This window comes from Primulina eburnea, chromosome 10, assembly GCF_022965805.1.
Source record: "Primulina eburnea isolate SZY01 chromosome 10, ASM2296580v1, whole genome shotgun sequence".
Classification (NCBI taxonomy): domain Eukaryota; kingdom Viridiplantae; phylum Streptophyta; class Magnoliopsida; order Lamiales; family Gesneriaceae; genus Primulina; species Primulina eburnea.
In genome coordinates, this window is record NC_133110.1 from 31,976,426 (window position 1) to 32,048,514 (window position 72,089).

General features: G+C 37.4%; 2 protein-coding genes and 1 long non-coding RNA gene across 3 annotated transcripts; 1 reads left to right on the top strand and 2 right to left on the bottom strand.

The window, feature by feature from the left end:
• Nucleotides 1-8,990: 8,990 nt before the first annotated feature.
• Nucleotides 8,991-9,506, bottom strand: LOC140803923 (uncharacterized). The gene is made up of 2 exons (XR_012111984.1): nucleotides 9,363-9,506; nucleotides 8,991-9,287 (listed from the first exon to the last, which is right to left on the bottom strand). It is a non-coding gene; the product is annotated as an uncharacterized lncRNA (long non-coding RNA).
• Nucleotides 9,507-35,751: 26,245 nt separating this feature from the next.
• LOC140803267 (uncharacterized) lies at nucleotides 35,752-37,928 on the top strand. The gene has a single exon (XM_073159051.1). The coding sequence runs from the start codon at nucleotides 35,841-35,843 to the stop codon at nucleotides 37,863-37,865; it is 2,025 nt and encodes a 674-aa protein (XP_073015152.1). The 5' UTR covers nucleotides 35,752-35,840; the 3' UTR covers nucleotides 37,866-37,928.
• An 878-nt stretch (nucleotides 37,929-38,806) lies between these two features.
• LOC140803268 (2-hydroxy-palmitic acid dioxygenase mpo1) lies at nucleotides 38,807-41,207 on the bottom strand. The gene is made up of 4 exons (XM_073159052.1): nucleotides 40,759-41,207; nucleotides 39,662-39,724; nucleotides 39,201-39,272; nucleotides 38,807-39,102 (listed from the first exon to the last, which is right to left on the bottom strand). The coding sequence occupies exons 1-4, from the start codon at nucleotides 41,095-41,097 to the stop codon at nucleotides 38,986-38,988; spliced, it is 591 nt and encodes a 196-aa protein (XP_073015153.1). The 5' UTR covers nucleotides 41,098-41,207; the 3' UTR covers nucleotides 38,807-38,985.
• Between the last annotated feature and the right edge of the window lie 30,882 nt (nucleotides 41,208-72,089).

A 72,089-nucleotide genomic window follows, 5' to 3' on the forward strand; every position in this document is an offset into this window, starting at 1 on the left:
GGATATATATGTCAAAGAAGTGGTCAAATTGCACGGAGTGCCGAAGTTGATTGTATCAGACCGTGATCCTCGATTTACTTCGCACTTCTGACAGAGTTTTCAACAGGCTCTAGGTACGAAGTTACATCTGAGTACCGCTTATCATCCTCAGACGGACGGACTGTCATAGCGGACGATTCAGACATTGGAGGATATGCTGAGAGCGGTAGTGCTTGATTTTAGCACTAATTAGCAAGATGCATTGCCTCTTTGTGAGTTTTCGTACAACAACAGCTATCAGACGAGTATTGAGATGGCTCCTTTCGAAGCGTTGTACGGAGAGAAACGTCGATCCCCTCTGGGATGATATCTCGGAATTTCCTGAGACTGGACCTGATATGATCAGAGATATGACGGAGAAAGTGAAGCTGATACAGAAAAGAATAAAGGCAGCTCAAGATATACAGGCCAAAAATGCCAATGTTCGACGTAGACCATTGGTATTTGAGGCAGGAGACCGAGTGTTCTTGAAGATTTCACCTTTCAGAGGAGTTGTCAAATTTGACAAGAAAGGAAAGTTGTCTCCACGATTTATTGGGCCGTACGAGATTCTCGAGAAGATAGGAGATCATGCCTATCAACTCGTATTGCCGCCTTCATTATCTGGATACATGATGTATTTCATGTATCGTTACTACGGAAATACCTGCCTGATGCTTCACATATTATGCAACCAGATGAGGCCGAGCTTGACGAGACATTGAGCTACTTTGAGAAGCCGATTCAGATTCTTGATCGGAAAGAAAAGCAACTCAGAGCGAAGACTATTTCTCTTGTGAAAGTTCAGTGGAGTCGTCATGGTACGGAAGAAGCTACATGGGAAGCCGAGTCAGACATGAGACAGAGGTTTCCAGAATTATTTTACTGATGTGAGTTTTTTATTCAGTTTCTGTTATATATTTCATTCCGATATGATTTGACTGTCTGTGATTTTGGGGAAGAAATCGTATCTTAGGGGGGAGAAATGTAATGCCCAGGAATTTATTTGATAATTTACGATTATTGATTTATAATTTGCTGTAATTATGAATGTAAAGGATCGGACCGGAAAAGATGAGAAAATACAAGAAAAGTGTGCGAGGAACAGTACCTCTCGTGCATATGCGCGACACTGATGCACACATATGCGCGAAGTGGGCAGAGGACCTCACGCATATGCGCGGAGGGCGTGCGTGCATATGCGCGAGCTGTGCGGGAAGACAAATGCAATTCCAGAGAACCTCGCACATATGCACGAAGATGAGGCGCGCATATGCGCGAGCTGCCGAGAAGAAGTGTGCGGAGACCAGTAGGTCTCACGCATATGCGCCGGTTGAAATCGAGCATATGCGCGAGACGTGCAAATGAAAGAATGAGCCACCTGGCCTTACATGCATGATACATATATGTATACAACCTTCTTTCCCTAAATATTCAGAAAGGAAAAGGGAAGAACGAAAGCCTCGGGGAAAACTTGATTCTTGATTCTAAAAATTGAATTGCGAGAAATCCGTCCGTCGGAATTTCAATCCGACTTCAATATTGTGTTTCTATCGATGCATGCTACAACTGGACGTAAGTTTTCTTAAGTTTTGATATGTCTTGAAAGTATGATATTGTTGGAATCAAATATGATTCATATATGATGTTCTTGACACGTTAGACATCGTAGAATCGAAGTCAGATTGAGAAACAGATTGATTATGAAATTTTTATGATTTTCAGAGTTGAATTGATTGAGAATTGATATCAGAATTGTATTATTATCGATTATTAGGTGTTGGGATTCATATCTGATTGATGTTGTATCGCCGAGTATATTGAGACTGTGCTGTTATGCCGTTGAAACAGAATTTGATTGAGTTCTGATTATATCCAGTATTGATTGAGTAGTGTATTGATATTATACAACTTGATATTGTCCTTGCCAGATTGAGTATTGACATATTCGAATCAGGGACTTCGACATAATCAGATTTACAGAAAGAAAGGTATAAGTCAATGTAGTACCGGGAGAACGACTCGAGTATGATATACTTGAGTTCAGTAAATCACATACTTAATTATTGTTATTGCGTGCATTGATTTGAATTGATATGCTTGTTCTATTGATTTATAAAAAACATATATTAGACGAGTAATCTTGTGACATAGGTGCCAGATAGTGATGGAATCGTCACTGGCACATTGCACATTGTCACATGATAGTGATTTGGCGAAAGTGCCAAAGTCTGTGACAGATAGGTCAAAATACCGGATGTTTGGTTATATCGATGTTGAATAGAATTTGAGTTTCTTCTATTACTGATATTCGATATGGAATTCCAACGTTTTGAAACCGGGATCCCTAGACTAGGATTGAGTCTAGTCTGAGACGTGGAGTCACGAGTCTGATTGACGATTTTACATTGGTTATGTTTCAGATTTTGATACATGTTACTGATATTTGTTACATGCTTTTACATTGTTCATATGATTGCATGTTTCGTTTATTTATATTGGGATGTATTTCTCACCGGAGTTATCCGGCTGTTGTCGTGTTTGTATGTGTGCAAGACAACAGGTGGGATAGGATCGGGGTCGAGGAAATGAAGAGAGATCGTGATTAGAGTGGAGACTACGGACCTTGATTAGAGATAGAGTTTGTACACTTGATATTTAGTTGTTAAACCTTAGTTTGAATGATTGTATATATTACAAGACTTGTACTTTAATACTGACATGTATATTAGAATGTATTCCATTACGTTCCAAATTTAATACTACATTTTAAAAAAAAAAATTAGACCCTGTTTATTATAATTGATTAAATTGTCTCAATGATGATTAAGAACATTATTAGCGTCCGGGTCTCCACAGTTTGCAAGATAAAAAGGGAGAGAATAAGTCTTGTTATCTTTCTAATTGGTGAGATAAGCAATGATTATGATATCATATGATTTGAGGTTGATTTGCTAGGGTGAATGGCCGATTTTACTACATAATACAAGGGAGAAAATTGCTTGATATTTAATTGTTGGTGATTTAAAAGTGGAAGAAATTATCTACCAAGAAAGATTATGGAAATGAATCAAGGGGAATGAGTTGTCAAACTTAATATCCAATCTTTTGAAGGGGTCGAAAAATGCTAGATAAATGGGGTGAGATTATTGTTTAAATTATTAATTGTTGGAGGATTAAAATTGTGGGAATTATTTTACCATGAATAGATAAGAAAAGGTATCAAAGAAATGGGTTGCAAATCAAAAACTAAATCTTTTAAAAAATGAGATGGCCGAAAATTGCAAATAAAATGGAAGGGGAAATATTTCTTAATTATTGAATTTTAAATCTCTATTGTTTTATCTATCCATTAATTATTTTATTGAATTAATGAATTAATTCTGAAATAACATTATCTTGCATGCATGGATAAATATTTAAATTACTTAAATAATTCTTTAAACATTCTTTTACATTAAATTAACTTATTATTTATCTAAAATAAATTCAAAGAATGTTTTCTTAATATTAAAATGTATCTCATTATTCCTACTCCAGTCCGGCCTCACTTATTTAACTGAAAAGATAAAACTAAGCTTATGCGATTTAAAATAAATAATCATGACTAACAACTTTAAAAAATGCTTTAAATAATCAAGAAATCATTTTTTTAAATTTAAATACTAGCTTATACGTAGTCTGATTTAACAGGTTCTACAACTCTCCCCACTTAAAAGAAATTACGTTCTCGAAATTAAAACTTACCGAATAACTCGGGATAACGACTCTTCATCTCTGGCTCAGACTCCCACGTAGCTTCCTCCTCTGAATGATTAAGTCATTTGACTTTCACTCGCTTAACCAGCTTGTTCCGAAGCTTCTTCTCCTGTCTGTCTAATATCTGCACAGGTCTCTCTTCATAAGACAGGTTCGGAGTAAGCTGCAACGGCTCAAAATTCAAGACATGCGAAGGATTTGCCATATACTTCCTCAACATAGAGACGTGGAACACATTATGTACTCCGGCCAGATTCGACGGAAGAGCAACACGATAAGCTAACGTCCCAACCCTGTCAAGAATCTCAAATGGTCCGATGAATCGCGGACTGAGCTTTCATTTCTTTCCGAACCGCATGACACCTTTCATAGGCGCCACTTTCACAAAAACATGGTCGCCAACGGAAAACTCTAGATCTCTCCTCCTCTGATCTGCATAACTCTTCTGTCGACTCTGAGCAGTCCTCATCCTATCACGGATCTTGACTACTACATCGGCAGCCTGCTGAATAATTTCCGGACCCAACTCTGATCTCTCCCCTACTTCATCCCAATGAACAAGAGATATGCACTTACGACCATACAGTGCTTCAAACGGAGCCATACCAATAGACGTCTGGAAACTGTTTTTATAGGTAAACTCTACTAATGGCAAGTTCGACTCCCAACTCCCTAAAAAGTCGATGACACAAGCACGGAGAAGATCCTCCAAAATCTGGATAACTCTCTCTGACTGCCCATCTGTCTGAGGGTGGAAAGCTGTGCTAAACAACAACTTCGTACCCACTGCTGAATGCAGACTCTTCCAAAATGCGGAAGTGAATCTAGGATCTCTGTCAGACACTATAGAAAAGGGAATACCATGAAGTCTGACTATCTCTCGGATATACAACTCTGCATACTGAATCATGGTGAAAGTCGTCTTAATAAGCAAGAAGTGCGCTGATTTGGTAAGACGATCAATAATCACTCAGATAGCATTTGATCCTCTGACTGACTTCGGCAAACCGGTCACGAAGTCCATGGTAACATTCTCCCACTTCCACTCGGGAATAGGAAAAGGCTTGAGCAAGCCTTCTGGTCTCTGATGCTCTGCTTTCACTAGCTGGCACGTCAGACACTCGGATACAAAACGTCTGATATTCTTCTTCATTCCTGGCCACCAATACAACAACTGCAGATCTTTGTACATCTTCGTACTCCCAGGATGAATAGAGTACGACGACATATGGGCCTCTGATAGAATATCTGCTCGAATAGAATCACTGCTAGCACTAGTACAAAAATCGGATTTTACTTCGCCAGGCGTTACTTCGGCAATAATAAATTACGAAGTAATACATTACCAATAACTTCAGTAATAACACAAGCGAAGTAAAATAATATATTTTACTTCGGATGTTTAAAAGCACGGGCTTCACTGTATTTTTTTTTTTATATTTTACTTCGGCATATCAATTTTGATGAAGTAAAAAATAATGAAAACATTTGATACCGAAGTAAAAAGATGAACCGATAAGTTTAATTAATTAATATCGAATTTTAGCGACGATTGAATAAAAACTCGTCGCTAAATTATAAATCGGCGACGGTTTAGTTTACACCGTCGCTAAAGTTAGCGACGGCTAAAGAAAAACCGTCGCATGTTTTAAACTAGCGACTGTTTTCGTAAAACCGTTGCTATATTTAGCAACGTTTTAAATTACACCGTCGCTAAAATTAGCGACAGGAAAGAGTAAACCATCGCCGATGTTAAATTTTGCGACGGTTAATATCAAACCGTCGCACTTTTCAAAAAATTCACTCCCGCTCATACTTCCCTCCATTTTCTTCCACCACTCTCTATAAACACACGCAAATTCTCTCCCATTTCTTCAACTTCACTTCACAACAATTAAATTTTTTCTCACTTACACGATTTTTTAACTTCACAACACGTAAAATTTTTATTTCTTACACAATTTTACCACTTCACAATACTTAAAATTTTTATCTCTTATACGACTGTACCAATTCATAACACAGATTTATTAAATTATTAAATTTTTTTTATTTTACCTAACATATTAGCGACGGAATTCATGTTAAAAACCGTCGCTATATAGCGACGGTTTTTAACATGAATTCCGTCGCTAAATTGAGCGACGGCTATTTATAAATCGTCGCTATTTTTAACAAACCGTCCCTACCAGCTAAAGACTTCAGTAATTTCAATCATACAACTTCGGTTATTATATGAAGTAAAAGGTACATCTATTACTTCACGTCCATATACTTCGGCAATTAACTACCTTATTACTTCATATAATACGCGAAGTAAAAAGCGATTTTTCACATAGTGTAGGAACCCACATTTTGTCGCGGTATCTCACAATACCTTCGCTAACTGTATACGAGACACTTCTCTTGGCCTTATCTCTCTGCTTCCACTTTGCCAACTGCTCATCTGCTGACTGACCACTGCGAATACGGTCTAGAAGAGAAGACTGAATCTCAAAGTAGATAGATGGGGAACTCTACCTCGAGGATACATCTAGATCAAACCTCTCTCCATCTCAGACTGAAGAGGCCTCGAAATCGCCAAATGAGCCATCACTGCTACTTTCCTGCTCAATGCGTATGCAATTATAGCTAATGTCACAGTCATAGTCCTTCACTAGCTCCAACCAACGCCTCTAACGCATATTCAGCTCTTTCTGCGTAAAGAAGTACTTGAAGCTCTTATGGTCGATAAAGATCTGGCATTTCTCTCCGTACAAATAATGCCTCCAAATCTTTAAGGCAAAAACTACGGCGACCAACTCTAGATCGTGGGTAGGTTAGTTCTTCTCATGGATTTTCAACTGTCGAGAAGCATACGCTATCACCTTCCCATCCTGCATCTACATTGCGCCCAGACCGAGCTTCGAAGCATCGGTATACAAAACAAAGTCTCCGGTCCATGACGACATGGCCAATACTGGCGCTGAGATAAGAGTTTGCTTCAAAGTATCGAAGCTCTTCTGACACTCATCGCTCCACACGAATTTAACATTCTTCTTTGTCAATGACATGAGTGGAACTGCGATAGAGGAGAATCCCTGAATAAACTTCCGATAATATCCTGCTAGGCCAAGGAAACTACGGATCTCTGATGCATTCTGCGGCACAACCCAATCCCTGACTGCTGCAACTTTCGCTGGGTCTACCTCAATACCACTGCTAGAAACGATGTGGCCTAAGAACGCCACATTCTCTAACCAGAACTCGCACTCACTGAACTTTGCGAATAACTTATGCTTTCGCAAGGTCTGCAAAACCGTGGTTAGATGTCTGCTGTGATCCTCTTGATTCTTTGAGTAGACGAGGATGTCGTCTATGAATATTATCACAAACTGATCAAGATACGTCTGAAATACGTGATTTATGAGATCCATGAAGATCGCTGGCGCATTCGTCAGACCGAATGGCATCACAAGGAACTCGAATTGGCCATAACGAGTCCTGAAAGCTGTCTTGAGAACATCGACGTGTTTCACCCTTAACTGGTGATAACCCGAACGCAGATCAATCTTGGAGAAAATCGAAGTTCCCTGCAACTGGTCAAACAAATCCTCAATCCTCGGTAGTGGGTATTTGTTTTTCACTGTAACTTTGTTCAAATCCCGGTAATCAATACATAGCCTCATCGTAGAGTTCCTTAATAAAAATAAAAAAATCAAACGCCAAAATGAGATTTACTTAACAAGTAAAATTTTTAGCATATTTACGCATGGTCTTTAAAATAAATTTCCTGAGTAGTTGCTCGACATTATAATTTTAAGAAATGGGAATAAATTTTAGAGAAGCTTTCTAATCATTTATTTAGAGCATTAATTTTTACATATATTTTTCTTTATCTAAAAAGCTAGAGATATTAAATTTTAACCCGAGATAGCAATAACTATTGGTCGCTTTGTCAGATTTGAGTAGAAAAATATATATCAGCTGGACTCCTTGGATGCGCCCGTGGTTTTGGAACTCTTTGTCTTTCGTTCCCATCACACCACCAACCACATCTTCGATTATATATTATACATCGGCGCACGTTGTGTATAAAACGTGAATATTAATAAGTTTACACATTATGTTTTCTATAACTTTTTTTTGAACATTTAATAGAAATAAACAAATAAATAAACTGAATTGAAAATTAGAAAAAAACCACCTGGTTTTAAGTGGAGTAGGTCTCTTGTGAGATAATCTCGTGAATCTATTTCTACGAGATGGATCAATCAAATCAATAATTAAATATAAAAGTAATATTTTTAAAATGAAAATTTGATCGGGTTGGATTCAAGATCAGTCTCACAAAATTAATACGTAGGACGATCTTACATAAGTTTTTTTTTTTGCTTTCAGTTTTATTCGATATAGAGCCCGTTTGGTATCAAAAGTTTTTTGATTAAAAAAGTGCTTTTTTAAGTTGGCTTTTAAAAGTGTTTTTTTAAGTAAAAGTTATGTTAATATTGTGTTCGGATGAATAGATAAAAAGCACTTTTTAAATTAATAAATGTGTTTGGATACATATCATTAAAGTGCTTTTATAACTCATTAATTTAGGTTATTGAAAAAGTTAGTGGAAAAAGCTCTAAAATAGAGCTTTTAAAAAAGCTCTATTTTCAACTTAAATAAGTGCTTTTTTAAGCACTAGAAGCCCACCCAAACAAGTTAAAAATTAAAAAAGCACTTTTTTTTTTTAAAAAAAGCATTTTTTTAGTTGTAGCTTCTTATACCAAACGGGCTCATAATGTGAGTAAGAAACCATAAGATTGGACCCAATATAGTGAAATTCATTCAGAATTGTATGATAAAATGACAAATCAGTGAGACTATATTACACACGCGTGGGCGGACATACGAACATAACAATGGATTGTAATAATTCCGTCAATCAAATATTTTCATTTCACGCAACGACATCTGTGTTCAGTTTTTGAAATTAGCGACTTCATTTTTATGAATCAGTTTCTATAATGACGCTATTAGTGCGGTATTCCGCCGCTAATTTTAGTATTATATCACATTTTACATATTTTAACGACATAATACTAATCGCTAAATAAAGACAGACATTAAAGAAAATGAATTTTTATGATATAGTAAATGGATCGGATTCAAAATATAATGAATTTCAATATCAGTGCAAAATTTAAAAAGTTGCAAAGATAAATTATCCAAACATCAAAACACAATTCAAGAAACTCCATAAATATCATTAGAATATTATATAATATTCTCAGAAGAGATAAAAGTAAGTCATAATAGTTATGTTAAAAGCAACACAAATATGACAGAGTTTAGCCATATATCAACGTAAAAAAGGACCTATGAGGCACTCCTTTCCGGCTCCGCTTCCGGTAACTTCCATTATGGGGTTCCCTTGCCACCGCTGCAACTGCATCCACCGCCACCGCTCTCCGGGAAGGCGTTTCCGCTCCAGACCCACGACGCGAAATAGTAACGTCCCCTCCAGCATTATATGCTTCCAGCTGATCAGATAGGTCTAAAATTAAAGAATTTGACAACTATCATATTATTATTATTACTACAAAAAAAATAAATACCTTGCAAGTTATAGAGCAGAAACGAAAGCGTCCGGGCTCAGTCAACTTTCTCCGGCAAACACTGCAAGCTCCATCCCTTCCGATAAGTGAACCAGACCCATTATGTGGGAGTGGAGTCAAAGATACCACCCATTTCTTGTTGCATTTATATGGCTACAAATTACGAGAAAAAAAATAAAATTAACTATATAATATTAGCGAAAAATATAATTTTAAACTTTTGAATAAGTTGTTTTTATGCGGTCCTCAATGATACACACCCTAAGAAACTTTTCAGGAAGTCACTCATCTCAGAATTGACCCAAGTCAATTTTTCAGGAGCTCATCACATAAGAACTTCATAGTTAAGCGTACTTGATTTAAGTCAATTCTGGAAAGTGTTGACAAAGAAATGATGACAACACATGAAATGCATTAAATTCAATGGTTGGATGCCATCATTATTGAGCGCAATGATTAGGTAGCTTTGTGTATCAAATTTGACAACGGAAGCATTCAGATGGGAAGACGCATTTTCATACTGATGAGGAGTTCTATAAATAGATCTCCCTCTTCTCGTTCAGAAATCATCTCTTCGAGTCCTCTCATCTTATAGCATTTGAATGATTAATTCTATAATATTTGTGAGACGTTTGTTCTCCTGTATAAAGAGAGTGTGTGTTCTATTTAGAAACACAGTGAATGATTGTACACCATAAAATATTATAGTGGAATTCTTTTCATTTTGTGCGTGATTTTTTAACCCTAATAATTTTTAGAGGTTTTACACGTAAATCTCGGTGTCCAGTTTTATACTTTATTTTTATATTATTATCTCAAGTTACTACTCGTTGAACCAACACGAAGTTTTCTAGGGTACGTGTGAATGAGGACATAAACACGTTGGAAAAACCCTCCTTTATATGGTGGCCGGTAATAGTCGTTGTATCTGGGACATTACAATATAGAGGTAAATACCTGAATTCTTGTACAATTGATATAATTGTTCATTTGATCGAGCAGGACGACGTCCTTGTAGACATGCCGGTAGATCGTGAGCAAGTCGTGCTCTTCGTGATGGTCGGATTTTACGCAAAACTTGCAAATGGTGGCGTCGCAAGTGATGCAATACCTGTTCAGGTCATTCCTTTGGGTTTCATGGTATCGACATTTATCGAAGAATGTCTTTGATAGAAAGCCGTAGAGCCATTGTGGCACATCGTTGTTACGTTCAATGGCTTTCTCAACCTATAAAAAGAAATAATCAACGTTGATTTAAATGCTAAAATTTAACAGATCAACATTTCTCATAATTTATTTTTCGTCGTTAGATTTATTTATTCACAATATAATTATAAAAGTACTTTGATAAAATAAATATAATTGCAATCCAAAATGTGCATCCGAAATTATTTCAAAATCATATTTGTTGAGGAATTTCAAGAAATATGGTTAAAAAGAATGCGTGAATTTCTAGACGAACACAAGAGTTATAACAAGCATAGAAGATTTATTGTCTTTTTAACATATAGTTAGCTGGTGTCGCAAAAAGTGTTGAAAAACTTGATTCTAACACGAGTATTACGAAAACAATCACGATAATAATTTAGAAAATGTCAGGAACCAAAAATTAATAAAGTGATCCAATGATTTGTTTGAGTAACTTAATACGTTACGGTAACGATTCGCTTTATCAATACGTTTTTGTAAAAAAAAATTTGTCGATTAGTGCATAATATCTTTTTAACGTCCCCGAACGGATTTTTTTTTTCGATATTGAATCAAGAATGATTCAATAACAAAAGGCAACGTTTCGAAATTTCATGTCTCTTCTTCAAAACAAAATCATATTTATCATATATAAAATGAAAATTCCATAAAAAAAAATAACTTTTATATACCTGTTTGGCAGCTTCAGCGTTGGAGGTACTCATGATTATTAAGAAAAATGAATAAGTTTAAATCTTAGAGTATTATTGCACTGATTGAATTGGAAATTCAGACGAGTTTCTTCAAATATATATATACATCAATAGTAAATTTGATTTCTTAGTCAAGTAATCAGATACTGAAAATTTAATTCTTTTTTACTGTATTTTAAATGAATGTTGGAGTATGGTAATTAATTATAAAATCTTCCACTTTTTTTGTTTAAATTGCCCACATGATAGGATGGATGACCAAGATTTGTCCATGCATATATAAGACCACTTTTTTTTTTGAAATCGTATGTGTGACAAGATCTTATCCGTTGAAATGAAGTGAGTGTAGTGCTCACATAGATAGGATCTCATCTACCAAGGAAGGTTGAGTTCAATCTACCGTCAATGTATGAAACATTTATTGTCACATGTGAGGTCTACGATCTTTTATGTGGACGTATATATAAAGATGAATGTGAATCAATATATACATCCTTAAAGCATTGCTCCAAGGATAACATCTCATTAACCCTGGATGGAAAAAAATCACATGATTAGAGGACGATCGCGACAATAATCACAATTTTCAAAGTTTAAAATTATAATTTAGCTAATATATGAGCTCGTTTTTCGCGAAATTTCAAGCTCGTCTGTTCGCGGGAAATCTTGAATTAGCTTTCTTTTCTTTTTTTCCTTTCTTTTTACCTTTTTTTAATTATCACTTATGGCTTACTTTTAGAAAACTTCATTTCATAGATTGTGGAAATTTGCTTTAACTAAGAGCTTACCCAAATTTTATTTCAATAATCTTGAAAAGGCGTAGGGTGAAAATAAATCACTTGAAACTTTTGTTTCACCACAATGAGACAATCTTTTGAGGGATTCTTTATTAATTGTTCACTTTAATGTGATTGGTAAGAAAAATTAATTGTAAAATAAAATATTATAGTGATGCATTGCATTTGCCTCGAAACCAAAACGTTTGAGTGTAAATTGTCTATATATTATTTGAAAGTATAATTTATTAGAGAAATTCAAAAGCTAACGTGAAATAATATTATTTGAAAGAGTGATTAAATTTCCATTTTTATTCAACAAAAATATGTTATTTATAGAGTTTGCGAGGTTTATATTTTATTTGGAAAAGAATGGTAACATTAATAAAATTGTTTTTTATAAAGCGATGATGACTAGAAAATAATACGTGATAAGAGATTAGATCAAAACATTTTGATTCGATGACGTATATTAATTTACATTATTTTAAGCGTGTAACGTCGCAAAAGCATCCATCCTACCATCTTTGACGAAGAGCTTAGATACGGATAGACTTTAATACATAAAAACATATATCAGAATGTATAGATAAAAAAAATACCTAAAATTAGGAAATATATGAGAATAAGCAGTTAATATAAATTTAAAATACTTATAGGCGAAAGAATTGTTTTTTACATAGTGAAGAAATATTAATTAAATATGTAAAAATTATGAATGATAATGAAACGTCAATTACACGTTTTTCTTAAAAATTACTAGAATTTTTAATTTTTTTAAAATTATTTCTAATAATTCGGCCGATACATCTACATATATAAATAAAATGTTTTGACACCATTTAAAAATAATTCAACCAACTATTATTTGAAAATCCAAAATAAAGTAATTCAAAACATAAAGTCGTAAAACATCAATCATCCTAAACAAACATTATTCTTAAAATTAACTTAATTCTAACATCCTCTCAAAAACCTCTCAAAAGTATCAAAATCATAAAATCTTTAACGTAAACTTAAATCATAAACATAGTTTTATTTGAGGAAGCGACAGTCCTCGGGTTGTGTGCATCTTCAGTCCAGCAAGATCAACCATCAAGACCTCCAGTAGCATCAATATCATGCTCGCCTGCATCGATCACAACTAGTGATTCTATTGACTCCGCAAACCTTAATCATGATAACAAGTAATACATATACAATCACAAGCAACCGTAAAAATACTTTTACTTGAAATAACTTTCACGAACATGCATAAACCTAAACATTTTTCATTTCATCATATACATTTTCTTTTTCATCATATACGTATATGGTTTCTTTTTATTGAATTCGGATCGTTAATTGTGACTTTCGTATCAGCTGAAGGTCGATAGATCCATCTACGTGTAACCACAGTACTGGGCGGCGGAGACATCAACGACACTCTCACCCGTCAACTGAGACTTGGCCTTATATATCATCATAATCATTGTATTAGTTACAATTTCTTCCCCTCCTTCAATTTTTTGTATTTTCATCACTTATAAAAATTCAAACATATAATAATTGTTTTTCTTTTAAACCAAGCATGCAAAATATCTTTTAGCATTATCGTTTCATCATAAAATTCAACAAACATTTAAAATAAGCATATTATCATTATTGACGTCTAACATTTTTTGGTGTAAAATGACCGTTTTACACCTAGTAGCATATTTTTTTGTATTTATCCTTAGACCTCGGAACGACGTCCCAAATTATCCCAAACTTATCCTAATACTTTAAAACACTCCCATAAATATTTCTTAGGCGTAAACTTCAGCTTTTCGATGGGTTTCTCGATTCGTTTTTAAACTTAGACATACATCCAGTTTTGACTCGTATGGACTCGAAACTTGACCGAACTTGAACCAAAGCTTCCTAACACATAATTAAACCATATTCAATCCAATTCAAGCCAATCAAGACCCTTGAACAAGCCAAGGAAACTACTGAATTTTTCTGCACATGGACTCCTAGTTCTAGTGTGATTCAATCCTATGCTATTTCGATTCCAGCTTTTAACCACTCGGTCCAGGCCCTGGTCAACCCTCCCAGGACTCTAACCGAACCCTCTAGAACCCTATTAGACCAGCCCCTTAATGCATGCACGTAAACGTGCAGGTTCCTTCCCCAAGTCTCGGCGGCTCAAACCCGATCACACATGCACATGCGTGCCACTTGCCTTCAAGCAATCTCCTAGCCTTCGAAACACCCCTTGTGCAGCCACCCTAAGACCAAAATACAGCCCTCGTAGGACTCCTAGCCATGCCCTAACAGCAGCTACATCTGTGGCTCACCAAGGAGACCCTAGCCGAAGAGTCCCAACCCTCTAGGACTCTCAATTTCGTTTCTTACGATGCATGATCATGTCCAGCCTTGTGCAACCATTTCTAGCCTTCTAAACCATATGAAATTCATCTCTTTTTATTTCCCTATCATGGCAGCCCCTTTATGCACCATTAACAAGAGTTTTGGATCATTAAAACATGAGTTTTTGGCCATGACAAGTCAAAAAACGAAAATAAAATATGTGCATCATGTTTTTCATGCAAGGATAATTAAATACAAATAATATGGTGTGAAAGATATTTGAAAAAAAGTTAAGGCATGCCTTTGCGTATTTTACGCACGACAATTAAGTTGAGATGCAAAGAATGACGACGAATGGAACTCATGCTTGCTTTTCTCTCAAAGGCATGCGTTTCCTCCTCAAACACACGTGTGTTGTGTGCTGTTCTGATGGAGAGAGTCCTTGTGTGTATGTGAGGGGAGAGGCATGAGTTTTTGAGGTTTTGTTTTAGGTGTTTAGGACTTTTTATTTTAATTAAACTCAAGTACAAGCATAGGCCCATTAATCAAGGTATAATAGGCCCACTAAGCCCATTAAGAAATATTTAAATATTTTGCTTAAGAAAAGTTCGTGAAAATATTAACAGAGTTCTTAAAAAGTTCATATTTTCGTTGAAAATCGAATACCATTTGAAATACTATTCGACGTATAAAATCATCACAAAACACCTCATTTTCGAAAGTTCCATTTAAATACACCACACTTAAAACAATTAAAAATAATTGTTTAATAAAAATATTTTCCCGTAAATGGTCACCGGTATCCGTTCCTCGATCGTGTCTCGAATAACCTTTAAAAACACCGTTTTATGTACTCTAAAATAAAACTACATTTTAAACATGTCTACCATAATAAATTCATGCAATTAAAACAAATTAATTAAAATACATAAGAAATTTAATAACTTGCATGCATGTGGTTCACATGAATATTCAAATTTTGGGACGCTACAATCTACCACATTATATTGAACTTCGTCCCTGAAATTCACTTATCCTCGACAACCAAAAGTTTAGACTTAATTCTAGTATCCAATAATTCACGCTTTCGGTGCGCCGCTCTGAAAAGAAGTTTTAGAATGTCCTTATTTCTCCTCAATCTTAATAAAATTTGCCTTCAAGATCATCGTTTGCAAACCGAAAATTACAACAACCTATGGTGACTTAGTTCTATTTTACTATAACCTCGAATTTTGACTTCTCTCACAATTCTTTATATTAGAATTGGATGACAAAACTTATCGTACCTTACTTTCTTTATACTATACCCAAGATGTTCATCAACCTATTATATTTCAACAATAAAATCCAGAAAGCATCATTTCTTAAATTTATTGAACTCAAGGTGTGCTAAGGCTTAAAATCCAAATATTAGTATTTATGCATTTCAACTTAAGACATCTTAGCACCAAAATTTACCAATCGATTTCTGTTGGAAACTTAATTTCGGTTGTTTGAAAAACTAATTTATTAATTAATTGGACAAACTGATCTACTTAAATCAAATGACATTTGCCCAACTGAAGATTAATGCGCAGTTTATCAAAGGTAAATAAAACCAGCTGAACTGGACTTACGAAGACAACTGACTGATCAGTTGGAAACTGATCAGTTGATATATTCAGTTTGAGCTTACCAGCGAATCAGCAGATCATTCAGCAGTACACGTCATCAGTTGTTGAAAAGGACATTCAACCGACAACAGTAAAAAGCAGACTGCAACTTGTAGTGGAACGCCGCATTTCAGAGCTACAGTGTATGATTGTCAAAAGAATGTTGACGTGGCAATCAACAGATATAAAGATTCAAATAATATTTAATGTTACCGTTGAAGAGAAGCCTATAAATAGATGAGAGGAGCAGCTGAAGAAACAATCGATCTATCTATTCTCTTAAGCTTGATGTGACCCTGATGAATTTAGAGCTCTTATTCAAGAATCAAAATGCTCACACTTATCTGACTTATTTGTAGCATCTGAGGCTACCTTTGGAGCTTACAAGCACTAACTAGATCAGTTGTGCTATGTTCATTTGAAGAACTGTGAGATATTTAGTAAACTAAGAGTTTCAGTTTTGGCAGTGTTAAGTCCAAACCGAAGTGGGTCAGTACAAGTTTTGTATCGATCAAAGTCTTTTAGTGCATATCCTATCCTTGTAATAGAAATGGTGACGTAGGAGATATTCAAATCTCCGAACATCAATAAATCTTCTTGTTAGTACTTCAATTATTTATTCTATCTTTCAGTCAGTTTATTTCTGCAACTGTTATCAGTTAAATTGATTGTCAATGAGTGACAAGATTCTTAGTTTATGTTTGTTACAAAACGGACACTTCATTCGAAAAGACGATAAAATCGTGATTGTTTATTCAATCCCCCTTCTAAACACATTTCAACCTATCAACCAATCATAACAAGTGGTATCAAAGCAGTTGAATTTTGTCTAAGAATACTATTATTCACAAACTGATCAACATGTCTTCATTCAACAAAGTACCGATGTTTTCCAAAGAAGATTTTGACGAATGGAAAATCAGAATGCAGGCTCATTTAGCTACACAAGATGACGATATGTGGTATGTCATTACTGATGGTTTTATGAAGATCCTAAAAGCAAATACAACAGTTGTCATTACTGACGGGGCACCTCATCGCATATAAATGCCCAGAGAGGAATGGACAACTGAGGACAAGAGGAAAGACAACCTAGACAATGTGGATAAGGATATCTTATACAAAATGCTGGATAAAGTCACTTTCAGCAAAAATCAAGATGTGCAAAACTGGCAAAGAGATATGGGAGAAACTGATCCAGCTGTGTCAAGGAAACGAGCAAACAAAAGGGAACAAGCTATCAGTTGCTGTTCAGAAATTTGATAACATCAAGATAATAGCTGGTGCATCCATGCATGAATATGATGATAGGATCAGTGGTATTATCAATGAGCTGAATGTACTTGGAAATGTGTATTCAAACAAAGAAGGGGCACTGAAGGTGGTCAAAGGTCTTCCCAAAGAATGGGATGTCAAGACCATGACAATGAGAAAGTCAAAGGTTCTTAACAAGATCGAACTTCATGACTTGTTTGCTGATCTAAAGCTTACGAGTTTGAACTACAAACCAGAGAAGGAGAACATTCTACACCAACTACCACAACTTCTTTAATTGCTGTCAGACTGGAACCAATTGGTTCAGTTGACAAATCTGCTGATCAACTGAGCAATGATGTTATGTCATTGTTTGTCAATATATTGGAAAGGTTTATGAGGAGGAATCAAGGAAACTTCCAGAAGCAATATCACAAAAACCAATCTAAAGAAGAATCCTATATTTGCTACAACTGTGACAAATCTGGTCATTTCATAGCAGACTGTCCTAAGCCAAAGAAGGACAGTCGAGTATCAACTGAAAAGGGAAAGAAGCTCTATGAGCACAAAAGAAGGACCAAGGATGACAAGAAATCATTCAAAAAGAATCATGAAGTGCTTTTGGCTGAAGAAAGCAAATCTAAGTAGGCAGAAACTGACAGTGAAAAGTTAGAACCAGAAAGCCCAAACAGTTCAAGTGAAGATGAAGAGGAATTTAAGTGCTTAATGGCAGATGATGCTGAACTGAAGTCAGCAATTGAACATGTATTTGACTTTAGCTCTACTGATTTTACTCGTGAGGAACTCATTACCACATTGCATGACATGGTAAATGAGTATCACAAACTTGCTCGATCATTTGAGAAGGTTAGAACTGAGCAAACTGATCCCAATGACAACAAGACAAAAACTGATGAGTCAGGTGAACTGTTGAGTCTAAAAAGGGAGATTGCATAGCAAAAAGCTGAAATGATCGAAAATCAAGCTTTGATATGTCAGTTAAAAACAGAAATTTCAAAAAATACTGAACTGATTCAAGCTTGGAACAAGTCTTCAGTTGCATGAACTGAAATGCAGAACTCACAAAAATCAGTTGCTGATAAAACTGGTTTAGGCTTTAACAGTCATGATGAAAATTCTGAAAGTGATACAAAGCCAAGGTTGAATGAAAACAAAGGAAATTACATTACCTTTGTAAAATCAACCATGGCAAATGAATTCTCAGAACCTAGTAAACCAGCTGTTTAATTGACTGAAATTAAGAACAAAGGCAAACGGTATGGAATTGTATATAGCTCTGAGAGGTCAATTGATTCAAGAAACTGGTCACCTAAACGATTCAGTCACAAAAATCAGTACTCAAAGAATGGCTATTACAATTACTACAACTTTAAACCAGTTCAGAAACGACATCAAAAGAATAGTCAGTTGAAAAATGATACAAATCATATTGTTTCATCCTCACATCACACACATATTGCCAAAAATTCGAGAAAAACCATTGAAACACGGTAACTGGGAAATCAGTTAGATTGATTCAAGTCTGGGTTTCTAAAGAAATTAATATGGGTACCAAAATTATATAATATATGTGATTGCAGGTAACAGGAACAAACAAGGATATAGACAAGAAGAAAGAATTGACTATGATGAAACATATGCACCAGTTCCAAGACTGGAAGCAATCAGAATGTTCATTGCCTATGTATCATTCAAGAACTTTAAAGTCTACCAAATGGATGTAAAAAGTGCATTTATGAATGGTCAGTTGAAAGAAGAAGTTTATGTTGAACAACCACCAGGTTTTATCAATCACTCTTTTCCTGATTATATCTATCATTTGAACAAAGCTTTATATGGTCTTAAACAAGCTCCAAGAGCTTGGTATGAGACACTTCCAAAATTCTTAACTGATCATGATTTTACTGTTGGATCAATTGACAAGACCTTGTTCAAATTTTCTATGAATGATCACATTTTACTTGTGCAAATATATGTTGATGATATTATATTTGGGTCAACTAACCCCAAATTGTGTGAGAAATTTGTCAAGTTAATGCAAGAAAAATTTGATATGAGTATGATGAGTGAACCGACATTCTTTCTCGGACTACAATTGAAGCAAATAGAGACTGATATTCTTATCAGTCGGACCAAATACACAAAGGAATTGCTCAAGAAATTTTGCATGGAAACATGCTCAGCTGGAAGCACTCCTATGAGTTCATCAGTCAAACTGGACAATGATCAAGGAGGAATATCAGTTGAGACGACATTCTACAGAGGTTTAATATGTTCATTATTGTACCTAACTGCTAGTCGTCCTGATATTGTATTTGTTGTTTGCATGTGTGCTAGATTTCAAGCAAATCCTAAGCAATCACATTTTTCAGTTGCCAAAAGAATTTTAAAATATCTAAAAGGGACTCAAAATGTGGGATTATATTACGCTAAAGACTCTTCTTTCATTTTAGTTGGATATTCAAATGCAGATTATGCAGGATGTAAGCTAGATCGTAAAAGCACCGGTGGATCTTGTCAGTTTCTAGGAGACAGACTGATCTCATGGTTCATCAAGAAGCAAACATTCATAGATATACTTCCACAACTGAAGCATAATACCTTGTTGTAGGAAGCTGCTGTGCCCAACTACTCTGGATTTAGCAACAACTGAAAGATTATGTAGTTGATACTAAAGAATCTCCCATCTTTTGTGATAATACAAGCACGATTGCAATAACTTACAATCCAGTTCTTCACTCAAGGATCAAGCATATTGATATCAAGCATCACTTCATCAGAGATCATGCTCTGAAAAATCTATTAGACTGGAATATGCGTCAACTGAACAACAAGCTGCTGACATCTTCACCAAACCATTGCCAGAGACTAAGTTTTCTCACTTTCGCAATATACTTGGTTTAATTGATTTATCTTTGTTGAAACTAAGTTTCGGCATTTGACAAATTGCGAACCAACTGATTATGAAAATAACTGAATACGAGAAAACTGAACTACGCAACTGAATGCGCAGCTAAATATCAGCAGTTGCATTCCTTACCAACTGATCTCTCAACTGTACACGTCATCAGTTGAGAACGACAAACGAAAAATAGTACAATAGACTGCAACTAGTAGTGGAACGCCGCATTTCAGAGTTTGCAGTGTACGAATGTCAGAGAATATCGACGTGGCAATCAACAGATATAAAGATTCAAATGATATTTAATATTACCGTTGAAAGGGAAGCCTATAAATAGGGGAAAAGGGCAGCTGAGAAGAAAAACACGCGAACTACTATTCTATTCAAACTTGATGTTACTCTGCTAAAATCACAACTCGCATTCAGATATCAAGAGCTCACTCTTATCAGATTTATCAGTAGCAATCAAGGCTATTTTTGCGAGTTTGCTAACACTTGGAAATCTTTGTTAAGATTCATTCAGTTGTGCTATATTCAGTCACGTACTGTAAACGTTATTGTGAACTAAGAGCTTCAGTTTGGCAGTGTTAATTCCAAACTGAAGTGGGTCAGTACAACATGTGTATTCGATCAAAGTGTTTTAGTGAAAATCCTATCTTCGTGATAGAAGATGTGACGTAGGAGTTATTCTATTCTCCGAACATCCAGAAACATATCATGTGCTTTTTATTTCAGTTACTATCAGTTATTCTATCTTTCAGTCTGTTTACTTCTGCAACTGTTTATTAGTTAAACTGATTGTTATCCACTGACGAGATACCGAGTGTCGGTTTGTCATTAAACTGAACCCTTTATTCGAAAAGAATTTATTATCAGTGATTGTTTTATTCAACCCCCCTTCTAAACACTTATTATCTACTAACCGATCCTTTCAATCTTAATCAGTTTTATTGCTGCTTTGTCAATTACTATTCATTCAATTTGTCATTTAACTGTTTATCAGCTGATGTCAGTTAGTCATTTATCAGTTATGATATTCAGTTCGTCAACTGATGTCAGTGAGTCATTTATCAGTTATTTTATTTAGTTAATTAATTATTTATCAACTGATGAAAGTTTAGTTTTTGCAGAAAGTATAGAGACAACAGAAATAATACAAATCAGATTGTATTAAGAATAAAATTGAAACCATACAACATCATCCAGTTATCTTCCTACAGCTTCTTGCCAATCATTTAACCAATTTATCAGTTCTTGGCAATGCAGTTCTCTGAAGAACTCGGAAGTAGAGATCTTCTCAAGCTGATGTCATTCTTTCCACAGGAGCACATGCAACAGAACTACATCAGTGACTAGCTGTGAAACGTGACAGACATTAAAACTCCTGAAGTACTTTCTTGCTACAGCTCTCTGAGTGGTAGTAGGAACTGAACCGTGTCGTCGAATAGACTGGAGATCTTGAACTTTAATCCAAGAAGACATGACCTTCATCCAGATATATTCTTCGATGTCTTCCTTCACAACCTCCAGTTGAGAGAGTGTCCTTTGTGTCACTAAATGATGTGTACTGCTGCAGGCATCTGAAATTCTTGAACGAGACAAACTAGACATATTGAATTGTTGTTATCTAACATTGTTTTTATCTTACTTATAGACATGTCTCATTTAATATTGAAGAAGATTAAGAGACTCAAGTCAATTGAAACGTCTTTTGACTAACACAGACTGAGTTTTTCTTACTCTTTCTTTTTATAATATGCATTTATCAAGGGAGAATATCGATTTGAAAAGTTAACTGAGAAGACAATAGTCAGTTGGTCTTCAATCGAACTGACTGAATTCTCCACTGGTCATTAAGTTGCTGATCTAACTAATCTTCTCCTATAAGTTAACTGATAAATCAAATAATATTCTATATTAAATGATGTGACTGTTTGTCGAAGCATTAAATGTTGTCTTTCAATGAATAGTATTTTGGAACGTGGACCCACGTAATCCATTAATACTCTACACACGTTTTTACCACACGAACACACGTTTTTAATTCAATTTTCCTGGACTGACACGTGTCCAAAAATTTGAAGAGTCACTTACATTATACTATACCCGCTCCAATTCAGTTTTTCTCCTTACGCTTACTAAAAATTTATAGATCAAAAAAAATTCAAGCCTTTCTTTGTCGCAGCAAAATATTCAATCAAATGGCTAATCAAATCCCAGCACATATCATGAACGCTATGGAAATCGATTTTAAATAATTTATGACTGTGGCGGATGAATCTGTGAAGAACATATTCATCAAATTGGAAGAAGCCGGATTGAAACAATTTCTTGGATTATCTTCCCAAGAAATCTATGTCAAAGAGGTTCAAGAACTCTATGCCAACAGATATGTCACTACAACTGGCACTATCGCGTCTGCTGTAAATGGTCAATTGCTGATCATTATGGGGGAGTCCTTCTGCAACCTTTTCCAACTGCCTACTGATGAGCTAGTCAACTTTTCTGAAGTGAAGGCATCTGATATTGAGGAGATGCAATCCACTTTATCTGCTGATGGTCGGAAAATCGAGATTTCCAATCCAAAGAAGGAATTGAAGCCAAAAGTACAACTGCTGACAGATATTGTAGCCAAGGGGCTTTTGGCAAAGGCTAGATCCTTTGCAACACTTACTCTCGAGAAGTTTCGGGCCATGACTACTATTATGGCTGGACAAAAACTGAACAGGAAGAATATTATTTTCAACATTCTAAGGAATATGTTTCAGTCGTCCAAGCAATCGAAAGGCTATGCAGTGCAGCTCAGCCATGTGCTGAAAGTAAAAGGGATGGTGACTGATGATTTTGAGAAGTCATCAAAAATGAAAATCTTTAATGCCAAGAATGTTCAGCCACCGAATCCAAAATTGGACATGCTCCCTTGGTAGTTCTTAAAGGTCAAGAAGGAGATTGGGATGCAGGAGGCTCCCAAGTCAGTGCTGAAAAATAAGATAATCAAGTGCAAACTGATTGTCACTGAAACTGATTCTGATATGACTCCTTCTCCTAAAGTCATCAAGAAACCAAAGACCTTGAATACCAAGCATGCTGCTGCAGTTGGGACAATCCCAACTGAATGAATGATGCAGTCAGGGGCTCAACAGCCTATCAAGGTTGTTCCACTGAAAGCTGTTCCAATTGAAACCTTAACTGAGGATCAGTTGCCTCTATCTACCATTCTATCGAAGAAAAAAGTCACTGAATCTGGTGACAAGAAGAAGCTTTCTGGATTTAAGGCTCCATTGATCACTATTGCTGGTTATACCTCTCTACCTACTGCAAGACCAAAGGGAGTAGTGATCAGAGAAAAGATTGATGCAACTACATCAGGGTTGAGAATTCCGCATGCCCTGACTGACTCGAAAGGGAAGAGGAAGATGCAAGAAGAACCAAGGCCAACCAATGCCATTCAAATGCATATTGATCTTATTTGGTAGGATATTAATGAGTTTGCAGAGAACAATCATTAGGGCTACAATGAATGGGTTAAGTTCAGAACAGAAGTCTTTGCCAAACAACTTCAGAAGAAATCTAAACTAAAGAAATTTATTGATCCAGAGACTGTTGTTCTGAGGGTAGTCAAGGCTTCTACAATTGTTCAGGCTCTGGAGCGCAAGAATTATTTCTTCAATCAACTAAGAGCAAAGAAGCTGCAAAAGATAGTGGCTGAACTGCGACTAAATTTTGATCCGACCAGTCCAACTGCATTCAATGATACAACTATGCACAATCAACTGGAATCGGATCTTATCTCGTTGCAGATGGAAATAAAAAACTGGGAAATGGGTCAAGAACTGATCATTCCAGCGGCCTCCCAAGAATTATCATCAGACAATCATGCTGAACAGTCAGTTCAAGAACCATCCAAAGACTCAGCTGCTAAACCTACTCAACCTACACCATCTTCAACTGCTGATCCAACGCCTTATTCAGAAGCTGAGTTATCATTGGCCAATCCTGATGAGGTCATCAAATCAGTCATTTCTGATATTAAGTTAGAAACATCAAGATCGCTTGAAGATGTTGTCTTAACTAAAGAACCAGCTGAACAAGATGTTAGTTTTGAAGAACTAGCTGAGAAGGCAAATTTTGACCAAACTGAAGAGCCAGTTCAGGCAGTTGATATGACTGAACAGGTAGTTTTGGAACCAACTGAAGAGGCTCAGCTGCACTCAGTATCAACTGAAGAAGTGTCAGCTGAAGAGCCAGTTGTTCAACCAACTGAAGAACCAGTTCTGGAACCAACTGAAGAACCTTCAACTACCTTTGTTATCCCGACTGTCTCTTCTCCTCCCCAGGCACTTACAACTGCAGGTATTTCAGAAATAGTGACGCATGAAACAGTACCAACTGACGGTGAGATAGTTGTTTTCACTCAACAGAAAGGGATCAGATTCCAGAAACTTCTAGAGCCATGTCTCCTGGGATCTCATACACTGATGCCCTATTTGAAGAACTTCAAACTATTCAGTCCAACCTCGTCAATATGATGAACGCAATTTCTGCAATTAAGTCAACTCAACTTGCACACACTTTGAAGCTCAACTCGAACAATGAGTTTACATCGAACAATCTGAAACAAATCAATCAAAGTGTGATTTCTCGATTTCTCCATATGGAAAAAATCAAGAAAGATAGGCTGTCGACTGAATCTCACTTCCAAACTCAAGATTTAGTTGGCAGACGATTTGATTTTTTGAAAAATACAGTCACTAAAAGGATTGATATGATGCAGAACATTGTGATGAATGCCGCATCAGATAGTGCAGCAGATGTTCGAATATTATCAAAGAAAGTTGATGTGCTTGACAAAAAGGGAGAAATTATAGAGACAGAATAAGACAAATGGAAGAAGAAGTAATGAAGATCAACTGACTTCACTTAGTGATTGAAGACTATAGAAGAAATTATTTATTCTTTATTCTTTGTACGAATCTATACATAGATTAGTTACTGAGTTTCTTACATTAGAAGAATTATTTTATCTGCAATAAATTCGAAGAATTTTTTTTAGTTCAGTTGATCAGTTCATACTTTACAAGTTTTGTCAAACACCAAAAAAGAGGAAATTATTGAAAATTTAATTTCAGTTTTTTGACAAACTAAATGACTAATTAATTGGACTAACTGATCTACTTAAATCAACTGACAGTTACTTAACTGAAGATTAATGCGCAGGTTATCAAAGGCAATTGAAACCAGCTAAACTGGACTTACGAAAACAACTAACTGGTCAGTTGGAAACTAATTAGTTGATATATTCGGTTGTGAGCTTACCAGCGAATCAGCTGATCATTCAGCAGTACATGTCATCAGTTGTTGAAAAGGACATTCAACTGACAACAGTAAAAAGCAGACTGCAACTCGTAGTGGAACGCCGCATTTTCAGAGCTACAGTGTACGTCTGTCAGAAGAATGTTGACGTGACAATCAACGGATATAAAGATTCAAATAATATTTAATGTTACCGTTGAAGAGAAGCCTATAAATAGGTGAGAGGAGCAGCTGAAGAAACAATCAATCTATCTATTCTCTTAAGCTTGTTGTTACCCTGATGAATTTAGAGCTCTTATTCAAGAATCAAAATGCTCACACTTATCTGATTTATTTGTAGCATCTGAGGCTACCTTTGGAGCTTACAAGCACATTTATTGTTTATTTGATCTTAACTAGATCCGTTGTGCTAAGTTCAGTCAAAGAATTGTAAGATATTTAGTAAACTAAGAGTTTCAGTTTTGACAGTGTTAAGTCCAAACTCAAGTGTGTCTGTACACGTTTTGTATCGATCAAAGTCTTTTAGTGCATATCCTATTCTTGTGATAGAAAGGGTGACGTAGGAGTTATTCAAATCTTCGAACAACAATAAATCTTCGTGGTAGTACTTCAGTTATTTATTCTATCTTTCAGTCAGTTTATTTCTGCAACTGTTATCAGTTAAACTGATTGTCATTGACTGACAAGATTCCTAGTTTCATTTTGTTACAAAACTGACACTTCATTCGAAAAGGCGATAAAATCGTGAGTGTTTATTCAACCCCCCTTCTAAACACATTTCAAACTATCAACCAATCCTAACAACTTCTATCATGGGTAATACATTTAATTGAGGGATTCTTTATTAATTGTTAACTGTAATGTGATTGGTAAGAAAAATTAATTGTAAAATAAAATATTATAGTGATGCATAGGGGTGTTCAAACTTCGGATAAAATCTAAAAAATTGAAAATCCAAATCAAACAAATCGAACACCAAACCGAACCGAAAGCCGAATTTTGTAATTCGGATATATATATTAAAACCGAAGTTTATTTGGTTCGGTTTCGGATTATATATGTCAAAACCGAAAAAACCGAAAAAACCGAAATTTCATTAAATTAGTAATTTTTTAATATGTTTATTTATATTATATATTTTGATATGATATTTAGTGAATGAAAAATCATTTTGAATAATTTTTAGTTGATTGTTGTTTGTTCAATTAATTTAGAACTTATATTTAAATATTTTACTAAGAAAACATGTAGAAAGTTAACATATTATATCTTACAATTTATTTATATTATTAATTTAAATAATTATATCAAAACTGAAATAACCGACCGAAATAACCGAACCGTTTTGGGAGAAAACCGAACCGAACCGGAGAAAAATGGTTCGGATATAGGATTATATATTTTTAAAACCGAAAACCGAAAAAACCGAAATAAAAAATCGAAAATCAAACCGAACTGACCGATAAACACCCCTAGTGATGCATTGCATTTGCCTCGAAATCAACTATATATTATTTGAAAGTATAATTTATTAGGGAAATTCAAAAGTTAACGTGAAATAAAATTATTTGAAAGAGTGATTAATTTTCCATTTTATTCAACAAAAATATGTAATTTATAGAGTTTGCTACGTTTATATTTTATTTGGAAAAGAATGGTAACATTAACAAAATTGTTTTTTTACAAAGCGATGATGACTAGAAAATAATACGTGATAAAAGATTAAATCAAAATATTTTGATAAGGTGACGTATATTAATTTAAACTATTTTAAGTGTAACGTCGCAAAAGCATCAATCATACCATATTTGACGAAGAGCTTAGACGCGTATAACGACTTTAATAGATAAAACATATACTAGAATGTATAGATAAAAAATACCTAAAATTAGGAAAATATATGAGAATAATCAGTTAATATAAATTCAAAATACTAATAGGCGAAAAAAATTGTTTTTTACATAGTGAAAAATATTAATTAAAGGGTAAATTGCTCATAAATCCCCAACACAAACTCAACTTTACCCAAACTCCCTACACCTCAAAACCTTTCTTTTAACTCCCTAATACATAAAAATGGACAAAAAATACCCTTATTCCTATTTTAAGTTTAATTGATCCTCACGCTTTCAAAATAGAATCAGAGCGAAAGGTTAATTTAATTCAAATAAAAAATTTATTATTACTAGTAACTAATTGTATGAGAAGGAGAATTTTGAAAAAATTATGAATCCGAACTTCGGTTCGAGAAAATTAATTTACAAGGAATATTCCAATATTTTGGAATATAAACAAGTACATCTAACTGTTGTTAGATATTAGAAACAGAAAGGGAAGCTACCGCACCCTCAGGTAAAATCTCAGGTAAACTTATGATTCAAACAAATAAGTTTTTGGAGATAGTTCCAGATTCCTCTAAGTTCTCTTCAGATCTTAGGGAAATTCAGAAGACAGTACAAAATTATGGCAACATGCTATATTTTGTACCGCAACGAGTTGAGAAAATTCTTGAAACCCAGGAAGAAATTCTTGGAATATTAAAGGATATTCAAACAAGAATTCAGAAACTGGAACAACAACCAAGTTCTAGTAGAAGAACTTCAGGAGGTTGGTTACCACCATCTTTTGGTACTGAACCTTTGTTACATCAACAAGGGGAGCCCAGAGTGGTGCCAAAACCTTTGACTGAAGAAGAAAAGATGCTCAATATAATCAAGTCTGTATCAGAAAAGAAATTCATCTGATGACAACCTTAGAAAGGATTGGTTTAGAGGATCTACAAGAGCTTGCGGAATCTTTCGCAAATCTCAAAGTAGTAGATCTAAGGATGAACACAACAGTAGGTGAGACACCACCTGCTATAACCTGGTCATCTTCTCAAGAACTACCCATGGAAAGTGTGGGATCTCAGAATGTAAACATGAGAGAATCTCCATCTGATTTCCATACTGATGGAGGATCACACCCAGCAGGGACAAGGGCAAGGAGAAATCAAATTCCTTTGCACCAAACACCATATGGGAAAACCTTTTTGGATCCTATACATCCTTACGGGGTTATGCTATGTATTAGACTTCAAAAACAGAGAAGATCTCATAGATGATTGGACATCTGCTATGAGAATCGCAGCAGGAACACTCGATCTCAACAAAGAAGGATTCATTAAACTTTTGGAAATGAGTCTTATGGGATCAGTAAAAATTGCTTGGGACATGACTTCATTAGACATGAAGGAATAAGTCCTAGCTGGTGAATCTCTTAGTGAGATCGCTGGAAAGATGGCTACCCTATTTAAAGCACACTTCATAGGGGTAGACTATTTCAATGGTCAAGATACAGAGAACAAGAAGTAATATACTCAAGCTCTATATAGTCTGGAATTACATGACATATGTTTGGTGGATGAATACATTATGTTATTCACTAAATATAGATGGAATTCAGGAGTCGAAGAAGATATAGTTATGCAGCTTTTCTTCGAAAAATGCCAAGCCCTTGGAGAGAAATGCTCATAAGGGAATACGTACCTGGAAACCCAGATACGTTGGCAAGAAGAGCCTCTTTTCTTAAAGGAAAGTTGGCAAAATGGTGTCACATGGTAGCATTACAAAAGAATTACAAACGATTAGGGGGTATCAACAAAAGAACTCATTTGTGTTGTAAAGAGAATGATCTTCCAACAATTATTGGAAGTAAACCACAAAAGCATAAGAGGAAAAGCTTATGACTCATCCTTATGCACGAAGTGGAAGAAGTTCTTGGAAACCAAGAACTGTTTGGTCTAGACAGAAAGCCAGATCTTATAAATCTGATCAAAGAAGTGGACCATCAAGGAGTAGGATATCATCCCAAGCATCGAGTACATCTCGAAGCACATGAAGAACACCTACGAAGAAAACTTTCAGAAGAGCTCATACTCGAACAAATGAAAGTTTCAAGGATTGTAATTGCTGGACATGTGGAGCAAGAGGTCATATCTCGACCAACTGTCCAGAAAATGACAAAAGAGGTATTAAACGCTTCGATCTGACCCCGGATATTGAGGAAGCAGTTTACTACCAAGATCTTATTCAAGTATACCGATTTGAGGATATTGCCTCAGATGAAAGTATATATGAAGAAGAAGTCTTAAGTCAGGAAGAATCTGATGGAACAGAATCGGAATCTGACTGAAGACGAGGTGTTTCGACACGAAACACACGAAGACCTGTCTAGATTTTTCAGCCAGACTACAATATCTCATAACATGGTTCAAAGAATCATGAGAGAAAATCCGAGTCTACAGAGATATCAAGGTTTCTCTGCAGGACAGGTAGAAAAATTCTTAGGAAGTCTTGGCCTAAGAAACAGAAAGCATCATTTAATCTATAAAGTTTCTAGAAGGGAAATGGCAATCCCGATGGAACTTACAGGAAATAGAATGGAGATGCAGTTATTTCCTTCCGAAGAAATTAAGGAGGAATTACAAAAACTCGAGATAGAGGTAGCAAGGACCATGTCCTGGATTCATATCGGAGCAATCCAGATTATGATAAAGGCTACTTTCAAAGAGGGAATAGATTCACCTATTGATATTGCTATATGTGATAAAAGAATGGGGAATCTACAAGATTCAGTACTGGGAACAATCTCAGGAAATCTCTGTGCAGGAAAGATTGTAGGAGTAATCTATCCAAGGATAGCCTACAACCTGGCAGATCGAGATTTCAGCCGAGCCTTGACATTACATCAGAACTTCAAAAAAAAAAGGTTGATGAAAGAAGGTAATAGACCATATTCTATTACCTATCAAATTTCATATTCTCTATCTAATACACATCATTCTGAACTGTTTATTGAAATCCCTGAAATATTTGGAAAAGTGGCTCAGGCAGTTTATCCAGAACGAGTTGAGTTTCCTTTAATACAGGAAACAGATATCCAAATACAAGACAAACCGATTCTACAAAGGAATCAAAGTCTTAGATTGGAATCAAGAAAACTATCTTTTCAGGGAGATAGAACAACAAGTTACAGGTGGGGAAAAATTCCTGTCGTATAAACCCAACAAGAGCCAAAAAGTTTTTCTACAATGGGAAAACTTAGATGCCCAGAAGGTTGGAAGGAAGTAGAAATAGTATTTGACATTACAAAACAAAGGAATCAATTTCCTTGTAATTCAATATACTATTTGGAATAACCGATGATAGGAACTTACCAAAGACTGATTAATATCGGAGAATTGGAGGTTCACATTAAAGGAATTCCAGGGAAAAAATCAGATCGACTGATTCTTGGACTAGAGTTTCTTGAGGAACACAAACCTTGGAAACGTCTAAAGTATGGAATGAAGTTTATGGCAGAGGATAAAATATGGAAAATCCAATGACCACAAGTCCATTTTCCATATACATTCCAGTAGGAATGTTGTATGAACAATATAACACAGAATACTTTGCTACTTATATTGATTCAGGTGCTGGAATATGTACAGCAAAACGAGGAGTTTTTCCAAACAATTTGGAAGAAGAATTACCCAAGATTGCTGGAAGAGATTTTTCCAGACGAATCTTAATTCTATGTAAAGGAATTAAGATGACTGAAATTATGATTGAAGGTGCTGGACAAACACCTTTGTACAAGGTAAAGACACCACCAATTTATTTTCATGATACATGAGCTGACATATTGTTAGGAAATAATTTCCTACAGATGTTCAAGTCACATACTCAAGAAAATGAGACTAAAATATTAGTGTTCACAACACCTTGTGATCACAAAATCATAGTCCAGAGACTACGAGAAGCATTTTATAGAAAATTGCCGATCCAATTTCGCAGCAAGCGTGGTGATTCAGGACAACTTTTGAACCCAAAAATGAAGGATTCTAGACGGTTTGGAGAAACAATGCTCCGGTTAAGAGCAGATCAAGTACTCCAACCAGAAGATATAGAATGCCTTAAGATAACTCTACTAACAAATAAAGTAGAGTTCGAATCTAAGGTATCATTGGAAGATGTCAAGAAGAGGATCAAATAAAATTACAATGAAGATCCCTTGGCATGGTGGGACAGAAATCAACTCAAAGCTTGCCTTAATATTAAGGAAGGCAAAAATATGAATTTGTCCGTTGCAAGCCTATCCCAATGAATATCATTGATCAAAGGGATATGCAGATTATAATCAAGGAACATTTAGACCTTGGTTTAATCAAAGCAGGTATGTCACCATATAGCAGTCCAGGTTTCCTGGTAAGAAACCATGGTGAGATAAAACGAGGAAAACCCAGATTGGTTACTAATTATCAAGAAAATAATAAAATTCTGGAGTTTGATGGGTATTTTATACCAAGCAGAGAACATCTAATTAGTTGCATACGCAATGCAAAGATACTCTCTAAATTTGATTGTAAGTCCGGATTTTATCAGATTCGGATGGAGGAAGGAAGCAATAAATTAACAGCTTTCTCCACACCTCAAGGACATTATATTTGGGAAGTGTTACCAATGGGACTGGCTAATTCACCCCAGATATTTCAAAGGAAAATGGATAATCTTTTTAAAGATTATTTAGTTATGTTTGTTTATATTGATGATGTTCTAATAGCATCTAAAGATATGAATGAACATGTTAAGCATTTGGAGATTTTCTCTAATGTTTGTAAGAAAGACGGACTGGTTTTATCTGAAAAGAAAGCAGTCATTGCTATAAGAAAGATTGAATTCCTCAGAATTGAAATCGATGAGTCAGGAATAATTCTGCAAGACCACATAGTTGAAAAGGTGCAGAATTTTCCAGAAAGTCTCAAAGACAAGAAACAACTTCAAAGTTTTTTAGGATTTGTTAATTTTGCTGGGATGTTTATCAAAAACCTAGCAAAACACAGGAAGGTGTTCAGTCCATTATTGAAAAAAGATGCAAGATTTATATGGACAAAAGAACACACAGAATGACTTATCCATTTAAAGAAGGTTTGTAAAAATTTTCCAAAAATAGTTATTCCTCAAGACGAAGATGATCTGGTATTATATACCGATGCAAGTGATCATTGGTGGGCAGCAGTGCTTACTAAGCGCACACCAGATGGAGAACAACCATGTAGATATCGTAGTGGGTTATTCTCAGATGCAGAAGTCATCAGATGGCATATCAACGAGAAAAAATTTTATGCAGTTAAAAGGGCTTTTGAAAAATGGCCATTATTCTTACTTGCAAAGAAATTCACTTTGAAAGTTGATAAAACACAGGTGAAAGCTCTCTTAAGGAATAGAATTGAATCTAAACCTGAGAAAGCCAGATTATTAAGATGGCAATCATTATGTCAGAATTATATTTTTGATATTATAATAATAAATTCTCATGAAAATATTCTTGCAGATTTTTTGAGAAGATATGGACGTCATTGACATTGATGCTATTATCAAGATGCAGAGACATATGAGGGAACACCTTGAAATGCTTCAAACCGAGTTCAACAAGTTGGCTGTTAACGCAGAAGTTGCGGGAAGGCTACAACAAGCTGATAAGAGAATTGTCTCTGATCGAATTATAGGTTGTTTGCAGGCATATACTCAGTTATGGTCTGTAATGCAAAGGCCTATCCTCCAAGGCATTGAGAAGCCATTGGTTTCCCAAATGGAGAGTTTTCGAGTACAAGACTCTATACCTGTAGCGGGGGATTCAAATACCCCTTGCACAAGTGTTAAGTCGGAATCATCACCAGATGAGTCGGCTGAAACAAAAATTGAGACTCCTGGTCCTTATCTTGAGTCATCAAGTCAACTCTTCACCTCGAGGATGGAAGAGGGAGAGATCAACCTTAGGCCTCGTACTGACAAAGGCAAATCTAAGGTAGGTATTAATGAAGTTGCAATTTCTCCATTTCAGGTTTACCAACAGAACTGGGAGAAATTAAAAACAAGAATTGGCATTAACCCAGCCATCAATAGGGTTGATGTTTCAGGGATATATCCTAGGGTATGGATGAAACCTAATTCCTATCATAAGGAGGTCAAAGCTTGGTATGAATTCGGGTCTCTTGTCTCAGTTTATACTACATCACCCAGCTTTCCGGAAATCTCAGGTTTACCAAAGTGGATCCAGGAAGCTGTTCACGAGACTTGGGCGAATAATGATTATTTGTCTAGAGGAGATGTTTTGGAGCTATACTTTTTCAGTGCAGCACCAGAACCAGCAGGGAAAGGTTCTCACGAAGCCTTTCATTTCATCAAGTTAAGGAGGCCATATTCAAATATTCAAAAATTTATCAAGGATCCTCCAACAGAAGAAACACCCCTGGTTGCTTCAATTACTGAAGATGATATTTCTACCAGAAGAGCTTGGGGTTTATGGGTCTGTCTCACTGAGATGGACAAAGTCAAGTTTCCGTTCAAATTTTATAATCATTCAGTGAACGGATCATTCCTGTTAAATACCATGACAGGAAAAACAACAAGTTTTGCAGAAGATTTATTCGAGAAAAAGAGAAATCTTTTGTGGAACAGCAAGCTGCCGGCCAGTAAAGAAACTCGCCGAAAATTCTGTAACATGGCACACATAGGAAGATGGTCAGAAAACATCTGCCTTGAATGCCAAAACCAGAAGGAACCTGAATTCGGTAAAGGATTCAAACCGAGATCTGATCGGAAACACTTTACCGACACAAGCACAAGTGGGGATGGACCACATTCACGTTTTCCTCGAGGACACCGAAAGCCAAAGATTCCTCGACAAAATTGAATGTGGACATGTGACTAGTCCACTAACAAAAAGAAAACCCACCATGTGAGTGGAAGGACATGACACCAATAATCGGTGGAAAAGAATACAAGGACCACTAACAATAAGTGGTAAAAGACAAAAGGACATTGGATACTATATCTTTAAAAAAGACTAAAAGAATCCAATGAATAAAAGCCAAATAACCGGTCCCGAAATTTTCATCTATAAATAAAGACAGATTGGAACCAGTTAAACACACCGAAATCAAAACTAAAGATGTACCGTGTATATCTGAAAGTCTTGAAAAGAAGGATCAATTACAAGAGAAAGGAGGCGGATGCTCTTAAATGGCTAGTACAACGTTTCCAGGAAAAAAGAGACGAAATTACCGCAGATATCTTGTATACTCATCGTCAATGGTATCTCAAGGAGATAAAAGAAGATGAGAAGATAACTTCTAGATTAATAATCTAGAAAAAGACAGGTCATGAAGGGACCACTCAACCACTATATGGTCCCCAAGCAAGCTGTAAAGGCTGATGAAGATTTGAAGTCCGAGTTTCAAGTCCGAAGAAGCCTTCTATAAATAAAGGAGCAGAAGGAAGATGAAGGCATCGATCAACCTCTTCATTTTTCTTCAAATCATTTGTAATATTTTCTCTTTCAAGTTTATGTGTGTGGTGAGTTCAACTACTGTTAGTAGCTAAACAAGTTTCTCCTCCTCTACAGGAGATTACTATGTAATAAATAAATGTTTGTGTTTGAATAAAAAGATCTTTGCTCTTAACCCCTCTCATGTATTATTTTCAAAATTTTATATTTTACTGTACATTCTAAGGTAGGAAACGAATTAGAGTTGTGCCAAGTTCTGCTGAAGGAATCTGCTTAGTAACCATCGGTTGCGATCGCGTGGTTGGACTGTGAGAAGCAGTTCGTAAAATACGGTGGATATAACCCGGTGGTACTCCGGTCAAAGAGGTAAAATATTTAATTTATTTTCGGAAGCATGATGTACCATTATTTACAAAAGAAAAATCAATTATTCAAAATAAAGATATAAGGGTAAATTTGAAAAATTAAAAGAAATGGGGAGTTGAAACAAAGTTTTAGTGAGGTAGGAAGTAAGGCAAAAACTTGTGTGAGACGGTCTCACGGGTCATATTTTGTGAGACGGATCTTTATTTGGGTAACCCATGAAAAAGTATTACTTTTTATGCAAAAAGTATTACTTTTTGTTCTGAATATGAGTAGGATTGACCCGTCTCACAGATTGAGATCCGTGAGACGGTCTCACATGAGATCTACTCAGGAAGTAAAGAGAAAGTTAAGAATGAGTATAGAGATTTTTTGACAAGTCCCTTAATTAAACATGTAAAAATTATGAATAATAAATAATAACCCGCTGAAACATGCAATAAATGGACAAAAACTCCAAAAAAATAAATCATGAACATGAAAAAATAATAATTAAGAGGATTCAGAATGCCAGATTTTGATATAATTTCATATTTATGATTAATTTTTTTTTTATAAAAATTAAAATATGTTAATATATGGCTCGTTGCTTTGGAGTTTGAATTCCATATCGTTGATGGGATCGATAGATTGTGCAATCACTTGAGGAAATGTTGAATCTTTGCCCACCAAAAATTAAACCCATTTTCCGGCAAATCTCCTTTCCGGCGTTCGTATCATCTGCCGCCGCACTGGCGTATCCTTCGCCACCGTCATCACCTTACCTATCAAATATAGCCACTTCAATACTCAATTCCAGGACCCCAAAACAAGCGCTCGAACTCTTTGACGCGGCCTCCAGAACCATCAATCCAGCGAGGACTCTGAAACTCCACTCAGCCATTATCCATTTCTTGACCGACGCGAAACTGTATGTGAAGGCCAGATGTTTGATAAAAGACCTCATTGAGATTTTAAGAACAAACCGGAAGCCTCATAAAGTGTGTTCTTCGATTTTCAAGGCACTTGATCAGAGTCGGACTTCGGAGAACAATTTTAATGTGTTTGGAGTGTTGATAGTTGCTTTATGCGAAAAGGGTTTTGTTGATGAAGGGTATTGGGTGTACCGCAGGTTGGGCAAGCTGCCTGCTGTTCAAGTTTGTAATGCACTTTTGAATGGGATTCTGAAAACGGGCCGGGTAGAGTTCATGTGGTATGTCTATGGAGACATGGTTCTGAAAGGTGCATCCCCGAGTGAGGTGACTTATGGTATACTAATCGATGCTTCTCGTGATCGAGGGGATGTTGCGAAAGCCAAAGAGTTGTTCGATGAGATGATCCAAAAAGGGTTGAAGCCAACGGTTGTGAATTACACTACACTTATACACTGCCTATCTTTGGAGAATAAGATTTCTGAAGCAGAAAACTTTTTTCGGAGGATGCGAGAAGTTGATATTGATCCTAATGTGTACACTTACAATACTATAATGGATGGATATGCTAAGATGGTAAATGTTCAGAAAGTCCTTAAACTATATCACGAGATGCTAGATTATAAAGTTCTGCCGAATTTTGTCACCTATTGCATCATAATTGATTTATTTGCCAAAATGGGAGAACTGGTGGCTTTTAGTAGCTATTTTGTGCATATGGTGAAACTAAACGTTGTTCCTAATGTGTATATATATAACTGTATGATGGATGGATTCTGTAACGCTGGTGATCTATCTTCTGCTGAGGACATGTATCTGGAGATGGAGAAATTCGGTATTTCTCCGGATGTTTTTACGTGGGGTATACTTATTAAGGGCTACTGTGGAATTGGTAAAGTTCAAGATGCAGAGCATGTGTTTTGGAAGATGAAAAATGCAGGACTAATCGCAAATTCTGTGGTGTATAATACATTAATTGATGGATATTGTAAGAACGGAAACATGGAGAAAGCTCTGGAGATTTGTTCTCACATGGTGGCGAATAATTTGCAGCTGGATATAGTTACTTTCTGTACACTAATAGATGGATACTGCAAAGTAGGAAAGATGGATGCCGCCATGGGACTTTATTCCGAAATGGCAATCAAAGGTTACAAGCCCGATGTGGTTGCATACACTAGTTTGATTGATGGGCACTTCAAAGTTGGTAACAAAGATGCAGCTCTTAGACTGCACAAAGAAATGATAGAGTCTGGAATTGCTTCCAATGTCTTTACAGTTAGTTGTTTGATTGATGGGATGTGCAAACATGGTAGGATCAATGATGCAATCAAGATTTTCTTGGAACAATCTACAGCTGGATTCGGTGAAGAAATAGGCCAGTTTGGCAACGATAATATACGCCATAGTTCCCCAAATAATGTCATGTATTCTGCCTTGATCAATGGTTTGTGCACAGATGGTCGGATTTTTAAGGCCAGCAAGTTTTTTTCTCATCTGCGAAGAAGTGGGTTACGACCAGAAATCTCTGATTATGCTGTTATTATAAAGGGGCATTCTGTATCCAAACACATGTTTGATGTTATGATGCTGCAAGCAGACATGCTAAAGTTGGGCATGCTGCCAAATGCATTCTTATACAAGTTACTGAATAGGTGTTATCAGGGTATGGATGATTTTGCATCCGCCCTGAAGTGTCGTTATGAATTATCAAATTCTGGCCTGGATCCCACAAACGAATATGTTTTCCTTCACGTTTTGTGAACAAGAATTTTGCAGATAATAAGGATGAAATATAATAACCAGAATGGTGATCCTTCCTGATAATATTTGACTTGTATATCAATATTCATCTCATATGGTGACTGAGTTAGTGAAAGATCACCAAGAATGGTGTTTTTAGTTGCCATAGCTTTTGGTGAGAATAAAAGAATGACAAGAAAGTGAAGGAAGCAACTGAAAAACTGAGTTAATAAGTTAGAAAAAACAAAAAATCAATAACTTGGTTGAGCTCTGTTTCAGTTATATCAAGTCCTTGTTCATTTCATTTCGGTAGTATGAAATATGTAATGCGAAGAAGATAACCCGCTTGATATCTGACTAATGTATTTATACACTGCATCTTCTTCATTTGTTAAATACAGAGCTATAATGATATCTCGAGCTTCTTGAACACTCGCTGACAGAGCGCATCATGCTTTACACAAAACATTATAGTCAAAATCTTGGGGATTTCGCTTCAGTATCAAAACCAGCACGATTCTAAGCTCATCTTTTTTGAATTTTGGTCAGTTTGTATTGGGACACCCATGCCATGTAGAAATATTGAAAAAGAAATCAGGGTCGAGTGTACACGTGACGGGTTCTTGGGACAACTTATCCGATGATGCTACGGCCTCAACTAGGACTTGATAGTTTCGGAAGTATCTCCATCCAATATCACATCCAGAGAAATTTAGAAAGTTCTGAATTTTTTTGTGTAGTTCTTTAGATATACAAGTTTTGCATCTCAAAATATATTACATCAATCAACCCCACAATATTGTTAAACTAAGTCTCGTTTCACCTCTCTCTCTTGGTTACACGGATATAGGTCAAATAAACAATGATGTCTTTACAGCTTTCAGGCAAGCATTTTAGTAGATACACCGATTATGATAAATGGGAGTGTCCCTCCCGGCGTATCCGAAAACGGGAGTAAAGTATTCACACGACAACAACCAGTTTCATTCTTATAATTCAAGTTTAGACGTAATACCGATACATGATATCTACTATTGATCTTAATATAGCAACAGCGAGCACGATTCTTCGACATAACCACACATTTATTTCTGGGAACATATTCACTTCCGGCATTAACAGGTACCTGATACCATTGAGGTTAAGAATTTTTCTTGTGTTTCTTGTCCTTCCACTCTTTGATGTCAGCATCAATCTCCGCCTCGACTCTAGCACGAAACCCTGGGTATGGCTCGTATCCAAAGGAAGACTGCAGAGCCTGCAAGCAACCAAATAGTATGGAACAGTAAAATCACTTGATACCAATACAAATTCTGTGAATTTTGCAAAAGATTCAAATACAACCAATAAGTTTACCTCTAGTAATACAAAGAAAGGTGCCATGAGGAATGCTTGTGCGAGATTGTCCAGCAAAGCAGGTGCTCGCTTCTACAAATTGAGACAAAACAAAGGCATTTCTAAAAATAATTGAGGCAATTGTGAAGAAAATGCTTCATGGAGAAACAAGAAGAAAGATACACCTAGCACCCACAAGATTTAAAAAGGTTGACTCTTGGGTGTAAACCGACTATAAAATGCTTACACCTATCACCTCTCTGCAAATACCAAAACATATCGAAAAAGAATATTCGAGAGTGAAAAATCCTCAAATTTTTGTAGTTGAAAGTTTAAATTTCACAAGTTTGCTTTTCGATAATTATGATTTCATCTGATAAATTTGTGTAGTTATGACAAATCTCTAGAACGAGATTCATATAATTTTTCTCAAGGAGAATGATGGAAGCTAACGATGAATGACAAATGATCAAAACAAGTACCTCAAACACCCCGTGGCCTATGAACTGTCCAGTCCAGCACAATAATTGAGATGCCAGAACAACCTGGTTCAATGATGGTCATCATCAGCAATAATTCTGGAATAATGCATGAGGCTAAACAATAGCATCGTTCTACAGGTGACAAGTAGAGTAGGAACACGAAAAAAACATCAGAATTTCAAACAGCTCATCATAATTTTCATTAACATTTAGTAGAGATGAACAAATATAAAATTTCCGTTGTGCTGCATCAATCATTCAATCCACGTCTATTTTTGAGGGTTAAACTCTCAAAACTGCACAGTAGCAGGGGACAGAGGAAGTTCTCCCCATATAATTCAATTCATTCCTCACAAGAACTAAGATAGAAAACTTTCCAGAATTGCACTACTTGATGGAGGTGCTTAAAGCTGGGACAGTCAAGACCAGCTGGAGTCCTCTAGAAATAACTTGACCACTTCTATTACAGAGATACAAGAAACATTCAGAATACAAGTCTTTGAGTGCTGTCATAAGCAAAGAGCTACTAAATGCAGTCCAAATAAAATACTCATCCTTGTATAAAGAGAGAATACTTATCCTTGAATGAAGATTTCGTTCGCTTTATTAAGTAAGACTGAGGTAAAGGAAAGGTAGGAAAACCCGACCAAGAACGTCCCATGGTTAGCAGTTTTAAGAATAAACCAGAAAACGTTAGGCAACGTATCCAACTGAAATTAAACCCTTAAGGATTCACGTATCAAGCATGAACTACAGAATGACAAGATCAAAATTTCAACAACTTAAAACCACAAGTTTCAATTGCCAAAACACAATAAAGCCCCCCGCGTCGATATTTCCTTTTCCGTATCATACCAATACTAGGATTAAACGTCTCCATCATCACAAGCAATTGCAAACTCAGATATCTGATCATTTTTCCTTGTTCAATTAGGCTTCATGTGGAGGTTTTTTCAAACAAATAGCCCCCCTTAATTAAGAGAGTTCAACACTAATAAATCCGAATGCACAAAAATAAATGATTGAAAAGTCTTACAAAATCTAAACCCCATGATGTCAAAACACCGAAAAAAAAAAAGAAAAAAGACTTGAACTACCCTCCAAGCTAAAGAGAACCCTAGGCTATTAGCAAGAGCGCTGCTCCCAATCCAACAGAGGAAAACCAAGAACGCAGCCAAAGAACCCGCCTTTTTATCCAAACCAACATAATAAAAGGCATAGATTACAGCGAACAAGAACCCGTAATTGAAAATCAAGAAACCATCGTCCAGTGATTGAATCGCAGAGAGCTTGAACAAAGGTGGCGTGAAATGGAGAAGAACCAAAGCAGTGAACAGAATCGGCCAAACAAAAATCATATGGATGAATATATTGACGGGATTGCTGTGATAAGCTCCGTAAAATGAAAAATGCTTCTCCAAATCAAACAACCCCATCTCCGAAATGAAATTTCCTGAAATGGGATGTTGAAAGATCGGACTTTTATGAATTTATTGAGTTGCTGGAGCCCCCCGATGCTTGAAAGAAAACTCACGTTGATTTATTAAATTCTCAAAAAATACGATAAAGTTCGCGGATAGGCTGCGATTAATGAATTTGACCTATTACAAACTTCTTACAATTAATACCTAACGACTAATAAAATAGGACAGGTCTCCATTTGGTCTCCTCTTTTTAATGCCTAAGTTCTCTTTATTTCTCATTTTTTGGATTTGATCATTCCGTTAATTTTAATTGAGTGAGTCTCATGTGAGGACCGTCTTACGGATCATAATCTGTGAGACGGGTCAATCCTACCCATATTCACAATAAAAAGTAACACTCTTAGCATAAAAAGTAATACTTTTTCATGGGTGACCCAAATAAGAGATCCGTCTCACAAATACGACCCGTGAGACCGTCTCACACAAGTTTTTACCATTTTAAAGTTAAAATATGCAAAATTAACTCGTGAATTAAATCCAAAAAACAAATAAAAAATAGAAGTTCAATTCAAGATAATAGAAAAATGAGAACTAAATTGGGAATTTTCCTGCTTAAACTATAAAACAAATTTTTACAAGATTTATTTTATTTACCCTTAATTAAGATATCATGGACAGTACATTTAAAATATCTGCCTCAATAACGTATCTTTTTTTTTTTTTTTATATAATTGAGTGATATTTTATAAATAAAATTTGAGTAGGTCTCTTGTGAGACGATCTCACGATTTTTTATCTGTGAGACAGGTTTACTCTACCGATATTCATAATAAAAATTAATACTTTTAGTATAAGAAGTAATATTTTTTCATGAATGACCTAAATAAGATATCTGTCTCACAAAATACGACCCGTGAGACCATCTCACACGAGTTTTTGTCATAAAATTTATCCAATACATGAAGTACTGCTAGAAAGTAAAACTCAATAATATTGAACGAACTAATTCGACCTCAGATTCAACTGGAGAAATATTGTAACACATTGGAGTTTCCAAAATATTTTTGAAAAACTTGCCAGCTAGTTCGATTTATTAACACAAGGGACGAAAACGACCCCAACTATTTTAGATATTCCGAAGTCTCTACGGACAAATATATTGAATAAGTTGCTATAATCGATGACAAGAACATATCCGACCCATAGAGCCACTCACAACCCGGGCCCATTTAAAAAGCCCAATTTATATATTGGGAAAAAGGAAAGAATTAATACAACACAAAATGCCCACTCCACAATTTCTTTCAACTTGCGTGTTCTTCAAAAAAAAAAAAAAATCGTCTTCCCCAAAAAATTCCACCCCTCTAATTCCGAACCCTAGATCCGATATCTGAAGAAAATCCGATGGAGTATCTGTAATTTCAGACACTATATCGATCCTTGTTTGTTCCACGCAAGGATTAGCCTTCTCGAATTTCCTCCTCAGTCGCTCCTACAATGTCATGTCTCTATTGGACTCGCCATTGGATCAACCGTCATCGCTACCATCATCCTCCGCCGTGCATTTCTGTATATCAGCCGCAGCACCTCCTTGTAACGTCCCGAAAAGTTGAAGGTTCACGTGAATCATATGCATGCAAGTTATCAAATTTATTATGTATTTTAATTGAATTACTTTAATTACATAATTTTGCTTGGTTTCATGACATGAAGGATTTTCTGTCCCGATATTCGATGTCGGACCCGGAACGGATATTGGAGACGATTAAGGTGCAAAAATTTAATGTTATATTTATTTTAAGCCAAAAAAATTAGTAATTTAAATGATTTACGAATTATAATATTTAAGGTATAATTTAATTATTAGATGATTTATAAGATTTTAAGCATTTTAAAATCTTTATTTTAAAAATTTAGGAATTTAATCCTTGAATATGATGCAAAATATTTTTACAAGAAATTTTATGCCATACTTAATTTATTTAGCATTTAAATGTTTAAGTTGAATTAGGAGTTTTATGTATTTAATTATGTGATAAAGTTTAATTTATTTATCAAAAAGATACTTAATTATTTATTTAGTATTTTATTAAACCTAAACTATGATTACGTTATTTAATAGTGTATTTTATTCCACCAAAAGGTGGCAAACTCATGCACACAATACAACTCACGTGAAGGACACCTAAAACACACACTAAATACACACACTAAGTGCCTAGAGCTTTCTAGCCTTGGAATTCACACTTTTGGGTTTTTTTTATTTGATCCAACCATCACCGGTCCTTCACCAAGGACCGCACTTAGTACTATCGATTCACGCCACTTTTTCACAAAAGAAACAATTGAAACGTCCCGATCGGCCGCCGACTTCCCCGCAACGATTATCGACGATTCAAGCGTTTTAAATGAAAAGACACACATTAATTCTCTTTTTCTTATCTATCACACCATAATATATATTTGATGCATGTTTGCATGAAAATCATGTTGGTGTTGTATTTATTTTCGTTTTTATGTCAACTTATGCTTAGAACATGTGTTTTTGAAACCCAAAACTCTTCTTAATGATGCACAAAAGGGCTGCCATGGTAGGGGACCTTGAAGGGATGTTTTTCCACATTTTTAAGAACCCTTAGGAGCATGCTTGAAGGCTGGACAAGGGAAGCAACTAGGTTGAGCGAAAATTTGATGTTTTAGAGTCCTAGGGTTTGGCTAAGGCGCGGGCGGCTTCCTAAGTGCATATCCAGTGGTCTTAAGAGGGCTGAACTAGGGTCCTTGATGGGCTGCACGACGGTTGGAACAAGGGTAGACAGGAGTCGCGCCTAGGAGAGTTGCGCAAGGAGTCCTAGGGCTCGGGCGGAACGTGTTTGGGTTGGTAGGTTCAATCTAGCACCATGTATGGGTTTGTCCTAGGTCTTATAGTATGGATGGGTAGAGGCTGGACATGGTGGTTAAGGGCTGGGGGCGAAGCTAGCCTAGGTTCAAATCATATTAGGACTAGGAATCTTGTGTAGAAAAATTCAGTAGCTTCCTAGGCGGGTTCAAGGGGCTGAATGGGCTGGAATTTTGTTGTATAAGGGTTAGTTGGGTGTCTTTAAGCTTTGGTTCAAGTTAGGTTAAGTTTCGAGTCAATACGAGTCAAAATCGGGATATATGTCTAAGCTTTAAAAACGATTTGGGAAATTAGTCGAGGGGCATAAGTTTATGTCTAAGGAATATTTATGGGAGTGTTTTAAGATTATATGTTAAGTTTGGAATGATTTGGGACGTCGTTTTGAGGTCTAAGGATAAATACGAAAAACTATGCTTCTAAGGGTAAACCGGTCATTTTACACCTGAAAAATGTTAGGCGTCCTGGCAGTACCTTGAATGCTGTAAAATATGTTAATATGTTTATTTTAAATGTTTATGGAATTTTATGATGAAATGTTAACGTTAAAAGACGTGTTGCATGCTTGGTTTAAAAGAAAAATGATTTATATGTATGCATGAATTTTTATAAGTGATGAAAATATGAAACGTTGGAGAAGTTAAAGTGATTGTTACTAATACGATGATACGATGATATGATCGGAGATAACGTGAGGGAAAATACCTCAGAGAGAGCCTTTTTACGGGAGAAGCATGCAATATTAACGTCTTAAAAATGCATAAACATTTAAAATCATTTAATATTTAAAAATTATAATATCATTTATATTTTGAAATCAAGCATGCAACACATCTTTTAAATGTCCAATTTAAACCATAAAAATCATACACATTCAAAAATCATAACTTAACATATTAAAAATCATAAACATCTATGAACATTTTAAAATAAACATTTTAACATCATAAATATTTAACATAAACATTTAAATCATAAACTTTTAAAATAAACATTTTAGCATATTAAATCATAAAACATTAAACATATTAACGTCTTAAAAATCCATAAACATTTAAAATGACATATTAACATATAAACATCCATAATCATTGAAAATAATCATATTAGCTTATAAAACATCATTCAGGACACTGCCATGACGTTTACTAATTTTTAGGTGTAGAAAGACTGTTTTACCCTTGGACGTAAAATTTCATGTTTTTGACATTTTCTTAATTTCATTGACTCTAACATGTCCCAAATAATTATTTAATCTTACATGAATTTTGTCATATTTTTATTTAGCTTAATTCGATGACTTTTAAATTAATCTTTAAATGTGACGTATTAATGCGTTTTAATCCCGAATTAAACCAAACCTTAATATAAAATTCCCAAATTGAAAAATTAGACTTTTAATAATTATTTAAGCTTAAACCTAATTTTTCATAATTTTATAAAAGCTTAAAACAAGGCGTTTCAATTAACCCGTTAATTAGCGTTTCGTGCGGCGATTAAATCCCGAATAAATCCAAAACTCGTTATTTTGATCCCAAATTTTAAACATAGCATTTTTAGTATTTATTCTACCCTTCCAAGTCATGAGCCACACCCGTGGACCCATAGCTCAATTTTTCCTTCTTTAATTTTCGTTTTTGACACACTAACGAACTCGCCAAGCCGTCTCCCAATTTACTCGAGTCACGCCCGAGCCACCTTGAGCCAAAGCCTATCCAAACCACCTGGGGACTCTACTGACCAAGCCCAGCCCGAAAAACCAGAAAATAGCTCGCTCAAAAACCTCCTGGAAAGTGACCCAAGTTTTGCATGTTTTCTGCGTGAGACTCCCATGAACCATTTGACTCCTAACTAGTCTAGGACTTCTACCAGCCCTTAACCATCGAGCCCCAACCGACCCTAGCCATCCCTGGACCATTTCTAGACCAAGCCCAGACCAACCAAGCCCCTGGACCCTGCGCACGAGCCACCTGAAGAAGGCAGCAGCATGTGCGTGACTTCTTAAATAGCTCGCCAACCCTCATGTTTCTGTTGTTAGCATGGTTCGCCGAAACGGGCATTTGGGTTCCGGAACAGGCGTTCCGGTTCCGGAACCGGAACCTCAGCAACCTTGACGAAGTTCCGGGGTGGAACCGGAACGCAATTCGCGATGGTTTGAACCGTCGCTAAATATAAATACCTTCGCTAAATTTAGCGACGATTTTTCATAAAACCGTCACAAATTCGAATCAGTTTTAATTTTTATATTTCTAGATATTTTCCAAAATTTTTAATTTTTATATATTTTTTTTAAATACCCGTTCCGCGACCGATCTACGAAATTTCATTGTAACTGGAACCGGAGCATCCGTTCCGATATCCGCGACCGCGACAACGAACCATGGTTGTTAGCCTCCCAACCATCGAGCCACCCCTTGAACCAGCTTCCCAAGCACTCTCCTAAGACCTTAACCACTTGACCTACCCCAGCCCGGAGCCCCAGGCTGAGCCAAATCTCCCTGCACAAGCTCCACACACCAGCGCCCCTTGAAGCTTTTCCGGTGGAGTCCTTGTTGACAAGGACTCCTCCCAGCCCCTGGTTCTCGAGTCCTAGCATGGCTAGGACTCTTCCCTGACTCATACCATGACCCAGACCTTACCCCAGACGAGCCATGCAAGGCCTAGCCTCTTATTCCCCAAAAACCGAGCCCTCAAAACTCACCACCACAAGTTTCGGTTCCTGCTTGATACATTCATGTTTGTGTAACATTTAAGTTGTGTTTTATGAACCTAAAGCTTCGTGTAAACATCTTTAATTATATTCCTAACATGGCAGCCCCCTTAGGTTCAAGAAATTCATGATTTTTAGATCAACATGCATGTTTTAAAAACCATAAAAGAGGCATAAACGAAAATCTTAAAAGGTGCTACTTTATTTCATGCAATTTCAAACATAATTACATAATATGGTGTGATGATGAGTAAAATGAGAATTATGGTGTGTCTTTGCGTATTAAACGCACGATTATTCGATGGCGATGCGAAGAACAGCGGCGGAGAGTCTAGGCTGAAATTTCCTTCCAAAAAGCTGAAGCTTCTCCTCTACCAAGTGGCGTGTGTGCGTGTGTGCAAGGGAGAGTTTGAAGTTTGTAGGAGTGTGGGGCGTGGGATTCAAGGGTTTAGTGGGGAGGGTTTGAATATTATATAGTTTATTTAAACTAATCAAGTCTTGGCCCATTAAGAGGTTAATTAGGCCCACTAGTACTTACTTAAAATATTAAAAATAATTTAAATAAGTTTATGAATTTATTAGTCGGGTTGCCAAAACGTTCATATTTTTGTTGAAAATCCAACACCGATAAAAATTACGTCTCGGGGTATAAAATCACCTCAAAAATCCTTATTTTCAAAAAATAAAAAACATCATCCTTAATTTAAATAATTAAAAACAATTAACCAATAAAAACATTTTTCTATTTTTCAGTCTTCGGTCTCCGTTCCTCGATCGCAACTCGAATAACCCTTAAAAATATATTTTTGATGCAACCATATAGAAAAATATATTTTAAACATGCAAATATGCACAACATAATTAATTCATGTAATTAAAATATTTAATTAAAATACAAGATAATTTAATAATTGCATGCACGTGGTTGGTTTGCGTGGACTTTCGGATTTTCGGGGCGTTACAGAAAGTCACAATTAACGATTTGAATTCAATAAAAGAAAATCGTATATGTATATGATGAAAAAAAATGTTTATGATGAAAGGAAAATGATTATGATGAAAGGAAAAATGTTTATGTTTATGCATGTTCATGAAAAGCTATTTTAAGGAAAAGTATTTTCACTGTTGCATGTGGATGTATATGTATTACTTATTATCATGGTTATGATTTGCTGAGTTATGGTTATCATGGTTATTTTTAAATAGTGCAAAAGTATTGTAAAATATATTTATATATGTGTATGGGTTCAGCCGAATAGATGGGCAAAAAAAAAATTCTAGTACTTTTCAAGAAAAACGAGTAGTGGACATTTCACTCATCCCACCAGAACGTTAACCAAGCCACACCTTCGTATGACCCGCCGCGTCAAGCAGAAACCCTGATTGGTGATCACTACGGATCTGAAGGAGACGGTTCTTCGTTTTCAGCATTGGAGGCAACTTTAACAACGGTGATGGATATTTCGGGAGCAGCGGTGGCGGTACGGTGTGGAATTTCTTGGGGAATACATTAAAACCATTTAAGAACAGCTGATATGATCTGTTTACAAAGGAAATCTGCTGATCCGATGAAATTCTCTAGCTGCAATAGACAGTTCCCTGCCGAGCTTATTCAGAAATGACTGACATCATTTAGTTCTTTCATCACTTGCCTATTTCGGCTAGTGTCCAAGGATATTAAATTTTTCCAGTACTATATTTGAGAATATGGTAAAGACATGTAGCAATCTATGTAGATGTCGGGCATGCAATATGACTGTGAGTACATGCCATATTTATTAACGTTGGATCGAGATACCTATAAAAGGAGAATGCATTAAAACTATTTAAGAACAGCTGCTACTCTAAATGTAACGACCCATTACAGGCCCAGTGGACTGCCCATACGGTCCACTGCCTGATCGACCCAAGGCTATCCCGATCTTGGGCTCCCTCTATGGGTCCTTTTCCCTCACGGGCTTTCCATAGGCGTCGTACGGGTTACTCATAGGATCTCTCCTTCCCTACCAAAGGATTTCTTTCGCCTCCCCAAGACTCGATCCCATGACCTATAGGATAAGTACATAGATATCAAGAGTCCTGGTCTCTATGAGCAATAGCTTGATGCCTCTCCTGCCTCTCTCTGGCGATATCTTTCTCGTCTTGTTCGGCCAATAACGCCTTTGACACAATCTCTTTGAAAGTCACAGCCTTGTAATAGCCGAGCCTGGTGAACGGTACGGTTTAAGTTTTCGTATGTTATGGATTTATTGATTAAGTTTAAGTTTAGTTGTGATGTTAAGAGTTGTGATTATGTGCCATAGTATTGTTGGTTATTATTGTCTTGAGGTGTGGTTGATATTGTTAGTTGATGGTAGTTGTGTCGTTTCAGTGTTTTGGTTCGATTTTGGTTGCCTTAGATTGTGTCTTGGCCGTGACCAGACCGCACCCGCGCTCAGTGTAAGGACCGCACCCGCGGTCGTAATTCTTGGATTTTGGTGTTTTTCCCGTAGCGACACCGCACCCGCGGTATAGAGGACACCGCACCCGCGGTGTAGCACCGCACCCGCGGTGATTGCAGGACCGCACCCGCGGTCGTCGATTTCAGATTTTTTGGTGGAGTGCCGTGAGCTTACCGCACCCGCGGTGCAAAGAGTAGCGCACCCGCGGTCGCGCATGTTCGAGATTTTTAAGTGCTTTTTGGGGTGGTTGACTTCACTTTACTCATTTCCTTCTTCTTCTTTTCGACATTTCTCTCTAAAGACTAGGGTTTTCTTCATTTTCTTTCACTTCCTATCTTCGATTCAAGATTCTAGTTGGTGATTTGAGTTGAGATCGAAGTTCTTCTTGGTGCTAGGAAGCTAAGGTAAGCTTTTGGTTGTATTATTTCTTGGTTTTGGAGAAGAGATGATGTGGGTTTGTTTTATGAGTTGGTTTAATGGATTATTTGGCATGTGTTCTTGATTATTGAGTTGTTGATGGTGTTATTTATGGATTATTGTTGTAGGATTTCAACCAAGGAGTTAGATTCAAGGTGTTCTAGTGGTTTGTAAGTGGAATTTCATCCCTTGTGCTCACATGATATTATATGTATTGTGTTTCAAAGGTTTTAATGCGTTATTCCCTTCATTTGATTCATTATTATGTATTGATACCTTTGTGGTATATTGTGGAGGCAATTGATGTCTCAATATTGAAAAGGGAATACAAAAGAGTAAGTGATTGCAAAGTGTTTGGTTAAATGCCAAAGAGAAAGAGTTTAAATGTTTTATGGATTGATAGATACATAATCAGAGATTGCATGCAATTAATTGATCAACGACCATATGCTTATATCCCTCAGAGTTGTCGATTTATATCGATGGGATACGAGCACCACAGACAGAGTTACTATTGATATTAATCCACCATAGTATAGAGAAATACCATCTCATCGTTATGCTATTGCTATGATATACATGTTTCAGAGTTGATGGTATTTAATGTTTTCAAAGCCATGTTTTACAGAGTATATTATGTATCATTGCTATGTAAGAGTTCCACTTGCTGAGTTTTATACTCATTTCAGTTATTTCATGTGATGCAGATAAGAGCGACGGACCAGGACAGTGATTGTGGGCCGAGGTCATATGCATATAGAGAATGAAGGAAGAAGATGTTATTTTGTTGGCATTTTTGGCATGATCACTCAAATGATATTTTGTATTTTGGCTTTTATCATTTCATTGATCATGTAATTGCAAATATTTTGTAAATGTTTTTATGTTATGGAATTTTATTCCTTCCTCCCTTTAAAGAAAATTTTAAATTCCGCTGTATTTTATTATAAACGGGTCTAGGTGTCACACTAAATCTTTCTTCATACATTCTCCGAACTTCCATAAACAAATACTTGTCTTCTTTATTTACTGCATATCTTTTCATTTGAACTTATCTGAGCTGATATTTAATCTATAATATTCACCAAGTGTATCGATCTGACTCCGCATTTATCTATTTAAGCATCTCAAAGTACTCAGTGATTGGAAAATTTACTTTAGCTGCTCACACATCTTGAGTTCATAAAAGCAATCTATTTTTAGTATAAGTGTTTACTCACCTCAATCTTCTAAACACATTTTCAATCCTAATAAATGTGTTATTGAATCAAAAACTCCACCGCAATGCTTGTGTGCTAGCGGTGTCATGATTTTACGCAAGGCGGGAGAATTTTCGACGCTTCTCAGGAAATACTACTATGTTTATCAAACATCCTTGAAGCATCCAAACAAATTTATTTGGTATGATGATCACCACCAAATGTCCAACACCAACAAAGGTACGGTTTATACATCTACGAATGAGCAAGTGATTCGAATAGTGGTACATGTGAGAAATGCATCAATAGAAAAGGAACAAACCAACATGAACCAACACATGTCTGAAGGCATGACAGCCAAGTACGAACATAGTTCACAATCACTCGTAAATAACCCAAAACATGGCATTGATTCACAAATGTTATTTAGTGATCAATTGGTTTGCTGTTGTTTCGGGTGCCTATGCTTGTTACTACTTTGTGTGCTTTTCCTAATAATTGTGTGGGTCATTGTGCACAAGTAGAAAGTCATAATATTTTTTTGAAATATTTAGGAAATAGTTTGTTGGTAGTGTCACGAACTTCCTACATTTTCTTGCACAAAATTTATGAATCAAATGAAGTGTCCTTTTTTTCAAATTCTAGTGTAGATTGCATAATGTAAGGCCCGAGAAATTATCCGATTAATCTGAAAAGATTTGGCGATGGTTATTATAATCTATTGTTGATAATTACTATGATTATAAATGAAACGGATCAGATCGGGAGAGCTGGAAAAGAATTCACATTATGGTGCAAAGAGTAGTCCCCGCGCACATGCACGACATGTATCGGCGCACATGAGCGAGGAAGACAGAACCATGCGCGCACATGCGCAACTTGAATGCGCGCACATGCGCGGAACGTCCAGTAGCATCGGCGCATATGCGCGACGTAGATGGCGCACATGCGCGGGAGGGGCAGAAGGTTCGGCGCATATGCGCGGAATGATTGGCGCATATGCGCGAGCAGACAAAATGCTGGTTCTAATAACTGGCGCATATGCGCGCAACGTGCAGAATATGCACAACGCCACTTGCCCTTGTGTAATGCAACGTGTATGTATATATGTAAATATGTATATATATATCAGCCTTATATATCAGCCTATTCCTTCAGAGGGAAAAGACGAGAGCTTCAAGGGAAAAGCTTTAAGGGTTCTTCGATAGTTATTTTGGAATTGCGAAAATTCCGTCCGTCTGTTTCAAATCCGATTACAGTACTGAGTTCCTAGCGACGACAGCTACAACTGGACGTAAGTTTTGTTACGTTTAGACAAGATTTGAATTTATGATATTGTCAGAATTGAATACGAATCAGATATGATGTTTCTGCTATAGTAGACATTGTACAATTGAAGTCAGATTAAAGAACAAACTATTTATGAAATTGTTATGAATTTCAGAATTGATTTGACTGAGATTCGATATCAGATTTGTGTTATCGTTGAGATTATGAGTTATACCAGTATTGTGTATGAGTTCTGATATTATATCTGTGATGTGGAGATTGACGGGGTTATTCAGATTGTATTGTTATGTCGTCGAAACATCAGTTGATTAGATTGATCAGATTCAGTAATGATTTCGATTGTATCGTGATATAGTTGATATGAATTAGATTGTACCTTGTTCAGATATGGATCAGATTATATACTGATTTGAGTATTGATCAGAACAGGTTTTGAATTGAGTTATATACTGATATTGTAATTATATGATTGTCATTGCCAGATTGGATATGGACAGATCAGAATACAATACTTCGTCTTCGTCAGACCGGGAAGACAAAGGTATAAAAAAATGTTGATTCTGGATTGCACAACTCGAGTTAGGCTTGACTTGAGTTTCCCTAAATCACATACTTTATTTTATTGCATTGTTATTTGCAATTATCAGATTGATATGTTTAATTTATTGAATTATAGCAGAGCAAGAGTTTGGGTTAGGACAGACCAGCCTAGCTAGGGCAGAACCGCCAAGTCTTGGACAGAACTGCTAAGACCCTATACTTGTGGTATATCGATGAGCTTAGATGTAGATCGACGTCTATTGTAGACACTCGATATAGCATGCCCAAGTCTAAGTCTTTGTCAGAACTGCTCAGACTCTAGACTTACGATGTATTGATGAGCTTAGATGTAGAACGACTTCTATTGTAGACATTCGATACAGCATGCCGAAGTCTAAATTAGATCGAGATCCCTAGATTAGAATGAGAGATGAGTCGAGTCTTAGATATTGAGACTATAATTGATTTACAGATATGTATTGCTTTATGTTTCGTAGATTACGATTCATGTTTTATTTACAGACTAATATGGGTACATGTTGTTCGATTTTGATACATGTGCAAAGATATAATTCATGCTTTTATGTTAATTCAGTTAATTGCATGTATACATTGTTTATACTGTGATTTATTCTCACCGGAGTTATCCAGCTGTTGTCTTGTTTTGTAAGTGTGCATGACAACATGTGGGACAAGATCGGGGTCAAGAGGATGATGAGAGATCGAGATTAGAGTGGTGATTCCGAACTTGGATGTAGACTTGGTTTAATACTTGAAAATTAGTAGTTGAACCTTAGATTAGTTTGAATAATTATTGTACCTTATTGAACTGTTATACAGAGATGTACATTAGTTATATTCCATTACGTTCCGCACTTACATTTTAAAAAGAAAAATTTTTAGACCCTGTTTATCTTAATTGATAATTAAACCCCAAAGATGATTAAGAAGATGATTAGCGTCCGGGTCCCCACACATAATATTTTATGTATACTGATCATGATTATTTTTATGTAAGTATTCTGGCTCAACTACCATTATGTTGAATAATTAAGTAGTGTTTCTTGATTGATTTTTAATCAATTGATTGAGTTTATGCATAATAGATTATATGATTTATTTTTATTGCAGTGTAAATCTCAAATAAAAATAAAATAAAAGTTTATGCTCGAATGATTCGCAAGTGTACGAGTCAAGTTATAATATAGTGTAAAGGAAAATAATATTTCCGATTTTAATTGAATTATTTCCCTATCATTATTTTCTTTGTTGATTTAAATTGAGTATAATATTTAGAGCAGGTCTCATGTGAGACCGTCTCACCGATCATAATCTGTGAGACGGGTCAACCCTACCCATATTCACAATAAAAAGTAATACTTTTAGCATAAAAAATAATACTTTTGCATAGGTGACCCAAATAAGAGATTCGTCTCACAGATACGACCCGTGAGACCGTCTCACACAAGTTTTTGCCTAATATTTAATGTGATTTTGTCTTTATAAGATAATGAGATAATTATGGATATATCTTATGAATATGATATTTATTAGAGTGATTTAATAAGATATGATATCAATGTTTAAATAGAGTTTATTTCTAATTAAACTCTACATTCCTTATGAAATATGTTTCCTTGTGGAGTAAAACTCTTCATCTATAAAAAAGGTATCAAGGACATTGGAAAAGGGCTTCTTGAATATCGATCATACATACACGGAGTGAAGATTTTTCAGAGAAGAATAAGTCTCGAAGCCGTTGATGTTTGAAGAGTGGTGATCACCGTGTTGCTCTGAATGTTGCCAACATCTACAAACAACATCCGTAACGATGCTGACTGAAGATTGCATCTAATTGATCGTGTTTTTCGGGATCAATTTTTGCTTTCTTATTTACGTTTTAATATTGTTGGTAGTTGTTAGAAAGCTTCATTTTCTCAAAGTTTTGAGGAAATTAATTTTTGTAATAATCACTAGTGATAGGTTTTTGTGCAAACAATTTGGTTTTCTAGAGATTAATTTTTTCTATAAGGCACCGCACAAGTATTATACTTGTGCAAATTTAATCGTGTAAATCTATTCACTTAAAGTCAATTTGTGTTTCAAAATATAATATTCTGCTGCATGTTGTCCGAGATGTTGTAACATCTGGCACAACATTTAATTCTGATAAAATACAAATTTACTATTTTACATCCTATTCTGATATTTTTATTATTATTGATATCTGTCGAACAACAATAAACTCTTACAAGTGGTATCAGAGCCTATTCTTGATATAATAAGTGTTGATTCTGGTTTTTGTTTTGTTTGACCGAACTATTCAAATCGACACTTCATTTGCAAGCGCAGCACTTCGACCACCAGTCCTAGATGGTACCAAGTACAGCCTATGGAAGGTCAAAATAAGATACTACATAAAATCCATAGATGAACGGGCATGGCAGCGTGTCATCAATGGATGGACTTCACCAGTCATGATAGATCAAGTGGGTGACAACTTGCCAAAACCTGAACCTGACTGGACTGCTGATGAAGTGAAAAATTCGAACTACAACTCAAAGGCCTTGAATGCTATATTTACATCGGTTGACATGAACATGTTCAGTTTAATCACAAACTGTACTTCTGCTAAAAGTGCATGGGATAATCTCCAAAGGCACTGTGAAGGTTCTAAAAGTGTGTGTTGAACCAGATTGAGGATGCTCACTTCCAAATTCGAGATGACGAGGATGGAAGAATATGAGAACATACTCGATTACGATCGTCGCCTATGGGAAATTGCTAATGAGACATTCAGTATTGGAGACTCTATCTCCAATGAGCGTTTAGTTAGCAAGGTCCTCCGTTCTCTGCCCGAAAGATTCAACATAAAAATTTGTGCAATAGATGAGGCTAAGGAAACTTCTCAGATGGCATTGGAAGACCTTATCAGTTCACTACGCACTTTTGAGATGAACCTTGACATGCAGAAGAAGGATAAAGGGAAGACAATTGCATTCCAAGCTTCAAATGACTCCTACAATGAACTCCTTCAAATATCTCAAGAAGTCAATAATTCTGATCTCTGCGAGGATTCTATCTCATTTATCACAAAGAAATTTGGTGATTACTTGAAAAGAATCAGAGATAAGAAGAAAGATGCACAACCATCTAAATTTCCAAGCCTTCTTGCACTTGAAAGGTCACAAAAGTACCCTGCCAAGCAACAATTTCAACCGAGTAATGAAGGCAAGGGACAATACAATTCAAAAAAGAATGATTCGGTGCAGTGTAGAGAGTGCAAGGGCTTTGGACACTATGCCAATGAATGTGCTAACAGATTGCGAAAAAACAAAGTCTACAATGTGTCTCTAAGCGATGAAGAATCCGATGCTGAGGAGAAAACCACTGATGAAGAAAATCAAACTTCATGGACTGCACTACTGACAGAAAATCGCAGACTGCAGGTGAATCCTTTAGGTGTTGCCACTCCTGGCCGCAACATCTGCAAAAAATCAGTTTTTTTGAAATCCACAACTTCTGGAAATTTGAGTGGAGATGATGAATCAGAAGCTGATGATGAAGAAATCACTCTTGAGAATGTGCAAAAGCTTTATGAAGAGTTGTTTAAAGATTGGACCAAAAGAAACAAGTTGAACTCAAGTCTTATGAAGGAGAACATTGATCTAAAAGCCGTAGTTGCCAAACTTGAGGTAATTTTGAACAAAAAAGATTTGGAATTGGTAAGACCAAAGAAGAACTTCAAAAGGCAACTGAAAGTTTGTCCAAGTTTAACTCAAGCACATCCAAGCTTGACTCCATACTTTTGATGGGAAGAGATGACAAAAAAGGCCTAGGCTTCAAAGACAGTGTGTTCGAGATTGGTGAATCTTCCAAGACGAATGTTTTTGTGAAAGGAAAAACTGAAACATTCACACCTTCACAAACTACATCTTCAACCAAAATCTCTCCACCAAAAAGACAACATGCACCACCCATTCCTAGGAAAAGAAAAAAAAAGGTACGTATGTCATTACTGCTTTAAGCCTGGTCATATCATGCCCACTGTATTAAACTCAGGGATGATCGCATGAATCAAAAGTCAAGTCGGATGTTGCCCCGAATGTTGTCCAACATTTCCTGCAACACCTCCCATCATCGACCTAAAGTAAGAAAAATTTGAGTACCAAAGGTAAAAACTCACTGTAATGTTGTCTATACTTCGTTGAAAACTAACACTGCAGGTCATTGGTACTTTGATAGTGGAAGCTCACGCCACATGACAGGTTCAAGAGAACATCTCATCGATTATGTTGAACAAAATTGTGGTAGATTGACCTGTGGAGGGGGAGCTAAAGGAAACATTGTGGGAAAGGGCACATTGAACGTTGAAGGACTACCAAAGCTCCACAATGTGCTTCATGTAGAAGGATTGAATTCAAATTTGATAAGCATAAGTCAATTGTGTGATGATAATTTGCTTGTTAAGTTTGATAAACATACTTGTGAAGTTTTTGATGATATTTATGCCGGAGGGACCAATCACGAGGGGACGACTAAAGAGATTCAAGGAAGCATTGCAGGTGCTTATGAGCCAGGAAGAAGGACTTACAAGCGGGGTGCAAAGTGCTGGAGGGTTCGTGATGCAAGGGAGTAAGGTTGGGAGCCAAAGGAACATTATTCAAGTGATAAATGAAGAGGAGTCCAGAAGCATCGGCGCCCGAGCGGCCAAATATTACCGCTCGAGCGCCACACTTACTGTCCAAGGAGAAGAATTCCAGAACGCCTCGCGCCCGAGCGGTCATATTCTACCGCCCGAGCGCGAGTCAGTTGCGGGAAAATCCTAGTTTCCTAGTTTAGAGTTTTGATTATTTTGGTAACTAGATTTGATATCTTTTTTGATATGTAAACATATGTGACGAAACTTTGACACACAATTCAATATTATTGATGATATTTTATCAAGGTTTTGAGTTTTCTCTCAAAATTTTTTCAAAGCTTCGCTTTGTGTTCATAAAAAATCAAACGTATCAAGATTCGTTCTTGTGGCGTTTGTCGATTGATTTCATATGGATTGTCAAGGGCAAGTTCTATGAAGGTTCGTCTGTTTCTCAATTGTTTAATCGTGAATATTTATTGCTAAGTTTTTATAATTTAGAGGTGAATATCACACTCCAAAACTTGATTCAAAAGACCGGGACAAACAACGATTCCTTGTTCTTCATTGAATTGAGGGCGCGATTCGATTTTAATCATGTTTTATTTTCATTCGTACAATGATTCACATCATTTGGTATCAGAGCTTAGGTTCATTGAATTCAAGTAAGTATCTTGTTATTCAATTTTCAGATTTGTGTTAGTTCTTCGTTCGTTTTCAGATCTGCTTCCTGTTCTAGCGTTCTTCGAAATTTTTTTTGAGAGTCTGTGATTCTCGAAATTTTAGTGTCTTTTTTTTTTTGGAATTTTCGGGTAGTACTCAGCAAAAAAAAAAAAGAGTACAAAAATTCCGAAAATTCACCATTATTTCTTTTTGGTATCTTGTTCAATTTCCTTTAGAGTCATATTCAATTGCCTCTCACAGTAAAAAAAAATTATATACCTTCGAATTTCTTGTCTACGCAATCCAAGTGAGTCGGTCACAATCGTTCACAAGTTGAAACTTGATTGTTTGATGTACAAATACAAAGCTTGAGCACCTTGAGAGAACTCTCGAATTTGAGTGACATTACTTGAGTGCGAGTGAATTTCTTTGGAGTGAACGGTGAGTATTTGTTGTGAGAAAAAAAATTGAGAGAAAAGACGAGTGGATTTCTTTGGAGTGATCGTGAGCATTTGGGTGAGGATCATTTTTGTTTTCTACTAATGTTTTCTTACAGGTACAAATTTTAAATTAAATGGAGAGGGAGGTAGGAGATAGTTCGAACCCGGGGTTGTCTAAGGTTCAAATGGAGGCGTTGTTTGGGCATTTTAGTAGGATGATGAGGAATGAATTAGAGTCCTTACATGAGAGGTTGGATAAGCTTGAAGTTAGTACTAGTGGGAGTAAATCCAAACCTAAGGATTTGGGTAGAGAGGATGAGGAGTATGATTTGGGAGGAGACGAGGAGAGTCAAAATGAAAATTGGGGTAGGAATGGAAGAGGTAGAGGATTCGGTAAAGGAAAAAGAGAAGCCGTACGGGGTAGATATGATGGGAATAGGGAAGATGGTAACATGGGTAGTATTAAGATGAAAATTCCATGGAAAATCTGACCCGGAGGGGTATTTAGAATGGGAAAAGAGGGTAGAGTTCGTATTTGAATGTCACCACTACTCCGAACAAAAGAAGGTGAGGTTGGCGGTGGTTAAATTCTTAGACTATGCTCTCATTTGGCGGGATCAACTAGGGACCACTAGAAGGAGGTATAATGATAGACCTATTGAATCTTAGGATGATGAAAGCAAGTTGGTGACCAAGCCCAAGGTTGAGATCAAACAAGAGGCGCCTAAACAAGGAGTGCAAGATAAATCTGAAACTTCTCTTACTCGAGCTAGAGATACTAGATGTTTTAGGTGTCAAGGGTTGGGTCATATTGCTAGTGAATGTCCTAATAAGAGGGTAATGATTTTAAATGACTATGGCGAGTATGAGTCACATAGTGAGGGTGATGATGATGAGATGCCTGCGTTAGAGGATCCTGATGAGGGATATGAGGCGGTTGTAGGTGAAGCATTAGTGACTAGGCGAATCATGAGTGCCCAAGTCAAGGCGGAGGATACTAACCCAAGGGAGAACTTGTTCCACACTAGGTGTTTTGTAAATCAAAATGTCTGCAATCTAATTATAGATGGGGGGAGTTGTACCAATGTGGCTAGTAGTGAAATGGTCGAAAAATTGGGTTTACCTACATTAAAGCATCCTCAACCATATAGACTTCAATGGTTGAATGATTATGCGGAGGTGAAGGTGAACAAACAAATTTTGGTGTCATTTTCTATTGGGAAGTATGTGAATGAGGTCTTGTGTGATGTGGTACTCATGCATGCATGTCATATCTTCTTGGGTAGACCTTGGCAATATGATAGTCGGGTGACACATGATGGGTTCAAGAATAAGTACTCATTTGTATTGAAGAAGGAATCCATTGTATTGCTTTCTTTGTCCCCAAAGCAAGTGTTGGAGGACCAATTAAAAAAGAAAAAGAGAGATGAGGCCGGAAAAAAGAGTGAACAAAAAGGTGAGGTGGCCTTTGAAAATAAAAATGAAATGGCTGAAAAAAAGAGTGATAAAAAGAGTGAGATAGCCATGCAAAAGAAAAATGAGAGGAAATAGGCCAAAAAGAAATCATATATGGCCCAAAAAGGTGAGTTGAAACAATTGTTGCACATACATGAACCACTTGTGTTAATTGTTTATAAGGAGATACTCCTAAACACAAGTGATATAGTCGGGTCCCTTCCGAGCATTGTTGTTTCACTTTTGCAGGAATTTGATGATATATTTCTGGAGGAACTACCTCAAGGGCTACCACCATTGAGGGGGATTGAACACCAAATTGATTTGGTACTCGGGAGTGCATTGCCAAATAGTCCAGCTTATAGAAGAAGTCCAGAGGAGACTAAGGAGCTTCAACGGCAGGTAAGTGAGTTGTTAGATAGGGGTTTTGTGCGTGAGTCCATGTCTCCTTGTGCCGTACCTGTTTTATTAGTTCATAAGAATGATGGCTCATGGCGTATGTGTGTAGATTGTAGGGCAATTAATAATATAACCATCAAGTATAGGCATCTCATACCTAGAATAGATGACATGTTAGATGAATTGCATGGTGCTTGTATATTTAGCAAAATTGATTTGAAGAGTGGTTATAACCAAATTAGGATGAGGGAAGGTGATGAGTGGAAAACGGCTTTTAAAACCAAGTACGTGTTATATGAGTGGATGGTCATGTCTTTTGGCTTAACTAACGCTCCTAGCACCTTTATGAGGTTAATGAACCATGTCTTGCGTGCATACATAGGAAAATTTGTTGTTGTTTACTTTGATGATATCCTAGTATATAGCAAAGACTTGGATGAGCATGTTGGTCACTTGAAACTTGTGTTAATCACACTAAGGGCTGAAAATCTATATGCTAACTTAAAGAAATGTTATTTTTGTACAAGCAAACTTGTCTTTCTTGGTTTTGTGGTAAGCTCACAGGGGATACAAGTGGATGAAGACAAGGTAAGTGCTATTCGAGATTGGTCATCGTCTACTACTGTTGGTCAAGTCCGAAGTTTCCATTGACTTGCAAGCTTCTATAGGAGGTTTGTAAATGATTTAAGCACATTGGCAGCACCGATGACGGCGGTGATTAAGAAGAACGTTCTATTTCATTGGGGCGAGGAGCAAGAGAAGTCTTTTAATATTATCAAGCAAAAATTAATCAATGCTCCTTTACTTGTTTTACCTGATTTTTCTAATACCTTTGAAATTGAATGTGATGCTTCAGGTGTAGGTATTGGTGGAGTCTTGATGCAAGGAGGTCGATCAGTGGCGTACTTTAGCGAGAAGATCAATGGAGCATCCCTGAACTATCCCACGTATGATAAGGAGTTCTACGCACTTGTGAGAACTCTAGAGACGTGGCAGCACTACTTGAGGCCTAAGGAGTTTGTGATTCACACGGATCATGAGTCTCTTAAGCACCTTAAGGGGCAACAGAAGTTGAACATGCGGCATGCCAAGTGGGTGGCATTCATTGAAACATTTCCCTACATCATCAAGTACAAACAAGGTAAGAAAAATGAAGTGGCTGACGCACTATCACGGAGGTATGTACTGATCTCTACTTTGGAGTCTAAAGTTTTGAGATTTGAGCATGTGAAGGAATTTTATGTGCTAGATGAGGATTTTAAGAGTGTATTTGAAACGTGTATGCATGGTCCACATGAGAGATTCTATTTGCATAACGGTTTCTTGTTTAGAGAAGATAGATTATGCATCCCTAAATCATCCATTCGTGAGTTACTTGTTAGGGAAGCACATAGGGGTGGATTAATGGGACATTTTGGTGTGGCTAAAACTTTAAGCGCATTGCATGAACATTTCTATTGGCCACATATGAAACGTGATGTTGAGTGTGTGTGTGAAAGTGCATAACTTTGTAGACAAGCTAAATCTAAAACACAACCACATGGATTGTATACACCACTTCCCGTCCCTAGTGAACCTTGGGTTGATATTTCTATGGACTTTTTTTTGGGGTTGCCTAGGACAAAGAAGGGGATGGATTCTATATTTGTCGTTGTGGATAGATTTTCTAAGATGACACATTTTATTGCTTGTCACAAAAGTGATGATGCTTCTCACATTGCAGATTTGTTCTTTAGAGAATTCGTTAGGTTGCATGGTATGCCTAGGACTATTGTTTCTGACCGTGATGTTAAATTCTTGAGTTACTTTTGGAAAACTTTGTAGGCTAAACTTGGCACAAAATTGTTGTTTTCTACCACTTGTCATCCTCAAACGGATGGACAAACTGAGCTTGTTAACAAAACTTTAGGAACATATTTGCGTGCTATACTTAAAAAGAACTTAAAGAATTGGGAAGATTGTTTGTCATTTGTTGAGTTTGCGTATAATCGTTGCATGCATTCAACTACAAATTATTCGCCATTTGAAATTGTTTATGGTTTTAATCCTTTGACTCCGTTAGATTTGATGTCTTTACCTGTGAGTGAAAGGTTAAACATGGATGGCAAGAAGAAGGATGAATTTGTTAGGAGTTTGCATGAAAAGGTCAAGGCCAATATTGAGAAGAGAAATGAGCAATATGCCAAACAAGCCAACAAAGGGAAAAAGAATGTGGTCTTTGAGAAGGGAGATTGGGTGTGGCTACACTTGAGGAAGGAAATGTTCCCCGAGAAGAGACGTTCAAAGCTATTACCTAGGGGTGATGGACCATTTCAAGTCCTTGAAAGGATCAACGACAACGCCTACAAACTCGATTTACCAGGTGAGTATAACGTGAGTTCTACTTTTAATGTTAGTGACTTGTCGTTGTTTGATGTAGGTGACGAGCTGGATTTGAGGACAAATCATTTTCAAGAAAGGGAGGATGATGCGAACACGGATGGTCAAGCCCCGAGGAAAACATGGGACCCTTTAGAGTTGCCGGAGGGACCAATCACGAGGGGACGACTAAAGAGATTCAAGGAAGCATTGCAGGTGCTTATGAGCAAGGAAGAAGGACTTACAAGCGGGGTGCAAAGTGCTGGAGAGTTCGTGAGCAAGGTAGTAAGTTGGGAGCCAAAGGAACATTATTCAAGTGATAAATGAAGATGAGTCCAGAAGCATCGGCGTCCGAGCGGCCAAATATTATCGCCCGAGCGCCACACTTACTGTCCAAGGAGAAAAATTCCAGAACGCCTCGCGCCCGAGTGGTCATATTCTACCGCCCGAGTGCGAGTCAGATGCGGGAAAATCCTAGTTTCCTAGTTTAGATTTTTGATTATTTTGGTAACTAGATTTGATATATTTTTTGATATGTAAACATATGTGACGAAATTTTGACACACAATTCAGATTTTTTATTGATATTTTATCAAGGTTTTGAGTTTTCTCTCTGTAGTGACCCGTTCCAGAATCACCTACTAATTGAGAACTAAGCATGCAATCAACTTAATTAATAAAAATCAGAGTTAAGTGCGGAAAAGGCCAAAGAATCAAGCGTTATACAACCCAATCGAAATCTAGAATAACCCAGAATAAAAATATTCGGTACAACCATAACGAATCAAATGGAAAACACTGAAAACTAAACCAGCCAGCTACTCAACGTCCTCCTCCTGCTCCTCCTGAGCCATCCAACCTGAGGCCTGCCCCGTGGGAATGGGGTGTCCAAGAATAAACAAAACCGAGGACGTGAGCGATAAGAACGCCCAGTACAAAAGTATGAGTATACAAACCTATATGAAATGCACATGCTATGATATGATACCAGGGTAGGAATCACAAAGGATCTCAAAATGCTCAGTCTAGAGGCGCCAAGTGGATAGTGCCGCGCGGTCCAACCTCTGGGTCACTGCATCCACTACAAGACAGACGTGGACCTAAAATGTCCCGGACCACCGAAGCCCTCCCGACCCGTCGGCCACTGTGTACTCTCGGTGTCCATGCGTCCACAAGACAGGGCTGAGCGGCCCCAAGATATAGCTTATCTCGAAAGAGATACAGCTCAACAGTAAAGGCTATCTCAAAGGAGATACGGCTCAACATGATATGCAATATGCATCATAACTCGTGACATAATAGCATGCATCATATGACATATAACAATGCAGCAAATACTCATGCAACACATATATGAATGTATACTCAACCAGGATATCTCGGATAGTACTTTCGTACCTCTATCACAGCAAGCCTAGCCTTACGCAACACCGCTAATCAGGTCTAGCACAAGCCTACGCATCAAAAGCATACTCAATCAATACTACCATGCTCGACTAACAAAACCAGTACTCCCTAGTACTACCAAAGGTTTAGGGTTTACCTTCGTCCGTCGACAGCCCTTTGATGTCGATTGCCTTGAAACTCAGGCGCCGCTACTCTACTACTCCTGGCAGCTCTTAGCTATCGCTCGACCAACAACTAACCCTAGAAACCTTCCAAACTCTCCAAAATGAGAGAAAACTCAAGAAATTGGCAAGTCAAAAATGAGAAATCCGAGCACTATTTATAGGCCATGTTCGGATCCTCCGAACAACACTTCGGAACGTCCGAACGCTACGTGTCCAATGGCTCTTGACAGCTCATGATCGGATCCTCCGATCATACACTTCGGACCGTCCGAACATGCATGGAAAATGACGTGTCGATCAACACTTGACACCTATGATCGGATTCACCGAACTACACTTCGGATCGTCCGAACTCTTCGGTGCTTCCGAACCCTCTTCGGTCCGTCCGATCATGACCATAGCCAAAATTACACCTTAAACCTTCTTAATCACCATTACTCCGTTAATTACCCAATTTGGAATTCGGGCTACTACATTCTCCCCCCCTTAAAAGATTTCGTCCTCGAAATCAGGCTTAGAGAATGAACAAAATGAAATAACAACATCATTAATACATCTTAATTGTTGTTGAATACAACTGATACTATGATTACAACTGAAAACACAAACTTATACAAAGCACAACTCAAAAGAGCTCTGGATGCTCCGAACGCATACGACTCTCTAACTCCCAAGTGGCTTCTTCAGTGCCTCGACGCTGCCACTGCACTAAGACAAGAGGAATGATCTTATTCCGCAACACCTTATCTTTGCGATCTAGAATCTGAACTGGTCGCTCCACGTAAGACAAATCCGTATCAAGTTGAACTTCAGATGGATGTAAGATGTGCGACTCATCTGCTACATAACGTCTCAACAAGGATACGTGGAACACATCATGAATACTTGATAGGTACGGCGGCAACGCAAGTCTGTAAGCTAAATCTCCCACACATTCCAGTATCTCGAATGGACCAATAAATCTCGGAGACAGCTTACCCTTGAGACCAAATCTCAAAATCCTGCGAAAAGGCGAAACTCGGAGAAACACCTTCTCACCTGGCTGAAAATGAAGAGGTCGACGCTTTGTGTTCGCATAACTAGCCTGTCGATCTGAGCAGTCTTAATCCGCTTCTTGATTACTGCAACCGTATCTATAGCCTGCTGGACTAACTCCGGTCCCTCTACCTGTCGTTCCCCGACTTCATCCCAGAATAATGGAGTACGACAACGTCGCCCGTACAACGCCTCAAATGGTGCCATACCAATACTACGATGATAGCTGTTGTTGTACGCGAACTCAATCAAAGGCAAATGATCCTGCCAAGCGGGTCCGAAATCCATAACACAGGCTCGCAACATATCCTCAAGCGTACGGATAGTCCTCTCTGATTGACCGTCAGTCTCCGGATGATAAGCAGTACTCAGACTCAGTGTAGTACCCAAAGCTGACTGGAAACTACCCCAAAACCGTGAGGTAAAACGAGGATCTCTGTCACTAACAATACTGACAGGCACTCCATGCAAACGTACAATCTCCTGAATGTACAATCGAGCCATACGATCGAAAGTGAAATCACGATTATACGGCAGAAAATGAGCAGACTTGGTGAGTCGATCCACCACTACCCAGATAGCATCGCTGTTCCTCGAAGATAATGGCAAGTGAGTAATAAAATCCATCGTAATATGCTCCCACTTCCATTCTGGAATAGGTAAGTTCAACAATAATCCTCCCGGTCGACGGTGTTCTGCCTTAACCTGCTGGCAAACTAGACACTTGGAGACAAACTGATACACGCTGCGCTTCATCCCTTTCCACCAAAATCGAGTTCTCAAATCTTTATACATCTTATTGCTTCCTGGATGAATACTCAGCTTGCTTCGATGAGCATGAGACAAAATCTCGTCCCTCAAAGTGTCATCCTCTGGTACTACAACCCGATTAGATAAGCACAGAAGACCATTGGACTGATAATGGAAGCCGCTATCTCCACCCGCTAACCGAGCTAATCTCTGAGTCTTCAGATCAGACATCTGAGCATCTCAAATCCGAGCGAACAAATTGGGCTCAGATAAAATGGTAGCAACACGAATGCTCTCCATACCTTTCCGATGCTTGAAGTTAAACCCCAACGAGCAACTATCCTGGATGGCACTAGTCATAGCACAAGTCTGAAGTGCAGATGCTCTCACCTTGCGACTAAGCGCATCAGCTGTGAGATTCGCAGAACCTGGATGGTACTTGATCTCGCAATCATAATCCTTCAGCAAATCCATCCAACGACGTTGCCTCATGTTCAACTCAGCCTGAGTGAACAGATATTTCAGACTCTTATGATCAGTAAAGATCTCAAACTGAACACCGTACAAATAATGACGCCAGATCTTCAGCGCAAACACAATAGCTGCCAACTCTAGGTCATGAACTGGATACTTCTCCTCGTGAGGTTTTAGCTGTCTAGAAGCATAAGCTATCACATGACCATTCTGCGTCAACACACATCCTAAGCCTTGCGAGGAGGCATCGGTGTAAACGCTGAAACCATCAGATCCTGACGGTAACGCCAAAACAGGTGCGGAAGTCAGAAGTCGACGAAGCTCTCTGAAACTATCTTCGCACTCGGATGACCACTCAAATGGAACATCCCTCCGAGTAAGTTGCGTCAATGGTCTGGCTATCTGAGAGAAATTCACGATGAAGCGACGATAATACCCTGCCAGACCTAGAAAACTACGGATCTCAGCCACCGTCGTCGGACGTGACCAATTCAGCACTGCTTCAATCTTGCTGGGATCCACAGAAACTCCTTCCTTGGAAATCACATGACCAAGGAATACCACACGATCAATCCAGAACTCGCACTTACTCAGCTTAGCATACAATTGCTTCTCGCGAAGAATCTGCAACACAATCCTCAAGTGTTGGGCATGCTCTTCCACACTGTGGGAATAGATCAAGATATCGTCAATGAAAACCACCACAAACTGATCCAGAAAATCTCGGAAGACTCGGTTCATCAGATCCATGAACACCGCTGGCGCATTCGTCAATCCGAATGGCATAACTAGAAACTCGTAATGCCCATAACGAGTACGAAATGCAGTCTTGGAAATATCATCATCTCTGACTCTCATCTGATGATAACCCGATCGCAAGTCGATCTTGGAGTAAACAGAAGTACCCTGAAGCTGATCGAACAAGTCATCAATACGGGGTAAAGGGTACTTGTTTTTGATCGTCACCCGATTCAGCTGGCGATAATCAATGCACAACCGCATCGATCCATCCTTCTTCTTGACAAACAAGACTGGAGCTCCCCAAGGCGAAACACTCGGGCGAATATAACCCTTATCAAGAAGATCCTGCAATTGCTGCTTCAGCTCTCTCATCTCTGACGGAGCAAGACGATAGGGGGCACGAGAAATCGGTGCAGTCCCTGGCATTAAATCTATGCCAAATTCCACCTCTCTGACCGGAGGAAAACCAGGAATCTCATCTGGGAAAACATCAGGAAATTCACAAACCACTGGAATATCCTCTAGACCAACACTACCTGTGGATGAATCAATCGCATAGATGAGGTAGCCTTCCCCGCCCGACTCTAAAGCACGACAGGCTTTCAGAGCAGATACCACTGGCATCGGAGGTCGCGCTCCCTCACCATAGAAAAACCAACTAGAGCTTTCAGTCGTACGAAACTGAACAAGCTTCTGGTAACAATCCACAGTAGCTCGGTAGGTAGTCAATAAGTCTATACCCAAGATACAATCAAAATCTTCCATCTCTAGGATCATAAGATTCGCAGTCAACTCGTTACCCTCAAAATCTAAGGGACAACCCATCACTAGACGCTTCGCTAACACCGAATGACCCATCGGAGTAGAAACAGAAAGAATGACGTCTAGAGAAACATAGGGTAATCTATGACGCTTAACAAATCGTGCAGAAATGAAGGAATGAGAGGCTCCTGTATCAATAAGAACAAAAGCAGGAATACCGCATAAATGAAAAGTACCTGCTATGACTCTCTCCGTCTCATCTGCAGCCTGATCCTGGTTCAGCGCAAAAACCTGACCTTGGGCACGAGGTCGAAGATTCGAACTACCCACTGCCTGACCCTGCCTCCTCTGCTGAACAGTCGTCTGAGATCCAGAACCGGATCCTGCTCCACCTCGCAACTGAGGACAATTCTTCTTAATATGCCCCATCTCTCCGCACTGATAACAAGCTCCTGCGGCTACTCGGCATTGCTCCGATGGATGGTTCTTCCCACAATGCGCACAAGACTCCTTCTTCTTACCAAAGCGGAAAACACCACTAGATCGAGATCCAGATCCAGAAGAAGATGAACCAGATTTCTTGAATGACTGAGATCGAGGCCTCAAAGTACTCGGAGGTCTAGAAGAAGAAAGAATAGCCCTACCACGCTGGAGACTGATCTCTGCCTGGCGACACCGGTTCACTAACCCATCATAAGAAGTAGGATTATCACAGACAGTGACTCGATCAAAGATCTCCTGATTAAGGCCCTGGAGGAAATGATCATACTTGGCCTCAGAACTGCCACTGATATGAGGAGCGAAGGGTAACAACTCAAAGAATTTCTGCTGATACTCATCAACAGACATACTCCCCTGCTTAAGGTTCAGGAGCTCAATCGTCTTGGCCTGGCGAAGGGCTGGAGGAAAGTACAGCTGCATGAACGCTGCACGGAAATCGACCCAAGTCGCTCTACCCTGCGACTGAACTATCGGCGCAGAAGTCGATCGCCACCACCTGCGAGCACGGCCCTCGAGAAGAAAACTAAGGGTCTCCATCTTCTGCTCATCGGTGCACTGGAATGCGCGGAAACAACTCTCCATGCGCTCTAACCAATCCTCCGCATCATCGGGAGTCTCACCGCCAACTAAAGGCTTAGGCCCCATCTGCATGAAACGATGCATATCGAAACGCCTAGGACCATCCCGACGATGACGATGCTCACGATGACGTCTATGATCATCCTGGTTACCCCATCGACCTACACTCCCCTGACTACTCCCGTCATCAAAATGGTCAGCCATCGCTACAAGATAGAATAGGAAAAATGGTAAAATGGTCAACGGAAATCCCAAAACAGAATCTATATCCCAAAATCATACGCATGCTCTGATACCATAAATGTAGTGACCCGTTCCAGAATCACCTACTAATTGAGAACTAAGCATGCAATCAACTTAATTAATAAAAATCAGAGTTAAGTGCGGAAAAGGCCAAAGAATCAAGCGTTATACAACCCAATCGAAATCTAGAATAACCCAGAATAAAAATATTCGGTACAACCATAACGAATCAAATGGAAAACACTGAAAACTAAACCAGCCAGCTACTCAACGTCCTCCTCCTGCTCCTCCTGAGCCATCCAACCTGAGGCCTGCCCCGTGGGAATGGGGTGTCCAAGAATAAACAAAACCGAGGACGTGAGCGATAAGAACGCCCAGTACAAAAGTATGAGTATACAAACCTATATGAAATGCACATGCTATGATATGATACCAGGGTAGGAATCACAAAGGATCTCAAAATGCTCAGTCTAGAGGCGCCAAGTGGATAGTGCCGCGCGGTCCAACCTCTGGGTCACTGCATCCACTACAAGACAGACGTGGACCTAAAATGTCCCGGACCACCGAAGCCCTCCCGACCCGTCGGCCACTGTGTACTCTCGGTGTCCATGCGTCCACAAGACAGGGCTGAGCGGCCCCAAGATATAGCTTATCTCGAAAGAGATACAGCTCAACAGTAAAGGCTATCTCAAAGGAGATACGGCTCAACATGATATGCAATATGCATCATAACTCGTGACATAATAGCATGCATCATATGACATATAACAATGCAGCAAATACTCATGCAACACATATATGAATGTATACTCAACCAGGATATCTCGGATAGTACTTTCGTACCTCTATCACAGCAAGCCTAGCCTTACGCAACACCGCTAATCAGGTCTAGCACAAGCCTACGCATCAAAAGCATACTCAATCAATACTACCATGCTCGACTAACAAAACCAGTACTCCCTAGTACTACCAAAGGTTTAGGGTTTACCTTCGTCCGTCGACAGCCCTTTGATGTCGATTGCCTTGAAACTCAGGCGCCGCTACTCTACTACTCCTGGCAGCTCTTAGCTATCGCTCGACCAACAACTAACCCTAGAAACCTTCCAAACTCTCCAAAATGAGAGAAAACTCAAGAAATTGGCAAGTCAAAAATGAGAAATCCGAGCACTATTTATAGGCCATGTTCGGATCCTCCGAACAACACTTCGGAACGTCCGAACGCTACGTGTCCAATGGCTCTTGACAGCTCATGATCGGATCCTCCGATCATACACTTCGGACCGTCCGAACATGCATGGAAAATGACGTGTCGATCAACACTTGACACCTATGATCGGATTCACCGAACTACACTTCGGATCGTCCGAACTCTTCGGTGCTTCCGAACCCTCTTCGGTCCGTCCGATCATGACCATAGCCAAAATTACACCTTAAACCTTCTTAATCACCATTACTCCGTTAATTACCCAATTTGGAATTCGGGCTACTACACTCTCAAACTTTTTTCAAAGCTTCGCTTTGTGTTCATCAAAATTCAAACTTATCAAGATTCGTTCTTGTGGCATTTGTCGATTGATTTCATACGGATTGTCAAGGGCAAGTTCTTTGAAGGTTTGTCTGTTTCTCAATTGTTTAATCGTGAATATTTATTGCAAAGTTTTTATAATTTAGAGATGAATATCACACTCCAAAACTTGATTCAAAAGATCGGGACAAACAACGATTCCTTGTTCGTCATTGAATTGAGGGTGCGATTCGAGTTTAATCGTGTTTGCTTTTCATTCGTACAAAGATTCGCATCAGTTTGTGTTGATGATTTCTCACGATATTCATGGGTAAGTTTCATTAGGGAGAAATCAGACACTTTTGATGTGTTTAAACAATTGGTCACAAGAATCACAAACTTCCATAATTTAAAGGTGAGAAGGATAAGAACTGATCATGGTAAAGAATTTGAAAACTCTTTATTCTCATCTTTTTGTGACAAGAAGGGGATTTCACATGAATTTTCAACACCAAAAACCCCACAACAAAATGGCATTGCCGAACGTAAGAATAGGACTTTGCAAGAAATGGCAAGGGTGATGGTAGCTTCAAAGAATATCTCAAAGCGTTTTTGGGCAGAAGCCCTTAATACATCATGTCATATTTCGAATATGGTCTATTTAAAAAGTGGTTCAACCATGACTTCTTGTGAGATCATCATGGGAAAGAAGCCTAATCTTAAATATTTTCATGTTTTTGGTTGTGCTTGTTATATTTTGAATGACAGAGATCAACTTGCAAAGTTCGATTCAAAGAATGATAAGTGTTTGTTTTTGGGATATGCCACTAATAGTCGAGCTTATCGCATGTTTAATTTGAGAACTAGGACTATTATGGAATACATTAATGTTTTTTTTATGATTGTGCAGATCTCAAAAAGAAAACTACTAAAGATGACGTTGAAGACCTTCTGGAAACTCAAACCTCACTGGAAAATACAGATGTTGCCCAGATGTTGCAACATCTGGCACAACATGTGACAACGAAGTCACCGAATCACAAGAAGATGCTCACAGCGATGATGAGGCAGTAGATGATGGACCGTGTATTCCAAGCAAAATCCAAAAGAACCATCCATCATCTCAAATCATCGGAGGAATGCGTGAAGATGTCCAAACCAGGAAGAAAGATAAAGTCGACTACCGAAAAATGGTTGGACTAGTGTGCATGTGTACCATGTACTCACATGTTAGATTTTCATGCTTTGTATCCCAAATTGAACCTAAAAATGTCAACAAAGCTTTAAAAGATGAGTTTTGGATCAATGCTATGCATGATGAACTTGAAGAGTTTGTTCGAAATGATGTTTGAGATTAGTTCCTCCTCTTGACCATGACAATATAATTGGAACAAAATGAG

What these genes read in the sequence shown, in the direction of transcription:
- LOC140803267 (XM_073159051.1), top strand. Translation starts at nt 35,841, where the DNA reads ATGTTGAATCTTTGCCCACCAAAAATTAAACCCATTTTCCGGCAAATC.
- LOC140803268 (XM_073159052.1), bottom strand. Translation starts at nt 41,097, where the DNA reads ATGGGGTTGTTTGATTTGGAGAAGCATTTTTCATTTTACGGAGCTTAT. An exon ending in TAGGCCACGGGGTGTTTGAG is followed by an intron (nt 39,273 to 39,661) that starts GTACTTGTTTTG and finishes CTCAATTTGTAG; the next exon opens with AAGCGAGCACCTGCTTTGCT. An exon ending in CTTTCTTTGTATTACTAGAG is followed by an intron (nt 39,103 to 39,200) that starts GTAAACTTATTG and finishes GGTTGCTTGCAG; the next exon opens with GCTCTGCAGTCTTCCTTTGG.